Here is a 72,089-nt window from a genome sequence, read left to right as displayed (position 1 = left end):
TGTCATGTGAAAGACAGTACACAGTTGGAGCCAAAAGCTTTTCTAAAACTTCCTAGAACTTTTAAGAGAATGATAAACTTCAAATGCACTTCAATAAGTTTCTCAGAAAAGATTTGATGTTGAATAGTCTTCTCTAACTCATTTCAAGTACAAGAACTACCATTAAGAAGTCTGAGACAAATAGTTACAGACTGGGTATTTTTCTGTAATTGTGATTCAATTTCACACTGCATTTAAGGCCACAAAAACTCAGAGTATTCCTGATACATGATCTCAATCTCCAACAGATGAGACTGGCCCTCATGAGTCCATGTTGCAATGAGACTATCTTCAAAATTGAAGTGATGATGAAAGTATGAACGGGATAATGTGTCAGACAATATACTAAGGATTATTAATAAAGCAAAATGAACATAGGAATCAATTGCTTAAGTGTCACAAGTTACTGACATCACAGTGATGACATAAAACTTTTAGACTTCACTTTTGTTTTTAAAAGATTTTGAAAGAAATACATTTGATCTAATCTATCGTGGAGAGACAGACCCATGATCTTTTTCCTCTGGAAAACAAGGCAGACTTTTTTGTTTGTTTGTTTTTAATTTTCCACTATTGGACACTATTTCCAAAGTTTAAGGGCGATAGAACAAGTGGAATAGCTTTTATTTTATAGTCGTGTCAACACTACCCAATCATGGTTGCAGAGCTGGTTATTCTTTAACTTCTCTTACACTCTTGGGGCCCTCTGCCCTCTAAGACATAGAAAGAGAAAATGAAGCTGCATTGTAGTAGAAGAGATTAAAGCTACATATAACAATTTCTAGACAGGAAGAATTGTTAAATTTTGAACACACTAGGGAGGCTAATAAATCAATCTCTTTCTCTCCTTCTTGCCTTTCTTATTCCTTTAAAGACATTCCTTTCTACAGTTAAATTGCTTGACATGCTGCATTCTGTTTTACTATCATTATTACGCCCACGTTAGAGGAGAAACATTAAACATTATATTTTAAACTCTAAAAGAAAACATATTTAAGACAAAATATGTCAGTTACATAGGTATACAATCTTATTCCTTTCCCTCAAACCATGAATAATTACCTTACATAGGTAAAATTGCTCAGGAATTTAATTTGCTACTTGAAACCCGAAATTTTTCATCAACAGTTTCAGGTAAAAGGAAAAACCCAATTCAGTATAAACAGGTTCACATTTGCTAATTGCCTTTACTTGAGACTTAAAGCTCAAATACTTGCCTGACAGCAACACAGACATTGAAAACAATCTATCTCAGTAGAAAGCTAAGATACAAAATTTGGAAACGCTTTCTGCTAAACTTTAGGCTCAAGGAAACTTAAAAAATAAAAAGAATGTATTGCATTGTGTGTGTGTGTGCATATGTGTGCAAATCTGCCACAATTTATTTGTCCATTTTCCTGCCAATGAGCATTGGAGTTGGCATTACTTTGCTATTACAAATAGTATTGCTAATAATATTATTGTACATGTCTCCTGGTGCATGTCTTCTTATACATATACATGTATGCACATACACACATATATGCACATATTTTGAGAAGGAGTTTCTGGATTGTAGAATGTGTGAAAATTCAGTTTTACAAGATAAATACTAAATTATTTTTGAAAATGACTGTATCAATTTACACTACCACCAACAATGTGTAGTAGAATGATTTATCCACCTTGTCTCTAACACTTGTTATTTTCAGCCTTCTTTGGGGGATGGGAAGAAGGGGATTATTATCTCTTTATTACTAATATGCATTCTTTGAAATCAAACACAGAGCTTTCCAATTGGCATGCTAATATACCCCAATTTTTCTAAGCAGGCTGCATGTTTGCCAACAGTAGTGATTTCTGCAGCCCTCAGAGCTTAGACATGGTGCCTGGTCTTTGCCTCCAACGTCTGCTGAGCAAAGCCTTCGTTTTTACCCCAGTTTGTACATAAATACTGTTTTCAATGGACACCATAAAATGGAAATATTTAAGAAATCCAACTGTACAATATACATAGTGGATGGCAGTGGTGATGGTAGTGCTGGGAATTACAGTGATAAATACATAAATGTGGGGCTCACAAAACCCCTGGAAGCAAAAGAGATAACTTCTCTTTTTTCTCTTTTTAATCTATCAGTTTAAAAAATACGTTTGTGTTTGATGAAGTCATCTTTCAAAGATCCCAGGGAAATGTGACCAATAAAAGAAATTGTTAAATGCTCTAAGTTTCTTAAAATTATAGCATGGTGATTAGTGAAAATATTCCTCATTCCGATAGATAAAAAGGATATTTATTTTGATAGCCCAGCTTTCTATTTGTAAAGTCAACTGTACCACCCCATGGACACTTATACCAGTGCTAATAAAGACCATTTTTCTCTGTTTTATTTTGCAACTGCAGGTATGGGTGACATTTTGGACCCAAAATTAAGAAAGATAGTTTTTTCCGTTGCTTTTCTTTGGGGATAGTGTGTATGCAAGAGTTCATGTTTCCTAATTCATATTTAGTGACCCATGTCACTTCTTGTAGTCCTTTGAAATAAGCTCACAGAAATTACCACGACATTCTTGGCTTGCACACTTATAAAACCTTTGTACTGAAAAGGAAAAAAAAAAAAAAACCCTAACACACGTGCTTATTTTTTTTCCAGTTTTTGCATGTGCAAAGTTCTATTTTTAAATGTAACTTATTTCAGTATGGTCTTGCACTGTCCTTGAATTTAATTTAGTAGACTTTGAATGAATTTTCTTATAAAAATAGCAATTTTATTGTATGTATGTACATAATCTGTTCCTTAAAATGGGAAATTTTATATAGAAATGAAATATCAAGAAATCTAATTCTTGACTATGATGAAGTTTTTTTTAAAAAAAGTAGTTAGTAGAAAATGTTTCTTTTCTCAGGGTCATCATTTTCACTTACCATATTTCATACAAATATTAGGTGTTCTGAAAAGTTAACAAAGTTTAAAAAAACTTCTCTATTACCCTAAGTGCATATTTATAAATAATCTTAGTTACCTCAGAACTCTCTCTCTTAGTGTGCTATATGATGCAGATAAATTACACAGTAATTTTAATGTGTAAGGATTACATACAAGGCACTATAATATATAACACTGTTTTATATGTCATTTAATTTCACAATTTGTGAGGTAGGGTCTATTATCCCAATTTTATAGCTGATAAAATTGAGTCTCAGGTAGGTTATGTAATTTGTTCATGGTTCAACAGTAAGTGGAGCTAAAATTTAGTTAGTCTGATTTCCAAAGCCCACAATTATCCCCACTTGACCGTCTTGCCTCCAGAGCTTGAAATATATATTGGTTTCTCAAAATCAGTATAACATGCCCAGTTCAAAAGATAAAAATAAGAAATAAAATGTAATTGTACTTAAAATTATAAAGGCATTTAAGTCAGAGACTCAAGGCTAGATCTAGAAAGAACCTTGAAAAAGGACATACATGGATTTCACAAGGTGAGAAGTAGTGTCTGATTATCTGAACCTACCTGCTACACCTTCAGAGGACATAGGATACTTTTGGACTTTCCAGTCAGACTGAAAAACTCAGATACATTTTTCTTTCTTTTGAGACAGGGTCTTGCTCTGCTTCCCAGACTGAAGTGCAGTGGTAGAATCATAGCTCACTGTAACCTCGAACTCCTGGGCTCAACTCCTGCCTCAGCCTCCTGAGTGGCTTGGACTACAGGCACATGCCAGCACGTATCCAGCTAACATTTTTATTTTTCATAGAGATGAGGTCTTGCTATGTTGCCCAGGCTGACACTTATTTTTTAACAAGGATAATGATGGGTCTTTGAGGATGATCATTTTCAGTTTGCAAAAGAATCAAGGGGCTATGAAAATCACTCTTAACCATGGGAGAGTCCTAGAGACAAGTATGATGACCCTAGACAAACCAATTGAACAAAAGCAGAGATTATGTGTGTTTTGCCATTGCTATATCCCCAACACCTAGACCCGTACCTGACATATAATAGATGTTCAATAAACAGTTGTTAAATGAATAAACTCGGGAATTAGATTTTGATTAGAATCCTTGAAAATTGGTCCTAACTCTCTAGATCTGATGAAACTTGGATTCATTTACCCCAAATCCCTCCTATCTGCAATTAGCTGAATCTGAAATCACTCACCTGCTTCTACATATTTATAAACTATGGCCTCTACTAGAATCATAGCACCCAAAACTTCATGGAAGGAAATTTAGGGTCACATAGTCCAGCCTCCCACATTGAGTAGCCTCCAAATATTAACTACTACTCTAAGAGCTCTTTCCCAAACCACCCTGAGGCAATTATAGCAATTATTTTAGAATATAAAGATTCTCGAGTCTTCCTTTGCAGATTCTGACTCTCAAAATCTTTTATTTTAAACACACACCTCAGGTAATTTTTAGGCACAGGCATCTATGAGAAATGCTTTTCTACAATACCCATCTCCATTTTCAGATAGCTCCAATAGAAATTTATATGAACTAATTCTCCTGCACATATTTTGGTATAGGTGGGCTACTACAGCCATCTTCCTTCATTCAATCAAACAGCATTTATTCAACTTATTTAATGAACATGATACAAGATACTTGGGGGATAGAAATGAAAAGATGAGACCTGTCACACATATGGTACTATGTCCATGCAAAATAACACTGGAATGTAGATTCATGGTGGAATGCAGGGCAGGCATGGAAGAATTCTCAGCATGAGTGTGACATAGGCAGATTTGAGTGTGGAAAGATCACTCTGAGAGTGATGTCAGGCATGAAGAGGTGACACTTGACTTATGTCAAGTAGCTAGAAAGAAGGCTATTTCTGTTATCCAACCAAGAGAGAATGAAAACATGCACCAGGACAAAGGCAAGCGAGATAGGAGAACTGCTCAAGATCATTTTCATCCAGTTTCGACAAATGAGGATATTAAACTAAGACAATCAGGTTGAAAGACATATTTACTAAAAAAAAATAAGTAGATGACAGGAAGTATCAAACATTGGTCAGTCATCCTATTCACTCCTTCAAAAATATTAATCAAGCACAAGTATTTGTTTGGTGCTGAGTTAGAGATACAAAGATGCACACAATGAATAAGACAAAAATCCTGCTTTTAGGGGTCCACTTTAGCAAGAGATTTATAATTATGACAATTATAATAATATAGTATTTAAAAGAAAGGCTATAATATTCCTATTAAAATGCACCATCGAATTACAGAAGGGGTGCACTTAATGTTTTAGAGAATATTTATGTAGGAACATAATGAATAAATAATCCTTTTAGAAATAACAGTAATTTCTTGAAGTCTCATGTAATTTATGGAATGTTTTCATATACTTATTTATAGTTTCTTCTCTTTGAAAAGAAGTTACGGGTGGCAGGGAGATAATATTGGTCACAAATGACAGGGCAAGGCATGCAACTTCAACAGTAAAATTAAAATTAAATCCATAAAAAGCACAGAAGGCCTCCCAGAATATTATTTACAAAATCATCATGTTGTGAATCAAACTTCTATTTAAATTGCTTTTCTATATTACTCTAGTGAGGTTTCCTACTTAATGAGATGTCTGGCAGGGAAGATTGGGGGAACATTTATTCAAAATGCCAGAACTGCTTTCCACTTTGCTAAAACACTAGCAAGAATCTTTTGAAAGTGGCAACACATTTTTCAGACATCATTGTCAAATTTCCCCTAAAGGAACAAGGTGAGTAGATAGTACGAGAACCATGAATCAGATTGTCAATGCCAGGCTAATGCTACTAAGTTTCCAGGAACATGTTTCTAATTTCGTAGTCACTTTCCCATTTTAGTATTGAACTCTATTTTTCAAATTAATTTTTTACAAATGTTAATCCTATGTGATCCTTTCATTCATCAAAGTGTATCATTCATTCTACCTCTTAATTGTATGTATATAAGGAATTAAAGTAATTTGAAGATTGGCCAATTTAACACAAAACTCAATAAAACAAAATTCCTTGGCAACAATCAGAATGCAATCCAAATAGAAACAGAAATAATCTATATTGTCTGCCAGATTGTATTATCCATTGGGCTAGATGGTCTCTCAGTGACTCTACATACCTCTATAATAGATCTGACCACATTGTATTGCTGTTATTCTTTTCCATATCTACATAGCACCTTTCTTGTTAGAATAGGTGTTTGGAGGGGATGTACTATGACTTATTCACCTTTGGATCTAAAGAAATTCCTGGCACAAAGTAGGCTTTCAATTATTGTATGATAGATTACTGATCAACTGCCTAAATGAATTAACAAATTATCTCTGTTTTACTGTTTTATATTGGGCCTATACTCTTTTGTTTATATAAGTTATTCAATTTTTGGACTGGCATAAGATTTGATTTGAAATTCTGATTTGAAGTTACATGTTAACTAAAAGCCATCGATGTAAAAATAAATACTGTATTAGATATTTTTCATTCTAAATAAATGAGCAAATTTATTAATAGGTTCTTCAATTAATGAGTTTGCTAATAGATATTTTCGGAGCACTTGCACGCTCCCAGAATATTTTTTTTAAACAGAGAAAATGACCAAATATAAGCTTGAAAACCTGTCAGAAAAAAAAGAGTAACCTAGAGGAAAAATATTTGAAGGTAAAAAGAGAAAAATTCAATGACTGAGGGTTCCAGAAATGATAGAATTATCCAGTAACCTTTTTCTAGTATTATCCATTTGTTCAACTGCATTGTCTTCCAATGTTCTCTGAAGGATAATTAGGTAAATACTTAGCATTCTCAAAATAATGATAAAAATGTATTCTGCCTCTCAGAAAAAAATTAACAATTTAACAAGGGAAAGAATATTTAAGAAAAGAATAGTCATGCCAGATCTTAGGGGAGAATGAACATAAAAGAAACAAGTAACTTAATTAACTAAGATGTCAGAAGATAAATCAGTGAAAAACATTATTGTACTTTAATCTATAAATAAGACAATGGCCCGAGATAATTTGTACTGTCTCCTCATGATCTCTGTTATCATTTACACTGAAAATAGTGCCATATGAAATACTGTTATTTGTATATGAAGATGGTGCTATGACTCATCAGTAACAAATCTACAGAATTGCTTTGTTTTAGGAGAGGAAAGGGCCGGCAATAAATTCATACATACTCTTTCAGCTGGTCCTCTTGTGAGCAATGGTGTACATTGGCAAGTTGAAGTTACAGCTGCAGTCAGTCAGTGAGCCTAAAACAAAACAAAACAAAAAACCGTGAGTGAAAAATCAATTAGATTATAATTGGTGAATGGGGGAGACTGAATTTCAGACCTGATATATTAATACCAATCTCTGACCAACTAAACTAAGCTATACATGTGATATCAAACAATGAATCTATATTTAATCCAGTTTTTAAAATAAGATGGTTTTATATTTTAATTAATTTGAGAAAACGTCCCCAATTCCTGCTTACTGTACTGACTTCAGCATACGCATTACAAATAGAATATGAGACATCACTCAACACTGTAACTATGAGAAAATATATAAAAATGCATGGTAAGTCTCAACTTTTATTCATGGGAAAACACAATCCATGTAATATTCTGAGTGGTCTGTTCACATGTGCCAGCCCAATGACTGGCAGGTGAGTCTGACGTCCCCACAAAATAAGTTAAAGAGGCATCATTAATGACTTTTGACTCAATGCCTCTGGTGGAATGTCGTGAGAAGATGTTTGCAATGTTTAATGCTTTTAAAGAATAAAAGCACGATCTAGTGTAGGGTTTGCAGCCAAACATAACGAGGAACTATCATTGATGTGGAAGTTTTGCTGTGTCAGGTACTATACCAGCTCCTCATGTTGGACTCAATCCTAAGAGTAGAACTATGTGGTTGTATTATCTTTATTTTCTAGATAACAAATTAAATTTTGGAATAAAATTTGTCCAGGGGTCAAAGACAGCAAGGATAGAATTTGGTTACAAAGACTTACTCTGAAGTCCATGATCTTTTTTATTTAAAATAAAGATAACAAAAATATAACCAAACAACTTGGCTAGAATTTATATAATTTGTATTATTTATATTAATCAATGGGTATAGATACTTGACCTAAAAACTCAAGGGGCAGAACATGGATTTCTATATGACCATGATTTTTGACCATGAGCTTTATACATTCAAAACATATTGTCAGAAATACTCTATTTTCTCAGTTATTTTGGATTTATCTTAAAGACTTTAGTAAACTGTCAGAATTCATGGCTAGTTACAGCTTTCCATGCTAATGTTTTAAGAGATAGTTATAACCCAGAAAGTAAACGTCTGTTGGGTTAAAAATAAAGGTATTTCTTTCATTAATGTATCTAAGACTTTTTAAATGCGATTCTCAGCATAGCTTATCATTATCCCCATATTAAAGACAGTCCAATATCTATTAGGTTAAACTATATGCTCAAAGACCAATCAGAGCACTTCTAACCTACTGTTCTTTATGGGGATTCTCTGTTTGGACAAATTGGGAACGTTATTTTTAAAAGTGAGTGGCAACCAAGAAAGAGTACAGCTACATATATACATACATACTTTCAATCATTGATATGCATGTATGTAAATGAATCACAGTGAAATAATCATCTCAAAAGATAGCTGAAAGCTTGCCTTGAAGTCTCTTCTTCCACATTCCCATGGCCTACTAAAAATTCTATTTTATTTACCATGTTGTATTATCAATGCTTTCTGCCCCAGCAGAGTACGAGCTTTATATGGGCAGAGACTATATTTCTTTCTCAGTGACATCAGTGCATAACACAGTTCTGGCACTCACTGATTATTTATTGAATAAATAAATGAATTGTGTAAAGTAAAATATCAAACTACATAATAGCATCATAGGTTATAATCCAGGTTTGTATCCATGAATGGATCTGATTTTTCCCTGAATACTCTTGAATGCTTGAAAATACATCTTTGGTTCATCCAGGCACAAATTTTATAGAAGAGAGTTCTATTTAATCATGTATAGATGAAATAGAATTATTACTCAAAAGCAACAGGAGCCACCTATAGTGCCCATGACAGAAGCTGAAAGGAGTTGACTTTCCTTGAATTCTAAGCAATTGTTGCATGCTGGTCCCTGGACAATAATATAAAACTGGTAAAGTTTGTATTTGAGATGACCTTCCACCTTCGTTTTTTGAACTTGTTTGACCTTTTGCCTCTGTTCCCAGGCATCCAAAGCCTCTGGGATGTGTTCTGACTGTAAAAACTCTGATGTTGTGAAAAAAGCTTATGCTTTGCCTCCACTCAAACTAGGTAACTGGCTTGGATGTGAGTTAATTTCTCTACACTTAGTCCTCTCGGTGTAAGTTTAGAATAATAGTGATCTTCCTCTGAAAGGAATGGTGTAGGCCTATATGAAAGGATACAAGTGAGAATGCTCAATAAACTGTACTACCTTAAACAGATATTTGATGTTACTCAAAAGAGCCTTAAAATGAGGGAACTTCTAAGGCCCTTTCTGCCCTGAAGTATTTATGACCCAAATAACTCCGTTTTCTCCCTTCTCTAAACTCCCATCTCTTGTTGCAATCGTTGGGACAGAAAATAATCCAATAGTTGCCTAAATTTATTCATTCTAAGAAAAAATGCCTGATAAATTCAAGCGCAGTGGCTGACGCCTGTAATCCCTGAAGAAGTGGGCGGATGGCCTGAGCTCAGGAGTTTGAGTCCAGCCTGCGTAACGTGGTGACACTCCGTCTCTCCAAAAAATACAAAAATTAGCTGGGCGTGGTGGTGCATGCCTGCAGTCCCAGCTACTTGGGATGCTGAAGTGGGAGGATTGCTTGAGTCTGGGAGGCATAGGTTGCAGTAGGACAAGATTATACTACTACGCTCTAGCCCAGGTGACAGAGAGAAATCCATCTCAGAAAAAAAAAGAAAGAAAAATAAAATGCCGGATAAACATAAAACCACCTTAGTCTGTTAATATTTTTAAAGAGAGAACTGTGAATCTAATTATTCTGCTGTCTGTTGGAGAGAAGTCTTTCTTTTGTCTAATCTGCTCATCTCTACCCTAAGAAACACAAGAGTCAGAAAGGTGGCATCCCAGAAACAAAAGTCTATTCATCTCAATGTTAAGGCTCTGATACATAAAGAATGATAATTTAATTTCCTGAAATTTGTTAGTCTGAAAGTTTAATTAAGAGAAACCAAGACACTAAAATAGTTTTGTATCAAAAATGTAGAATAGTGGGACTTAACTACTAGATGACTTATGTTTCCATACTGATTGTTAAAATGATATTTATGAAAGAAGCCAAGCATAACCATTTTAACAATTCTAGAAAGGCATACTCTAAGAGGTAAAATTAAAATTAGAGAAAATGAGACCATTTATAATGGGCCATTATGATTCTGAATAATGATGATTATTGGTTCTGCTTAATAAAACTGTCATCTAACACAAAATAGATATTAAGTTAAATTATATTACATTATCATTCTATCATCCCACAGAATTAAATGCAAATCTTAAAAAATAGATCCACAAGGAAACAGACCCAATATTAACCTTTTCTACCTATTCCCAATTAGCTTTAATTAAAAAAGAACCCATGTGAAGAAGTTAAAAAAATTATGTGCTGCAAAATGCATATGATTTACTAGAGCAAATGACTAAATATTTATTATTTGTGCATTTTTAAAACAAGGTAGCCTTGTTTTAGAACAGGAGGATTCCAAGATAGGATCAGAAATTCTCAAGCTTTTCTCCTATTTAACTTTGCTCCCTCATTCCAAAGCTTTTCCTTCTTGTCAGTCTCTTCCTGTCCCATCTGCTGACTAAGTCATGAAGAGGAACCCTTCTATCGTTGCCATTTCTAAATCTGATTGCACTCAAACAGTATTTCTCTCGAGATACTTCTTTGGCTCTCAGAATCAAAATTATAGTTTATGTGATTTCACATGTTGTGAAAATACAGATGCTTAGATCTTTCCTCAGATGTATTAAATCAGAAACTCTATAGTAGGACCTGTGGATCTACAGGTGATTTTTAATATCTCTGGTTTGAGAATTACTGTACTTGAAGTACTGACAATTAGTAGAGGCAACATATTAATATTAAGGTATATTGTTGTGAAGTTTAATGTTTACTTGGTTTACATTTAATCCATTACTGAAAACATTTATTGAGAACATACTATTAGCCAGACTGTTTACCAGGTAGTAGGGCTACCTAGATAATGAAACTTCCTTTCTCTTGTATATCTTAAAGTCTTATCAGAGGCATTTGCTCTTTGGAATCACTTATCGCCTTATGTCTTCAGAGCACAATAGAATCCTGTGTTCCCTGCCCCACTAGTTTAAGCCAAAAGGAGATTTCAATCAAATAAAATAATAAACAATTGAAATAAAACAATAATAGAGAGTATGTAGACTAAATGTAGATGGAGAGAAAAATAAGTGAATAGGAAGACCGAAGCATACAAAATGCAACAGAGACAGAGAGAGAAAAAAGAAAAATATTAAAAGAAATTTAAAGGCATTAAAAAAAATAACAAGAAGCCCTGGCATATGTCTAATGAGAATTCCAGTAACAAATAATAGTATTGATAGGGAAGAGGAAATCTTTGAAATGATGACTGAAACATTTCTTGAAAACCGAAGAAAGCAATGAGTACTTATACTGAGAATCTACACTGACAAAAACAAAAAACAAACAAAAAAAAAACCTGAATTATTCCTAGTTCATCACTTTGTAGTGGAATTGCAGAACATCAAGGACAAAGAGAGAATTTTGAAATCAAATAGAGATAAAAGCTAATTTACAGAAGAACAATCAGGCTGACAACAGACCTCATCGGCATTAGGAAAGACCAAAAGAGAATGAAGATGTGCTGACAAGATAAATCTCAATGTAAAGTTAAACATTTAAGAGAGAGGATGGAATAAAGAAGTTTATAGATGCACAATGACACAGAATTCCCTATCTTCACTTGAAAAATATGCTAAAGGACATATTTCATTAAGAAATAAATAAATATAGCAAGAAGGAATATTATTCAGGATGAAACAATGTGCAAATAAATTTGTAAAAAATATTTTGAAATCTAAGTAAGTTTTGGATATAAATGACATTTGTACCACAAACATTATTTGTTATAGCTTAAGGAAAAACTACAATTAAATTATAGATAACATAAATCTTTCATGACAAGATATTTATAAAAATAGATTGTCAACAGGTTATTTTATTTTTAACAAACAAATTTGGGGAGATATCAAGAGGCACTTGAATTAACACTAAATATTAATAAAAATTCATTTATTTTACCTCTATATTATCACTTTCATGGCAGCTTAAATTCAGTTGACAGGAAAATTGATCTTATTTCCCCAGAAGAGGTTTACCAATTTCCCCTAAAAGGATGTTTTGTATTGTTTTAAGCAGCAGTCAATTTCGTTGTCAAGTTTGAGCTTGTCAAACTTGTCAAATATGTAATTGCTGAATGATTAGCTCTTCACAAACAATGAAGGCCCCATCTTAAAAACTTATTTATTAGAGACATCCTAAGTTTGTGTGCCTGGTTTTTCAAGTTATAGAGATTAGCAGCTATTATAATTGTATTAACAAAGAGAAGAGGCTATAGGTGGCAGAAAAGGAGCAACCTGTTTATTATGTAATTTGGTAGATTTCCTGTGGAGTTGGATTGGTGTGCTGCAGATTAATAACTCTCATTTATATTGTAGCAATACTTTAAAAACATCATAGATTCTTTTAATTTGATTGCTGCTTAGATTGATGGTTTTTTCCCTAAAGAAAAAACAAAACAAAACAAAAACAAAAACAACTTTTGAGTAACATGGCAACTGGTAAAATCAAGGAGGTAAAGTTATTTTTAATTCCTCTTCAAGAGAGAGTTGACATAGTTTGCAAGAGAATTTTCAAGAAACATCAAGGAAATAAGTATGAACTTTCACATTTAATGAGAAATTAAAAGTCAAGTTCATGATAATCTCAGTTCAAAGTTTAATCAGAAGTACTGTTGGCATTAGTAATATCAATATATTGCCAATATCCACTAAAAGTGATCAAACACCCGGTCAGTTCATGCAATCAGGAAAAAAAAGTTTGATTCACTAAAAAAAAAAAATCAATCAAATCATTTAAGTGTGGATAATGCTTTTTGGATCTTTCGAGGATGTGTGAAAATAAACTGCTGAATGGTTAAAAAACTTACATTAATTGCTAAAGAAATATAAATTTTAGTCTTTTTTTAAGAAGATATTTTTTTCTTACTACATTTCCTTGCAATTAAGGAAATGATCCCATTATTTCTTTTTTTAACTTTTATATTAAGTTCACGGGTACAAATGCAGGTTTGTCACATAGGTAAACTTGTGTCATGGGAGTTTGTTGTACAGATTGTTTCGTCACCCAGGTATTATGTCTAGTACTCATTAGTTATTTTTCCACATCCTCTCCTTCCTCCCAACCTTCACCCTCCTTAGTCCCCAGTGTGTGTTCCTCTCTATGTTTCCATGTGCTCTCAGCATTTAGCTCCCACTTATAAGAGAGAAGATGTGGTTTTTGGTTTTCTGTTCCTGATTTTGTTTGCTAAGGATAATGGCCTCCAGCTTCATCCATGTCCCTGTAAAGGACGAGATCTTGTTCTTTCTCTGCTTACCCACAATTAACCAGTGCATTCTCCCTTTAGATTCCCTAAGCTTATGTGCCAGATAAGCTGCTCTCCAGTTATGCCACGATGATTTCCATTCCTGAAGGCAGGTTGTGACGAAGAACCAGGAAAACACGAGCACCGCTCCTACCCTCTTACTGCAGTGGTTGAGGATCCTTTTTTCCATGCAATTTGAAAAACTGGAAATACACTAAATGCGCCAAGATAATTAAAAGCAAAACTACCATGAAATATCACAAATATTCCGCACATGGAATGCTAAAAACTAAAACAACAAAAAAATCTGCTTTTAATAGGACTACATAAAAGGAAGAAAATCTGTCAATACAGAATTGGGCCTATGTCCAATTATTATTGTGGTAATCCAAACATATTAGGTACTCTAATATATCTAAAATAATCGATGATAAAGGAAATAATCTGAAGGAAAGAAAGAAAAGATGATTGTGAGAAATTCTAACGTTATAGTTTTATGTGGAGATAAGCTGAATGGAAAAAGAATTATCATGAAATATTGAGAAAAGATTAGAAAATATAAGATAATTAAGAAAAGGAGAATAGGTAAAAGTAGCCCATGGTGATGAAAAGACACTGCTCATTTTCTTTTTAAAAAATTATCTCAAATTATTAAATCTAGGCATTCCCAATTTTTAAAAACGAATGATTGGCACAAATCTTAGAAAGCCATTTTCTGTAGATCTGAGAGCAATGCTGTTTACAGTGTTACTCCCTTCTTGTTAAATCTTGCATGGCTGCAGTATGTGTTCTAATAGAAACCTAAGATCATAGTTTGCTATACACATATTTTAAAAAGAAAATTTCAGACTGTATAATGAACTAATTGATTATTTATTAATATTTGCTTGTACAACATTAATAGTGTAACTTGCTGGGAAAGAAGGAAGCCTGAAAAGTATTCTAAATACATGAATAAGAAGGTTCTACATGAATTAATTTTTTTTTTTTTAACCATCTACAGAGTTCCTGTCACATTCTAGGCACTTTATATTTGCTGCAGCATCTATTGTGACATTGACAGAACAAAAGAAAAGAGGTTAAATTTTAAGTACCATGGATTTAAATTAAATATAGGAAAGATTTTTTTATAGTATGAATTGTTAATCTCTACTTAACAAGGTATTCATTTACTTTGGGTGATTTAAGGATGGTCCCTTCTGGAAACAGGATTACAATCATACGGACCTATTTAGGTCAACTTCAACATTGTGATTTTGATTCTGACAGGTTCTCAGCTGCTTTTATTAAATAACGGATTTTCTTGGTAATTATTGTACTCAAACTCAGCAAAAAGCTATCACTTTTTATAGTCCAATTTTTTGTCACGTGGCATTGTGTCTTGTCAAGTTGAAATTATATACTACACTCTTTACTTATTAAGATGGTGTTTCTTTGTAATAATTTTGGAGTAAATAGTTTACCTATTTAAACCTCTGATTTCTGATTCAATGGATTTTTGAAGCATTGATTTTCCTTATCATACATAACAATTGTCAGTTGAGGACAAAAATGGATTAACCTGGACTGTGATGAATAATTATGCAGGCTGTTTACTGTGTAACTCCAGAGGAGCATTCACATGGTAGGCTTTGCAGATTTAAGTATTTATTACAACAGTTTTCTGGCAGATGGCAATAGGACACCTTTTTCTAATAAAATTAGTTTATTATGACAAATTGCCTACAGATGGACATAAAGTGTCTTGAGGAAAGGCACCTGCTTTGGACTGAATTGTGTCGCCAAAAATCATATGTTGAAGCCTAATCTCCAATGTGATAGTATTTGGAGATGGGACCTTTGGGATATACGTAGGGTTAGATGAGGTCATGAGTGTGGGGCCTTCACGATTAGTACCCTGAAAAGAGAAGACACCAGAGAGCTTGCCCCCTCTCTCTCTCTTATCCCACAGGCACACAAAGAGGTCATGTGAGTACACAGTGAAATAACAACCACCTATGAGAAAAGAGAAGAGGCTTCAGAATGAAATCACTTTGCTGGTATTGTAATCTTGGGCATTATCCTCTAGATCTGTGAGATAATAAATTTATCTTATTGAAGCCACCCAGTCTATGGTATTTTGTTATAGCGCCTTGAACTAAAACAAATTTTGGTACCAGGAAATGGGGGTGCTACTGTTAACTAATACCTAAACATGGGGAAATGGCTTTGGAAATGGGTAGTGAGTAGGGGCTGGAAGAATTTTCAGGTGCATCCTAAAAATACGGACAGTAAAGGTGATTCTGGTGAGGGCTCAGATGGAATTGAATAGTATGTTATTGGAAACTGGAAGAAAGGTGATGCTTGTTATAAAGTGGCAAAGAACTTAGCTGAATGATATTCTAGTGTTTTGGGGAGGGTAGAACTTGTGAGTGATGAAATTAAATATTTGAGATTTCTAAGCAATGTGATAAAGGAGCTGCTGGTTTCCTCCTGACCATTTTTGGTGAATGCAAAAAGAAAAGGATAAGTTGAAGAAGAATTGTTCAGCAAAAAGGAACTAGAACTTGAAGACGTGGGAAATTCTCAGCTTATCTATATCATACAAAAATGAAAAGAACTTGTTCTGAAAAGAACACTAAGAGTGTGTGACTGGACAACCGTTTGATAAGAGTTTATGAGATTATGTGAGCAGAAACTTTGCCAGTTTGAACTGAAGGGGATGAAGATGGGACAAAAAGAATGAAGGCTTCGAGACACCTTGGGTTTGACATGATGGGCTGGTTGGCTTATTTGGCTGAGAATCTGTACTAGTTTTCAAGGAGAGGAAAAAATGGCCCCAAAGGCAATTCAGAGATAGAGCCACAGCCTCAGTTTCAACAGGCTGGACAGTCTCTGCTCAGATCTTTGGAGGCAGAACCACTCAGAGGACTCATGCCAGTCAGAGCTGTGGGGCTGGGGCTGGCAACCCCACAGGAAGGAAAGGGTGGGGCTATCCTGCAAATCCATGTGAGTAATGGCTTGGGTGGAATGTTCCAGACTGAACTGTGCTTCCACCCAGTGCTCAGATTCTGTGTTGAAGCCCTTACCACCAATGTTATGGTATTTGGAGTTGGGGCCTTTGTAAGATAGTTAGGTTTATTTGAGATCATAAGAGTGAGGCCCTAAGGATTAGTGCCCTTATAAATATGTGCGTGTGTGATGTGGGAACACAGTAAAAAAGGCAGCCTCTGCAAGCCAGGAAGAGGGCTCACCAGAACCCCATCAAGCTGGCACCCTGATCTCAAACTTCTAGCCTCCAAACCTGTGAGAAAATTAATTTCTGTTGTTTAAGCTACCTAGTCTATGATGTTTTGTCCTGAGCTGACAAATACAACTCCTTTCCAGAGTGTACAAAGATGCCACATAAATCAGAGCTCACCAGCCCTGGTAGGTATGATTGTTCAGTGTTCAGCATATAGGAAACACTAGGGAAATACTCCTATGTTCAATGAAGAAAATATGTGTAATAAGTGATTTAACAATAATGTGATAATTCATTGTATTACTCTAAGAAATTTGAACTTTTTAAGACAAACTCTCCACAACACACTTGATAATAGATTGAGAGGAAGATGACTGTGTAAATAATCAAACTGAAAAAATAAGTTACATTTGCCCTCATAGATCAGTGGTCAAAAAGAGACAAAATGTTGAGGGTGGGGTGGGGTAGACAGAACACTGAGACACTGAGGATCAAATGCACTTGGGATCAACTTCAAACTAAAGGTAGCAACTGGAGTGTTAAACGTGGGTTCTTCCAGGAAAAGAAAATGAGAGAAGTCAGATCACGCAGAGGAATTTGTATGAACTATCACTAAACTTCTTGACCTATTCTCTAAATTTCTTATTCTTAAACTACAAATACCTTGATTGCATTTTGAGAACACACTGTGCCTCTCTCTATCTTAGCATTCACTACTTTATATTAAAATAGATTTTGGTGCTTTCCTTTCCATAGATTCTCCAACTCATAAACAATACCCCAACCCCTAGCACAAAGCCTAGTACCATGTTGTTTGTCAAATTAGACTGAGCTCTGATATCGCCTTCTTCACCAGGCCATCCATAATCTCTTCTACCTTCTTTTAATACCCTGACCTATGTCTTGTAAGCCCTCACCACATTGTGTTCAGCTCTTTGTTAATGTGTTTGCCTTTCTAATTCAACTGTGAAATTCTTGAAGGCAGAGATTAGGTCCTGTTCATCTTTGCATCATCAGTGTCTTGCCTAGCATACAGTAAGTTTCCCTTAGGGTTCCTTTTTTTTTTTCCTTTTAATGAAGTGAATTAACATCAAGTATTTCAAAATTACTGGAAATGAGTGTGCTTCAGGTAAGGGTGAGGAGGGAAGATGGATAAGATACAAGACTGGGAAAATACAGGAAAAATCAATTTTTGAGGTTAATTAATTAAAAAGGAGGAGCCTTGAGTGACTTCTGTGCTTGGTGTGATGGTGATATTCACCAAGGTAAGTTTTACTAGAATAATAAGTTAGGGAGATAACAGTGAGTTGAGACATTTGTGAAATATGCAGGTTTCTGGTAGAGTTGGATAAATAGGTCTGGAGCTTGAGAAATTTGGAACAAAGATAGTGATTTGGACATCATGAGAGACAGTACACAGTAATAACAGCAGTAATAATAACTAGGCTGGACGTGGTGGCTTACATCTGCAATCCCAGCACTTTGAGAGGCCAAGGCGGGTGGATTACCTGAGCTCAGGAGTTTGAGGCCAGCCTGGGCTACATGAGAAACCCATCTCTACAAAAAATACAAAAAATTAGCTGGGCATGGTGGCACCGGCCTGTGGTCTCAGCTACTTGGAGGCTGAGGTGGGAGGATCCCTTCAGCCTGCACGGTTGAGGCTGCAGTGAGCTCAGATCACACCATTGCATTCCAGCCTGGATGACAGAGGGAAATCCTGTCTCAAAAAACAAAACAAAATAATAATAATATAACTAGCCGGCAGGGCGTGGTGGCTCACGCCTATAATTCCAGCACTTTGGGATGCCAAGGCGGGTGGATGATGAGGTCAAGAGATCGAGACCATCCTGGTCAACATGGTGAAACCCCGGCTCTACTAAAACTACAAAAAATTAGCAGAGCATGGTGGCGCGTGCCTGTAGTCCCAGCTACTCAGGAGGCTGAGACAGGAGAATTGCCTGAACCCAGCAGGTGGAGCTTGCAGTGAGCCGAGATTGCGCCATTGCACTCCAGCCTGGGTAACAAGAGCGAAACTCCGTCTCAAAATAATAATAATAATAATAATAATAATAATATAACCATTAAAGTACTTTGTAAGTGCCGGGTCCTAATTGCTCAACACGTGCTAGTACCCTTAATGCTCACATAAACAAACTTTTGGAGATATGCATAATTATCGCCATTTTATAAAACTAGAAACCAAGTCACAGACCTGTTAAATAGTTTGCCTTAGGTCATGCAGATCCCAAACCAAGCAGGATTTCCACCCAGACAGTGACTCTGCTTCTAAAATTTGTACTCAGTATACACCCAGTATAGGGACTGGGATTGTCAGTCTTTCCTTCGTTGTGTGACTTGGTTATGTTACCCACCACTTCTGGGCCTCGGTTTCCCCATTTGCAAAATGAGGAAAATAACACTATCTATCTCAAAACAGTGCTTGGTATATGGTAGCACTCAATCAACCTTAAATCATTATTGCCGTTAACCTGTCTATGAATGTTGAAATCATGGAGGAAAAGGTGAATGTGGGGAATAAGCAAACCAGAGGGTCGTAGATCCTAAAAGCAGTGATTGGAGAAAAAGCAATCTAGAATGGGACTGTGTAATCATCCCAAGGAGAAAAATGAGGCTTCCAGACCTGGGGTCTGGGTAGAATGTGGGATGCCTGGTCCAGTGCAGAGGACTGAGTACCAGTCATCCACAGCAAGCACTGTGGTGCTAGAATGATAAATTGAGAAGAAATATGCCAAATCAAAAGCCTGGTCAGCCATCCAAGTGTAAGGTCCATCTAAAGGGACTGAGCAAAGAAACATGAAAGGGAAGAATCAGCTTAAACAGTAGGAGGCAAAGCTTGGAGAAGTTTCTTAAGCAGGTGGTAGGAACTTCATAGGATGCCATGACATTGAGCGTTGTCCAGTAGACTGCTCTTAAAGACAGTGGTCTTGCACAATCTGAGTTTGAAGAATAATCAAAGCGGTAAGAGGAAATAAGGATGAGGCAGCATCATAGAAGCCAAGTGAGGAAAAGAATGTTGTGAAGGATTTGGGGAGATGGGAGATTTGGGTAAGATTCCATTTCTTTCCAGCACCCACAACTTAGTTAATCCCTGCAACAGTTTAACAAAGTGGGCAGTCCATTTATCCCCATTTTTATAGTTTAGGAAAATTAGACATCAAGGATAACTGGCTTAGGGTTACACAACTGGTGAGTGTCAGAGATGGGATTTTAACCCAGGCTGCCTGGCTCCCAAGCCCATGCTTGCAACCATCTATTGCATAGCCCTTATTCCTGGCTGCATTCCTCTTTGTCTTTTACTCCATCCCTGTATGTTTGCTTTTCCTCTTTGTCTTTTACTCCATCCCTGTATGTTTCTAAAGAGAGATAACTTGTCCATCTACCTACGCCACATTCAGCAAGCTTAGGCAGGGGTAGGGGAGTGGTACACGTTTAGATTTTAAGGAATTGCCCTCTCAAATATTTACGTATAGTCTGAGTCCTCTCCTTTCCCAGAAGGCTTCAGGTTTTTTGAAGCTGGTTTCAGGAAAAACTCAAACTAAAACTTAATCTAAATATTTTCTTCTTTCACTTTAGGAAACTATGAAGGCAAATAAATCAGTTAATTTCAAAGTGAATTAATGGATTGCTGAGTCAGCAACTGTCATATTAAAACCATTCAATTACTTTCTAAAACAAGAAGGATTAGTTAATATTGAGTGGCTATTTGGCGAGATGTAAAATGTAAAAAGTACTTCAAAATATGTGTTATATCTGTGTTTAAAGAGAGACCAAGACAAAATAATAAGAACATTAAAAAGTTAGAAATGTCTACTTCAATTGGATGCAGTCCAATTGCAGCAAGTGCAGTGTAATGCTCTTTAAATCATAGAGGATTCAAAATCCATAATGACCTTGAGGTCTTACCAGGGTTCCAGATAATTAATACTGTTAATAATCACATCATGTGTATTAAGGATCAATATATTCTAAAATTTAAAATAGCCTGTTTTGGAATCACTTGATACTAATTAAAATTCCATTTATAACCAACCAAAACATAATTAAATATAAATGTTGGTTAAATGAATAGATAACTGCATGAATAGAATAAAACACCCAGGCATAAATTATGATGGTTTGCTTTCTGGTTCTGTAACATACTCTTTTTGAATATTCAAATCTCAGATAATTACATACAGATCTTAAAAGTCAAGTTTTCTATTAAGATCAGTTCTTTCTTCTATGTACATTATCTATTAGGTATTAAATTCCATTGCATAGAGACAGTGAGAAGATTCATTTGGGTGGATTTGATTGTTGGGGTAAATATAGTATGTGAAAATTAATCTTAAACTAAATTCAAAATTCAAGTTTCCCCAGCCTACACTTACTCTGTAACTCAAAAGTTTTTAACTTTGGGTGTACTTCAAATTGTCTGGGGAACATTTAAAAATACCATTTAGTGAATCCCACCCAGGGCAATTAAATCAGAATGTCTGTAGGTGGAGCATTAGTGTTTCTCAAAATCCTCCCAGTGATTCCAGTGTTCATCCAGGGCTGAGAACCAACATTCTAGTCTTTTTATTAGCTTTATTAGCATTGATCTTAAGATCCCCTACTCTGGGATGTCAGAATTTCAGGGATAAAGAGGTGATCAGTAAAAGCAACCTTATTCATCTGTTCTTTCACCATGAAAACACATAAATTAAGATGATAGAATGAAGTGTTACATGAAAGTCTTGGGAACACCGACCAATAACAAAAAGCCCTAGTTCTCAAGTGACTGAGATTCTAGTACAAGGGAGAAAAGACAGGTGAAATGCTATCTTAAAAGATATACAAGAAAAAAATAAGGCTAACCTGATATCCCACCATCGCCTCAACCGCAACACATCTGAAAGCTTCTCTCTTCTCTAAACACATTTTCCTAGTACCTGGATATTAATACCACAATCCTAGAAAACCAAGGCTGGGTATTAGCCTGGCTCTGACTCCTTCCCACATGTCTGGGGTTGGCAAATTGTGTGGGTTTTCCCTCAACAGTATTCCTTACGTCTGCATCCTCCTCTGAATTCTCACTTTTTGCCTATAGTCTCTTACTTAATGTTGATCTAGAATATAAAAACAATGATATAACTTGGTTCTCTATACATACTTCCTTCTTGTAAAATATAATTCTGGTCATGTCCAAAAACCTCCAGTGATTTTTTAACAAGAATTTTAAATTACTGATTTTTCAAATTCGAATATCCTCCACTATTTGACCAAACCATGTAAGTCGTTTTTTCTGGTAGTTTATACGAATATCATTAAGAAGCAATGAAAAAAAGGCTAACTAAATATTTCATAGGAACAAAAAACCAAACACCGTATGTTCTCACTCATAAGTGGGAATTGAACAATGAGAACACATGGACACAGGAGGGGGAACATCACACACTGGGGCCAGTCGGGGTTGAGGGGTGGCTAGGGGAGGGACAGCATTAGGAAAAATACCTAATGTAGATGACGGGTTGATGGGTGCCGCAAACCACCATAGTAGATATATACCTGTGTAACAAACCTACACGTTCTGCACATGTATCCCATAATTTGAAGTATAATAAAATAAATAAATAAATAAATATTTCATACATTTCAAATACAAACATTTACAAATAACATTACAAGGAGGAATGCAACAAGCAAAATGTAAATTTATAGTACATAGTATGGGAATATTAAACATCATTCCAGTATAAATTATTCATAAATACTAGATTAAGTGGAAAAAACAATTAAGATTATGGAAAGCAAAATAATATTCTTTCATTTTATAGATTTGTGACATAAAGAAGCAAAACTTCATTTGATCCATTTTGTGGTAATTTTTCTAACTGCTCCAAAAGTTATTTTCACATCTACACTGCTCAGGGAAATTCTCTAGAGGACGCTGTAAACTATGTCTGCATATTTTCCTTTGATTCCTTCACCTTCAGATAATCTTACTTTTTTCATAAATATAAGATCTTTGTTACTACCTTTTTTCTTTTCAAGAACTGCAGTCTTTTTAATTACATTCGACCTATAATTTTTATTTCTATTTTTAAAAATATTTCCAAGTTTGAATTTATCATCTTTTATTTGTGTACTTGGAGATACCTATGCATAGTTACCTCTCTTCCCTATCAACACTGCCTTACATATGTGTCATCAGAGTAGGATTATTCTTGCAAAACAAGTTTGCAGTACCACGGTATGTTTGCTTATTATGTGTGGACCATTTGTCTGTCTTTTTTTGTATAAATTGAACAATTAAATCATTGATTTTACTTGTATGCTGTAAAAAATGTCAGAATAATAAAACAATATTATATAAACAATATTACCAGTAGTTTGGTACTTCGAGTTAATATGACATGATTGAATGCTGAAATGCTGAAAGCCTGTATTGAAATCACTAGATTGCATTATTAACAATATCACAGTACTTCTTAAAATAAGAGGTGCTTCTAAGAGAGGCACTGTAGGTCCAGTGGTCCAAATTTACATCATGCTCTGCAATATTCTGTAATTTAATTATTGTGGCCCTATTGTAAAGTAATAATATCGCTAAGATTTATAGTTGCCCATCAGGAGAATCAATTCTTGTCATTCACTTTGTTTTTTGCATTAAATTGAGATGTAAGATGACCACAGGAAAGTATGCTAATATTTTTTAAATTGTGTTTTTATTCTTTTTATTGTTTCTGAGATTTAAAAAAATCATTTAATATAATGCATTGTGTTTTATTTGGAGAAAATTCTTTGTTACATTACTTTTCATTTGTAACATTTACATTTAACATATATGACAGTAAATTATATATATACATATATATGTAAAAGAAATTTTATTTCAAAGGGCCCAGTTTTAATAACTTACTACCATACTATAGGTGGAAAAATGAAACAAATTAAGGTTGCATTTTGCAATTTGATTTTCAGGATTTTAAATTTTGTTTATATTTCTAATTTCATATATTTTCTGACATTTCTCTACTAGCACAGACACAGACATATTCACACATACGTATACATAGATGTTCTGACCTTACACTTTTGCTTGAAAGTTTTGTTCTACCCAGAATAACCCCATTCATCCTTTCCATCTTTCTAAATCTTGTCCATTCTTCAAAACACTCTAAATCCTGCGTGTTCTCCTCTGGCCACAGTGGCATGAAATCCTCTCTCCTTCCTCTATCTCTGGTCTTTAATATTTGTATCATTCATTTATTAAATATGTTCTTTCTCTAAATAGTTTTTAGAGTTATGCTGCTTCATATTTTTATTTAACTTTTATATGCAATCATCTAAACTGTAAACTTATTGAGAACAGTGTGCTAAGTCCATCTTTATCAATGTGCTCTCTAAACTGCCTTCTTTAAAAACTAATAAATACAACAGAAACAGGCAATATAAATCCACAATATCTTACATTTTGTATGGGAAAGTGATAAGATTTAAAATAAATATATTTATTATGATAATGTTGAGTATGGCTATTAATTCTCCCATGTGACATGTATATGGTTATCTATGTGTGTTTGTATTTATAAAGAAACTTTTTAACTTAATTCTGATTAGCCTCTTAACAGTTTTTCAAAATTCATTCTACTGTGTCTTCTCATGACTGATAACTTGAAAAGGTGAGTTACTGTCATTATAGTCCTTGCTTATTTAGGAGGAAACTGGTGTTCAGAGAATTATAATTTGATAATAAAGATTTGATCATTATTAATTGGTTAAGGAGGCACCACAATTAGAGTCTAGGAGTCTTCTAATCCAATTTCTCTCAAAATATCTGCAATGAAAGACCAGCTTCCCACCCCCCCCAATATGCTGCCAACCATTATTTTTTAGTAATATAATTGAATTACTAGAAAATTAAGAAAATAGATTAAACAAAACACAAGTCCAAATATGTTATTACTAGATTCAACAGCCATTAAATTACTTTAGCAAATAGCTTTAAGAGTTCCTAAATTGTTAATCTCAATGTGCTTATTGTTTTGGATGGATAACAAATAGCACATGGAACAGCTCCAGTCTCTGGACCACACTTTGAGTATTGTTTGCGTCAATCATGACATATCCCTTCTAAGAGAATCATCCTCATCCAGAACATCTGCCATCTAAATTGCTATGTTTACTCACACAGGATCTAACCCTAACACTAACCCAACCCAAACACTAACTCTTCAAATTTACAGCTGAATGGAGTGGGGCCAAAAAACAGATTGGCCAGCAATTTATGAACTGTGTGGCCAGGCTGCAAAAGATGAGCTGGGCTCATCACTTTTTGTCTCTGGATTTAGATATAATATGTGAAGAAAAAAATTTTCTGTGACAGTCGAAGGTTTCAGACATGGTTAAAATGTGAAGTAGCAGAAACTTTGAGTAATCTGTGAAAGTTGGATTGGGGCAGGGCAGAAAGAGGAATATGTGCAATGCAGCTGAGTCATATTAATAGTAGATCACCAAAGATTAAAGAACTGCTGAGGCTGAAATATATAAAGCTGCTAGAATTCTAGAATTACCTCCAGTACCCCTTAGGCCAAGGCATGAAACATTATTTTCTTTGAATGTCCTAAGACACAGATCCCACACTTCTTACAATGTACATATATATCCTAGCTGGCACAAATATGTTTCTGAATTATTCACAAAGCTTAGCTTAACCAGAGCATAGTCCCAGGCTTTTCATATTATACCAAACAAGCTTATTTCAGAACCAATCAAAACCACATTTGAAAGACAAGTTATTGGCATTCATATCTCTGCAATGAGATTGTAAACCAAACTGTGTTGATCTGGTGGAACTACCTGTTTGCTACTATAATCTATCTCCTACATATCTACCTTTCCATTTCTTTTGTTTCTAACTTAGTCATAAAAAAGAATAATTACAACATTTTTCATAGTTAATTGTAGTCTGATTTTGCTCAAGGAGGAAACATCTTAAAATTTATATCCAATTATCTCAATAATGGATGAGCTCCTACAATTCACCCCCTCGGTATGTTCTCAGATTTGCACAGCTCTTTAGAACCAAACCCCACTCTTTAATGGACCAGATATGTGCTTTTAGTTGTACTAACCCAGACACATATCATATGTTAATGGCTTCTGGAATCACCCCAGAAATCAAAGGTGTAGGTATAAGATTGAGTGCACAGTGATTTTCAAAACATGTTTTATTGCCTTGATGCTTTTGTTAAAAGAGAAAAATGTTCAGATTGATTTTAACTCCTTAGCTATATTAAAATAGCGTATTTGCTTCACAGCTAAAAAGTTTCCCTTAGTACAAAAATGAAATCATAGCTTCTTTTTTTATTCTTCAGTAAATTCTAAATTTGAAATTACTGCTAAATTAAATTGTTTGTGTCAGATGTTAACAATGTGGGGCCTTAGATTAAAATAAGCTCCATGTAATCTTACTGAGCCAGTAGGTCATAGAAATAAGAGAAAATGTGCTTGAATCGCAGGAGAGAAGGGATGTTGGATAGATCTGTGAAATCTTTATGTTGTAGTATCAGCTGATTGATAGCAGTGATTCTCAGAAGGGTTCCAATATTATGCCTTTTAAAAGCCGGAGATTAGTGCAACCATGGTGAACACAGTGACATTCTGGCAAAGAAAAAAGGGTCAGGGCTGGCAAAATGTGGCAGGTGTCAAAATAAAAGGTTAGGCTCTATGCCTGGGGACCCATCTGTCAGATAAAAGTATGACAAGGCAATTAATGTGTTTATTTATGTTGCTTATGACAAACCATGCATTCCCTAAAAATGATCAATTTAAACATTATCAACTGCTTTCTGGAAATTAAAATTAATATAAAAATAAAATGCTTAAGATAAAAAGCAAGGTCTACTACTGAAATAGGTTGTTTATATAACCAAATATAGTTAACTAAGGGAAATCACAGTAGTCTTCATTGAAGGATTAAAGCTATTAAATATAACATCTTGACAATATAGAGGTTATATTAAGGACCTACAAAATTAATGTTTATGTTGCAAAATTTTGCTAGCACTCCTCATAAGTTCAGCATGTTTTAGATTCATTGAGCTAAATTTGATAATTCCATAATAAAATGAAGCCAAGAAAATTATGAAAAAAATAGAATTTAGATATCCAAGCTATGTGTCTTGCATTTTCTTTAAATGTTTTGTTCACAACCTTGTCATTATTAGAGCTTTCATTTTCACTTTGTGACTAATCCTGACTTCTCTTTAATTTATTTATTATTTATTTAGTTTCTCACTACTTCTGCTTTACCATCTGTTTAAACTAGAATATGTTTAGATTTAATATTCATCAGTGATACTTTTTTTACAGATAAAATAAATTACTACAAGCTCCTAAAATGTCATGCATTTTACAGGTCAATAAAATTCTAACCAAGAATTATGAAACAGGATTTACTATAGTCTAAAGTTTTATGCAAAAGCCGATCATCTCCATACTTTCCTAAAGTAAAAAAAAGCTGTCAATTATCTTTTATTAGTAAATGATGCTCACACTTTATAGTAAGAACAAAATTTGAAGAGAAATAGCATGTATGTCTACAGTAATGTGATATGCAGAAGAAAACTTTAAAATCTTTAATTGCAGAGGAAAAAAGCCAATATGACTACGTTATTGGCAAGGTGCAGTTTCTATCTGCTGAGCAATGAAATTTAACAAGTAAAGCCATTGGAATACTAAATAAAATCATTTGGCTTTGAAAAGAACAGAGGTATTTTGTTCAGCAGTTTTGTTTTCTTTAGGTTGAGGCAGCAATTATGCCATCATCATCACTTTCCATCTTTTAGAAGGATGTTGGTTAAATTTTGAGCTAATTATTTCTTTTCTCCCCAAGATTCCTGTCTAGCCCTTACCATTATTATAGTTTTTTTTTTTTTGAAATTTTTATAAAATTATACTTTAAGTTCTGGGGTACATGTGCAGAACCTGCAGTTTTGTTACATAGATATACATGTGCCATGGTGGTTTGCTGAATCCATCCCCCCGTCACCTACATTAGGTATTTCTCCTAATGTTATCCCTCCCCAATCACCCCACCCCCTGTTATTCCTCCCCTGGACCCCCACCCCATGACAGGCCCCGGTGTATGATGTTCCCCTCCCTGTGTCCATGCGTTCTCATGGTTCAACAGCCACTTATGAGTGAGAACATGTGGTGTTTGGTTTTCTGTTCTTAAGCTATCTTCTACTTGTCACATAAAATGGCTTCTCAGAGGACAATACCAATGTCAGGATAGGAGTTGAGGAAGAAAAAGTAAATAAAAAGACACAAAATGCAAACTTTTTTATATTTTTCATTCAGTGGCCTTATACATGATTTACAAATTTTGCTTGAAGTTTAATTATAATTAACCACTATTTAAATCGAATTCACTTCTGGTTGTATTTCCTGATTCAGAGTTCCATATTGTTTCTATTGCTGGTTTTAATTTATTAGAACCTTAATTTTCTAAATTGACCCTATTTCCTGTCCATTTTTTTTTCATTCGCCTAGAGGTACTTGAAAACGCATTAGGCAAAAAAAGAGAGAAAATTTATTATTCACCATTTTGTACAACTCTTCAAAACTCTAGATATGCTACATAATCTACATAATAAAAGTAATAATTTCAAAAGAAAATCAAGATGCCACTCAATTTTGCCATGGATTTATAAAACTGACACATCAGACAAAAGGTAAGATTTTTTTTAACTTATTGACTGTGATAATAATCCATTATCAACTAGCTATTTCACAGCATATATTCTGTCTATATATTGGAAGAAAATATACAATGGAACTCATTTTATGAAAAGGAGCCAACTTAATGTATATCTTTATATTTTCACAGAAGCATATGAAAAAAATTTGCTGGGTATCTACTCACTTCAATTCAAACATTTGAAGAAATTAGGAAAATTCCGATGAGTTTTAAAACTCTTTGCTTACTCTCATGTAGTGCAACCATGCATTGATCTATCATCACAGGTATGGTTTCATAAATGTCCCCTCAACCAATCAGAAATTTGCAAAATTGTGTTCCTTATTTTTTAAAGCTTAACACATATAAAATAATTTGGGAAAAACAGATTTTCTCATTCATCATTCTTTCAATTCATGATAATGGTAAATGGTATTCTTGAGTACTTTTTTATTTTAACAAAGGATAAAAATTTTGGTGTAAAATCTGTTAAGTGAAGGGAGTGCCCAAGTACAATTTTGCTTATGTTGTGAAAAAAGTGCTATCAGTTTGAAAAATTCAATTGTTTCCAAATTGTTAAAATGAGTCCCTATTAATCACCAAATTATTTTTTTATTTGTGTTAAATAATTTTGGATCTCATCCATTTTCAAGGCATCATCCCCTGTTTCAGGACTTCTATATTTGTTTCTGGTATAGTCTATAGTTTTGTTTTATTTTAATTGATCAACCATTCATACAGCCCAAGGTAAGTATTATGTCATCCCTATTTGCAGATGAAAAATCTCTGATACAAAGCGGTTAAATAATTTTAAAAATGTGAGCCCACCTTATTTTAGTAAGAGGGCTTCTTCCTATTCATCTTCTTACTTGCTCAAACCAGAATGTTGAAGAACCAACAAGTTAAAGTGTGAAAGTTGTGCCATAAGGTAAGAAAAAAATAAATATGTGATGAAAATGAAAAAAAGAAAAGAAACAGCAGCAGCAAACAGTCTGAAACAGCAAAGAAATTTGTTGTGGGCCAAAAATAAGAAATTTAAGGTGAAATGTCCCAATAAAATACAAATAAGAAATAACACAAAGAAATTGTGAAAGCTTAAGGGAAAAAAAGAGGATAATGGAATGAAAGAAGCATAAAACTTTTCCTTGAGCTCTATCATATAATTTGTATAATTCTGAAAAAAAAAAACATTTCCTGTATTAATTTCTGAAACAGTACACAAAGACATCTGTGTTTCTAAAATTAAAAATGTTATTGACATTCATAATTTTTATGATTTGTCAGGTGAGTAGTTTATTATGTTGGGAGGGCATCACTGTATGATGATTTAGAGGATGGGCTTTGTAGACAACTGGGAGCTCAAACCCTGGCTCTCCTACTTCGTATTGTATCTGTGATCTTGGCAGTCATGTGTCAGCGTCACCTCCTACTGGTTTATGATAGCTGATTGTGTGCATCTCTCCCCAACATTGTGCTCAGTGACATAATGGGTAGTTTGAAATCAGCCAAGATGAGATTATTTACACCTCTAAAATTGGCACACCAAATCAGATAATCATGGTTTTATTTGCTATGTGCCAGCTTACCAGAATAGCACTGGACCTTGGGCAAGTTTCCTAACCTTTATGAACCTAAAGTTTTTTTTTTTTTTTATCTGAAAAGGAAAATTAAATATGACAGGTCCACATAGGATTCTGAAAGCCTTTCATTGGATGATACATTTTACACGATTCTCAGTACATAGTAAACACCAATACTGGTATCAGTGCAGTATTTTAATTCAGCCTATTGTCTGTAGAACATAGAACAGTTTCACATTTTTAACACCTTAGAAGACATTTCAATTAGTTCATGAAGATTCCAGGAGAGAAGGACTTATAAAAATGACTTTACTGACTTTATAGATGAAATGGTTTCTCCTAAATATTATCCGATTTTTGTAAAGAAGATAAACAATTACTAATATTCGAATAGTAAATTTCTTCTATGATTAGTTTAGAGAAAAATCTATTTCCCACTGTACATATATATATATATATATACCCACACACATATGTGTATATATATCCACACACATATATATCCATGTGTATATATATATTTTATGTGCATATACATATACACATACACATAAAATATATATAGAAGCTCAAGTCACCTCCTGGAATTTTAACCCATTCCCCTGAATTAGATTAAATTCGTGGCTTCAGTTCTTCAACACTTCTTGATAAGTTAATATGAGGATTGATGCTGCTATAGGCCCCACTGTTTAGAAAGCTCTCATAGAAAAATCTGAGCCAGAGGCCACTCGGTCTATCATGATGACAGACAGTATGTGTAACTTGAAACTTTAAAGGTAGGCACTGTGGGAAACAAATTTAAGGAAAGATTAAACAGTCTAGAGATAACTCTGCTTAGTTGCCTGCTTAAAAACTCTCATCTAGGTAGTCTTCAATATGGATTATTCTTAAGATCCTTTTTTTCATTTATGGCCTGGAATTTAATTATTTATAATATTTTAAAATGTCACACATATACATTTTCTGAAATAGTTTATAAAATGTAAAGATAACGTTATTTTTAAAACATTCACATTTCTAACCCTAGAAAGCATTTCAATTAGTTCGTTTTAAGAATCTACTTAAGTAACTTTCTAGTAGAGAAAAAAACAAAAACTACTGAAGTTGAATTGAAATGTAAGTCCTTTATTATTTCAAAGACTTCATGGTAGATTGTTTACAAGGATAACTGAAATAATTGGTCCTAACCCTGCATGCACACATCTTTGCAATATGACTTTGCTGTTCCTCTCATCAAGAGTTAAACTTTATTTCTCTCCCCTTTCAATCTGGCTTTGCCAGCTGACTTCCTTTGGCCAATATGACACTAGCAAATCTGATAAAATTAGAGGTTTGACAAGCACATGCCCATTAGGGCTTGCTGTCCTTATAGCCCTGAGACTGCCATGTAAAAAAGCTTGAGCTAGCTGCTGGGAGGAGAGACCACATTAGGTGGAGATGAACTATACCAGCTGTGGCTCCCTGGACTAAACTACCTGATATATGAGCAAGGTCACTGTAGACCATTCAGTCCTAGATGACCTGTCCGCTAACTGGAGTACAATTTATCACCCACAGACTCATGAGAAAAAATAAAATAAAAATTTTGTTTGAAACTGAGGGTTGGCAGCCCATGGACCAGATCCAGTCCATTACATGATTTTGTGCATTGTCTAAGGTTGCTTTCACACTACAGTGGCAGAGTTGATTAGTTATAACAGAGACCATATGGCCCGGAAAGCCTAAAATATTTACTATCTTCCCCTTTATAGAAAAAGTTTGCTGATCCCTGTTCCAAGGGACTAAGATTTGAGGTGATTTGTTAAGCAGCAATAGATAAATGGCACAGACCTATTTTCCAAAAGGAAATATGTCCCATTTTTTTACTAAATGAATTAATTTCTATGCTCACAAAAAAAATGCAAGCCACCCTCACTCCCATAAGGCCAGTAATCCCATCTATGGCAAAAGTATTATGATTCAGTTTGCATTTCTAAAGGACAGTTATGGAGACTGCTAGTTTTATACCACTATCTGTTTCTTCCCTTTTCCCACAATTGGAGCTGGGAATGCACCCACCCAATCAGGGATTACATTTCTGAGCTTCAATGTCAATTATGTGCAACCACAAGACTAGGTTTTCACTTCTATAATATGAATGGAAATCATGCATGCATTTCTTGGGCTTTCTCCATGCTCTTCTTCCCCTTCCCACTAACTGGAATCTGCAGCAACCTGACTTATAATACAGAGAATTAGAATGTCCTAGAGAAAGGAAGAGGACCAATGAAAGGAACCTTGGTCAGTTAAAAACTATGTAGAGCTGTTTGTTGTTTTTCTCATGTATTTGTCTAAGTTATTTGTAGATTCTGGATATAAGCCCTTTGTCAGATGGATAGATTGCAAAAATTTTATCCCATTCTGTTGGTTGCCTGTTCACTCTAATGATAGTTTCCTTTGCTGTGCAGAAGCTCTTTAGTTTAATTAGGTCCCATTTGTCAATTTAGGCTTTTGTCCATTGCTTATGGTGTTTTAGTCATGAAGTCTTTGCCCAGGCCTATGTCCTGAATGGTATGTCCTAGGTTATCTTATTGGGTTTTTATGGTTTTAGGTCTTATGTTTAAGTTTTTAATCCATCTTGAGTCACATTTTGTATAAGGTGTAAGGAATAGGTCCAGTTTCAGTTTTCTGCATATGGCTAGCCAGTTTTCCCAACATCATTTATTAAACAGACACTTCTAAAAAGAAGACGGCCAACAAACGTGAAGAAAAGCTCATCACCATTGGTCATTAGAGAAATGCAAATCAAAACCACATTGAGATACAATCTCATACCAGTTAGAATGGCGATCATTAAAGTCAGGAAACAACAGATGCTGGAGAGGATGTGGAGAAACAGGAATTGCTTTTACACTGTCTGTGGGAGTGTAAATTAGTTCAACCATTGTGGAAGACAGTGTGGCAATTCCTCAAGGATCTAGAACCAGAATACCATTTGACCCAGCAATCCCATTACTGGATATATAACCAAAGGATTATAAATCATTCTACTATAAAGACACATACACACGTATGTTTATTGCAGCACTGTTCACAATAGCAAAGGCTTGGAACTAACCCAAATGCTCATCAGTGATAGAGTTTATAAAGAAAATGTGGCACATATATACCAGGGAATACTATACAGCCATAAAAAAGGATGAGTTCATGTCCTTTGCAGGGACATGGATGAAGCTGGTAACCATCATTCTCAGCAAACTAACACAAGAACAGAAAACCAAACACTGCATGTTCTCACTCATATGTGGGAGTTGAATAATGAGAATACATGGACACAGGGAGAGGAACATCACACACTGGGGCCTGTCATGGGGTGGGGAGCTAGGGAAGGGATAGCATTAGGAGAAATATCTAATGTAAATGATGGGTTGATGGGTGCAGCAAACCACCACAGCATGTGTATACCTATGTAACAAACCTGCACATTCTGCACATGTATCTCAGAACTTAAAGTATAATAATAATTTTTTAAAACTATGTAGAGCAGGCACTCTCCCCAACTTAAAACACTATAAAGTTGAATCTTCCTTTAGCCACTGAATTATCATTAGATGTCATTTTCACAGTAGGCTACTCTTATCCTAACTAAAGTAATAGTTTTATACAATATACTTTGGCATCAGAATGATTTAGTTGGTAAAATATTGGATCTTGGGTCAAAAACTCTAGGGTACTTTGATAAACTTTGCCCCAATTTTCTGAGTTGGCCAGAGGCTAGTTACTTACAGTAACTATGATTTTATTTTCGTAGATAAAAATATACAACTCTAGATAGGCAAAACAGGAATTTTGAACACTGACCTTTCTAACTCCTACTTCTCCCAAGTAAGAGGGCTGCAATAACTGGTGATTGCCCTAGGCATGTGTCATTTTAGTCCCAAGAAATGCTTATATACCAACATAGTGCCTTAGGGTAATGTAATGGGAAAATAATCAAGGTGAGTTTTTGGCATTTGGACAGCTAGAGATAGCTTTCCCATGAAAGGGCAAATATACTCCATTTTGAGAAAATTAGAAGAAAACTGGGGAGGAGGATTTTAGTTACATTCTGTATATACATTCAATGATGGCAGCCAATAAGTCTTAGAATTCAGGGTATATGAAGGGAACTTGTTAAAAATCATGCAAATTTGAGTACTCTCCTATGTCCCCCAGAGGTTATACTTCAGTGGAACCAGAGTGGATCCTATAATCTCAAAGTTAAATGTTACGTTAAGTGATTTTTTAGATAGTGACCCTTCCTTGAGAAACCACAGCCATGGCAGAAATTAAATTCAGATGTTAAGATTCAGTTCTAGGAAAGGCAGAAATCGAGGTGTGGCAGCTAAATCCTGGTGCAAAAGACTTAACAGTTTCCAGATGAAAAGCTTCTAGATCTTAAAATGTTATTTTAAGAATGATTTTATTGAAAAATAAAAAAGAAGTTGGAAACAAAATTGTGAAAATGAAATTGGCCTGTTTTGCCTGTGAATTCCCTACTCAGCCTTCAGTATCCAATTTAAAAGGAACTTCCTCTGGAAGTTGTATTAGGTGTCACTGTTATGTGTGCTCATCATACTCCGTAATTTCTGGTTCAGAGCAAATAGCACGTTGAGCCTTTCTTCCCTTTTGAACTAGATACTCTGTAAGGAGAGAAATTGTGTCTTTCTTGCTCACCAAAATATCCCCATAGCTTATTAGGATGCCAGGAATACACCAGGTGTTTGACAAATATTTGTTGAAGGAATGAATCTCTGAATGGGAAATAGCTAGCTGATTTTACCAGCATATGAAACGGACGTGGAAAGTAATGAGACCAAGTATAAACTGCCTAAAGGATGTGCTTATATGAAGCAGATGACTTAAGTAATATAAATCCAGAGGTGTATTCAGAAGATAATGTTGGGTCATGTCCCCTTGTGGGCATTTTACTTTGGAGGAAAGAAGAGTGATAGGTTTTAGTGCAGGGACAAGGATTGGAGGTAAGGTCCTATTTCAGACCAGTCTTCCTCCAGGGACTATACATAGCTTTGGGAAAGGGACTTTGAAACATGTTGATTTTTTGTTCAGTAATATAATTATGGTAATCATTCTTTTATGTTATTAAATATTCTTTTGGATAACACTGAGGATGGGATGCTTGTGAGGAACAGCACTGGTATTTAGGTTTCCCAGCTATGACGGAAATACCCTTCACCGGTTTAGAGTACAGCTGACTTGAAACAAAATTCATCTCTCCATAGTTATGTTTTTACAAGAAATTGTTTAAATTTAAGTAAACTATTGATATATGTTATTTGTTTTCTTTAAAATTTGAGTTTGGGAGTTCCGTGTATTCTAACAGTGAAAGAAAAAAAAATCAACAATAGTAACAGATTAGAGAAGAAAACAGAAAAATCCTGTGAACAATGTCCAGATGGAGGCTGTAAAGAGGGGAAGTCATTCCTAGCAAGCAGCTAACCAGCTGAATGACCTGAAAAAAAAAATAAATAAAGTCTCTCAACTCTATCTGCCTGGATCTCATTAGTAAAATTAGGAGGCAGGATGAAAATTTATAAGGTTGCTATTAGCTTTAAAATTTTTATGAGTTCAGAGCCTTTAAAAACATGGTGTCTTCAGCAGAAAACACCACTGTGAATTTTTTTTTTCAATATTCCTTTTAGCTATAATGGAAACAAGTTAAAAATAATAGCTCTAATGTTCACAAATCCATTAAATATTTACTGGTCACTCTCTTGATGACTATTTTTATTTAGTACATGGTATATATAAATCATCAATATTTTCAAATTCAAAAATGCACAGGGAGGAATTTTATGGCTTCTGTGATGGCTTTGAACTAAAGTATAATTTACCTCCTTGTTTGTGTAAGTGTTTTTATGCTTATCATTTGTCAGTAAGCCTAAGAATCTAAGCACAATATTATATATGCATGCTAAGTGCTTAGTTTATCATTATAATTTTCCTCTTGAATTGCAAATTGTGTAATGCAGATAATTTAACTTTTCTAGGTTCCCCTGTTTATTTTTTAAAATGTTAGTGTCCAGTTAACAACCAGAAGAAAAAAAAAACAACAACAACAACTGTAAGCCATGTGGTGTGCTAATACTGAAAATGAGTGTTATTTCCCTTGAGGGAAATGTAATTAAAGATAAAGAGGACATATGCATAGAATAATGATATTCACTATACATTAACTAATAAGATAATACTGTTTTACATTTCTGTAATTTTTTTCTTGTTTTACTTAATTCTATATCTCTGCTGGTACTTTTGCTTTTGTCATAAAAATTACCATTTATTTTTCTAACTACATATTGCCATCTTCATTTTTTTATTTTCTCAAATATTCATAGACTTGTTCTCTGTAATAGATGTTATACAGTAATTAATTGTTCATCGATTAACCTCTTCATTGCTACTTCCAACACTTACTTCTCATCCTCCACATAACAGATACTGTCAGTTACCTACCCTTAACATCCTTTCCATTCCCAACTTCTGTGAATGGACAAGAGATGCAATTGTCATCACTGAGACGTGAGACAACATCTTCTAGGAAGTTATTTCCATAGTCTTCAGACAAAATGAGGAGATACCTTTTCATCCCATCTTTGAACAATCTTATGTGAAGCTTACCTGAAGTTTCTGTAGCGATTTGGCAAGTTTGGGAAGACTAACAGACACACTGAAGATAGCTGAAAATCAGGATAGAAACAGCCTAGGCATTTGCCGAAATTCATGAGCTTCTGAATTAAGCAACCCAATACCACCCTATCTCTATGAAAGAAATCTTAATATGTGACATAATAAATTTTCCTTATTGTTTAAGGCACTTTTAGTTGGGTCTTCTGTTTCTTGTAGCTGAAACTCATATACGCAGCATTCTTGTATTTACTATCTCCATATATATGAACTCTATATTCTTCTAGAGCCTGGCTAGTCCAAAGTCTTAGAAAAAATAACATACCAACACTGTTTCTTTTGAGACAGAAGCTGGTCATGGATGTCAGCACTACTCCAACCATATAATGATGATAACAGCTTACAATTATTGAGTCCTCATAATAAATGAAAAAGACATCGTGATACGAATATTTTACTCTATTTGATTTTTCACTACAGACCTTTATATTGGGGAGTCATAATATCAACTTTCTTCAAATGCAGAAGATCTATCAGAGCAATAATAAAACTGCCATGGTCCCCACAGGTAGTATGTGAATAAATTCAAGTCTGTTGGGAACAAGCTAGTAATCATTGTGTATCTCCTAACGCATGTGGATAATTGAGATACAGACTATATATGCACATTTCACTGTACGTAGCTTTAAAATGAACAGAGTAGCACTTCATGTTCTCTAGGGTTATCACTTATATTGTTGCTCTGTGCACTGATTATACTAACGGTTTGCAGGTTGGGGACTAGGGGTATGTAACACTATACAGTATACATACATAGCATATGATAATTTAAAGAAGAATATTTAAATGACATCAAGTAATGCCGGCATTCCTCTATACTGATATATTTTTAGCACATGTTCACCGGTAGTTTCAAAATTATAGTTACATTTCTGAACACCATTAAATAAAACATGCCGAATTTCCCTGGACGTTACCATACAGGCCTTCCATACTGAAAAAAATCGTGTAGTAAAATTGGGAAGTAGCTCATTAAATTGGATCAATGTTTATCATTTTTTAAATTACAGTTTTTTTGATGGAGAATCTAGGACACTCAGTGTAGTATGATCTCTAGACCAAATTCAAGATCCGTAGTAAGTAAAGCCTGGTAACAAAATTGGTAAAACTCATTTTTTGTAAATAACTTTTTCAGTAACTATGGTACACCTTGCTCTACTTACTAGACATATACTTTAAAAATCAATTTTTAAATTTACATATCCTTTTATTTTACAATGTTTGATACATAAAAATAATATATGCAACTTACATGAAAGTAATGAAGCATGAAAATAAAATAGTCACAAACCCTCCAGCAGCTAATAAGGTAGATATTACCAATATCACTGAGACTGTATCTATGCTTTCCTTCAAATCCCATCCCTCTGCCAAACCCAAAACGCAATCTGTATCCTAGATGTTGGGTTAATTGTTCCTTTGCTTTTGAAAATAGATTCTATTACAAATGTATTTATCTCTAGATTTTACACTTCATAGTTTGGTATCTAGTCTATATGGTCTGCAACACGCTTTTCTCACTCAAGGCTGTTTCTCAGATTCATCATGCTGTTGCACATAGCTGTAATTTGCTAATTTTCATGGCTACATAATATTCCTCTGAGTGACTATACAACTTCTTTTCAAGTCATAAGTCAAATGATATTTTGATTCTTGGGTTTTTTAAAAATTGCTATTAGAAATATGTTGATAATGTGTTTAAATTATCTATATTTCCATTCCTTTCTGTTTAACATATCAACAATTAAAAGAAGTAAATTGAAGTCTCTCCCTATGATTGAGAATTTATTTTATTATTGCTTTTTCAGTCATTTTTGCTGTATACATTTTGATGATATTTTATTAGCTGCACACAAAATAATTATTAACTCTTTCTGATAAATTTATTTTATATAATTGGGTATTTATTCACTTTATTACTTTTATATTTTTATTCATTAAAATTTATTTTATCTCTTATAGAACTATGGTAGTTTCTGAAAATTTACTATTTGCCTGCTATATTTTCATGCTTCTTTCAAATTTTCCATATCCTTAGGTTAGTTGTCATCATTTAGAAGTGCCAGTGTAAGGTATCTTTTTGCTGATAGTTAGCCCGTGTCTTGCATAAGCTTCCCTGGAAAACAGACCTTGAGTTAAAAGTTTATGTGTTATAGCTTTCTTGAGGATAGAATTTTAGAAAAGCAAAAGAAAAGGAAAAATTAAGGCTAAGAAGTTTGTTCCCCAATTTTTTCACAGCCTTGCATCCCAGTTGATTGTCAATTGTTGCAGGAAGTCTCCAGAGAGGCTATATTAAACTATTGTAAAAAATAATAATTACAGAAAGGGATGGCAAACATTTATTTGCTGGCCCCCTCCATTTTCTCTCCTTTATTGGTTAAAGTCTATCATTTAGCATTAATGCCGCCATATTCTGGGTTGTGTCAGCGCGCCCCTCCAGATATATGTTGGAGAAGTCAAAGCCTCCATGTGACTAATACAGCCAATGGGTAGATTCTGTCTTTATGTCAGTAGATGCAGTTTGTGGAGGCTCCTAAATCTGTGGTGATGGAGATGGCAGTACCAGTGGCAGTATCAAGGACATCACAACTGTGGAAGGTGTGAGGCTTCCACTAGAGCCTCTTTTGCTCTACCCCACACCAGAGAGGCAAGTGGCTGAGGTCCAGTGATGCAGGCGGTTTCAGGCAGATCTCAGGGAGTTCATAAACTGGCCCTAGTACAGTCCATCTCTGCTTGCACTTAGTCTCATCTGAGTGCAAGTGCCCTCACATTTTCTCTGAGAGCTGAGGTGTAAGCCTAATCTTTTTTAGGAGGTAGCCAGTTGCAGCAAACCAAGAAACTTAAAGTGTTAGCAAATCATAGTTACAGTCCACACTGCTGCAGCTGCTCTTAGGGCTATAATTAAAGGATTTAAGGAAGAAAAAGTGCAGAGAGAGAGAGAGATAAATTCAGAGAGAAGAGAAAACAGCATTATGTTAGGTTTCAAATATTTAAAACTTGTAAGGATTCAGAAATTATATCATCTCTAGTTTTTTTCTTATTTTCATCCCCCCTCCCACTAACCAGATGTCAAACATTTTCTACTTATTATGGAATTGATCTTTTTAACATTTATCCCTTCATGAATACTTTTAGAATGAAAAATATATTTTTTAACCTTGCCTAAATGCAGTGAGAATGGATTTGTTGTGTAATTTCTAAAACAGATTCTCTTATGGGCGGTACATCATGCAGCAAAATGCCAATTAGGTAATGAAGTTTCTCACAGTTCTACTCTGAAGGGGGTGTGAAGTGAAGCTACTGTAAAAAAAAATGTAAAAAATAAAAGAAAGGAAAAAGAAAAACAACCAGAAAGCTAATTGCTCCATATTTCATATTTAATACAAGAATTACTTTGAAATGTTAACCAAAAAAAATTTTCCAGATACAGCTTGATGAGATGTAAATCAATAGTAAAAAAGAGAAAAGAAGGGTAAATATATTTTAAAACATGGATAGTGGAAGGGGGTTGAGGATAGCATTGTATGCTATAAAGATATGGGCATACGTGGAAATTCTTGAACTTTGGGAAGAAACAAAGAGAATAGACAAACAAGGGAAGGGGACAAAAGAAGTGAAAGCATTGAAGGATTTTGTGAAGAGTTCAGATGACACTATTTTGATAAACATGACAAGACTGCCACAAAGTCAAGGCATAGTGTTAAAGAAGAACTTCAACAATCAGAACTTTCTCCCTTGGCAGAGTATCTGAACATATGTTAATTATTTTGATAATAGATGGATGCCCAGAAGAATACCAGGAGAGCAATATTTAGGATGCCAAGAGAGTATATGTTGGATCAGTTTTCACCAATGTGGGAAAAACAATTGGTGATAAAAAAGTGACAGGGCAATTAGGACAATTAGAAAAGCAGTGGCCATTAAACCCATGGGGTTCTTGTCTGTTTGCTGGTTTTCTGCCTGCTTTGTGGATGCCTTAGTGCTTCCTTCCTTCCAAGCAAAGGAGGAGCTCTGAGGGCAATTCTTGGGCTGGTGTTCTGGAAGAAAGACCTGGTTACAGGGATAGAGTGAAAGTTACAGAGAGATGGTAGAATATAGAGCAGAGAAAGATTGGAAAGTCAAGATTGCAAAGGCAAGCTTGGAATCAAGTAAAACAATCTCAACACATCTATTTGACGGCTAAGATGCTGAAACTGGAACCAAGGCAACAGACCAGGAACCTGGGCTCTAGCTAGAGAGGCTTCTGAGAGCATTCCTGCACACTTTGTCCTGGAGGAAGCCACCTTAATGCTATAAGTAGCAGTCAGTTAAGATACTAGCCAACTCTTAAATTTGATTCGTGTGTGTGTGTGTGTGTGTCTTTTTTTCTTCCCTTATAGTGCAAAAGTTATTTCAATGATTTTTCTTAGCCATACATGCTGATAACTCTCAAATCTAAAATAAGAAAAGAGCTTAGGCTGGGCTAAGTGGTGAATGCCTGTAATCCCAGCAGAGTGGGAGGCTGAGGCGGGTGGATTGCTTGAGCCCAAGAGTTCAAGGCCAGCCTGGGCAAAATGGCAAAACCCCATCTCTACAAAAAGGACAAAAAATTAGCTGGGTGTGGTGGTGTGTGCCTGTGGTCCCAGCTACTTGCAAGGCTGAGGTGAGAAGATCACCTGATCCCAGGGAGTTTCAGGCTGCAGTAAGCTGAATTCATGCCACTGCTCTAGCCTAGGTGACAAAGGAATACACTATCAAAAACAAAAACAAAATAAAACAAAACAAAAAACCAGCCAAACAAAAATGGCTGATCTTGTCTAGGTCATATTTTCTTTTCGAGATGGAGTCTCACTCTGTCACCCAGGATACAGTGCAATGGCACAATCTTGGCTCACCGCAACCTCCGCCTTCTGGGTTCAAATGATTCTCCTGCCTCAGCCTCCCGAGTAGTTGGGACTAGCATGTGCCACCACATTCCGCTAATTTTTGTATTTTTAGTAGAATTGAGGTTTCACAATGTTGGCGATGCTGGTCTTCAACTCCTGGCATCCAGTGATCAGCCTGCCTCGGCCTCTTAAAGTACTGAGATTACAGGCATGAGCCACCACACCTGACCAGATCATATTTTCATTTGGGCATCTGACAGGTAATTCAGAGGTCAGTGCTACAAAGTTAGGGTCATTATCTTATAGCCCAAATCTCTCTCCTTCCATTTAAAATCTAAAACTTTTAATATCAACATCTGCCAAATAGTTAAAGGTGAAATTATTCTTAATTATTGTTTTTATCTGATCACCGATTACACGTCATGAACTTCTCTCGGATCTTTTACCACTTTTTACTCCTGCCTCTCTCAGGGTTGTCTCATGTGCTAGTCACATCTTGCCTTTAATATTAAAATTTGCTTCCATACTTAGTCTTTCTATCTCCAGTCCATTATTCATATCTGTGTATTCATTTTATGACACCAATATGATTGGGTCAAATCCTGCATGAAAAGTTTTGATGATTTATCCTTTTATTTACATAAGATAACTGAAGGAAAAGAGTTATTTCAATATTGTGAATAAAATTCATGTGAAAAAGTAAACACATGAGAATATAAACAAATCGTGAAGAGTGATGAAGGAGTACCCTGAAAGTTACGTCTATTTTAAAATCAACCAAAAAATAAAACAACAAGATACTGAATAAAACTGGAAATATACACTTATAGAATATAAATACTTTTTATAAAAAATGATTAAAATATGTAAAGTATATGTTCAAACAGCAGAAAAGATTTATGATAAGTGCTGTACGGATAGCTACTTAGCTATAACATCAGTTTAAATTCACATAGTACACAAAGAAAATTGTGTAAGAATTGAAATTACTTAAAACTAATGGACTGCAGTATGTTATCAAGACTGGTGGGATACATTTCTGAAAAATTATTTTTTACAATTTTTTAATGTATGTAACACATAAAACAAAAGCATAGTCATAAGTATTCTTTCTGATGAAGTTTTACAATGTAACCGTGCTTGCGTACCTACCTTCCAGACCAAAAACTAGAACCTTACCAGCACCCCAGAATTAGTTTTCATGTTCCCTTCAAGGACTTAATAACCCCAAGGGTACTACCCAACTTCTAAAATCATAGATAAATTTTGCCTGGTTTTGATTTTTATATAATATAGTCATGCAGTATTTATTAGTCTGGTTCCTTTTACTCAACATTATGTCTTTGGTTATTATCTATGTTGGTGCAGGTAGCAGTAGTTTATTTTCACGAATTTATAGTATTAAATTATATGAATATACCACAATTGATTTACTCATTCTACTGGTGATGAATATTTGGGTTGTTCCCAGCTTTTTGCTAAAATGAATAGTGCTGCTGTGATAATTAGAATGTTTGTTTTTGGGGATGCTGAATATACTACTCATTTCTGTTGGACATACCAAGGAGTGGAATTGCTGGTAATGCTCATATGCGGCTTTAGAAAATACTGTTTAACCACTGTCTATGGTACTTGTACCAGTTCATATTCTCATTAGCACTACATGAGGTTTTGGTTGCACCATATCCTCACCGACACTAGAATTATCTGTCTTTTTCATTTTATCTGAGTGGGTTAGTAGACATCTCAATTTGGTTTTTAATTTTCATTAACTTGATGATCATTGAAATTGAGTGTCTTATATCACATCCATTGGTCATTTGGATATAATCTTTTGTGAATTGTCTATTCAAGTCCTTTGCCAATCTTTCTACTGGATTATATACTTTAAAAAATTGATTTGAAGGTGTTCTTAGTTTATTCTAGATAAGACTTTTGTTATATATATGTATATGTATGTGTGTGTGTATGTGCTTTTTACCATGTGTCTTGGTTTTGATTCTATGTTCTTGATTATTGAACATCCTTAAATTGACTGTAATAAAACTTATACACTTAACTCTATTATCCATTTTATATTTTCCTTTATGTAAAATTAACATGTTCTGTGTCCTGATTAATAAATCATTGCCTTTTCCAACGAAAAAACCATAGTAAATCTTCTTAATCTCTTTAATTTTAAAATGTTGACCTACAATTCTGAAATTTACTTTTCTGTATGGATGAGGTAGTTGTCAAAAATGCTAATTTTTCTGTATGACTATTTAATGGAATCATAAACATGTATTCCCCCTGACCCTACAGTGTCATCTTTGTCATATGGGCACATGAATGTGGGTCTCTTTTTGGACTCTCATTTGTTTCTTTCATCTATTTGTCTTTTTCACACTGTCATTTTTACTGCAGTTTGAAAATAAGACATGATAACTGGTAATGAAAGTCCTTCCGTTTTATTCTCCTACAAGACTGCCTAGGCTATTCTTGGATTGTTGCATTTCTAGACAAATTTTAGAATCGGATGATCAATTTCCACCAGAATAAAAACTCATCTGAGATTTTGATTGGGAATGTGTTGGATCTTTAGATCATTTTGTGGAGAATGACCATCTTATACACTGTTTTTTCTTACAACTCTTGAGCATGTTATATTCTTTCATTTATTTACGCCTTCAATAATTTCTGTCAACAACGTTTTGTAGTTTCCAGGATACAGAGTTTGCACAATATTTTATTAAATTATTCCTGAATAGCTTCTGTTTTCTGCTATTGTTATATTTTAAATTTTTATATATTTTATCTTTCTAGCATATAGATATGCAATTGATTTTTATGTATTGACCCTGTATTTTGTGACCTTGTTAGAGTCACTTATGAATCTCAATAATTTGTCTAGATATTCTTTTGGATTTGCTACATATGTAATCATATATTTTATAAATGGCGATTTTATTTATGTCTATAACATCCTTCTCCCTTCCATTTTCTCTATTTTGCCTTTTTGCACTAGTTGAGACCTCCAGACACTTGTCTCATTTTCAATTTCTGAAAACGCTTTCAACAATTTACAGTTAACTATGGTATTTGTAGAAACTTTATCTGAAGTGCTTATGTAGAACCGAAGACTCATCTGTTCTTAAATTGCTAAAAGAATTTTTAAAATAAATAATATTTAACTTTGTAATCTATTAATATAATTTAATGCATTATTATTCTTTTCTGTTCATGTCAATTATATTCATCTGTTTTTCATTGGTAAAACACCACTACAGTTCATATAATAAAACTGATCACTTTAATATATTGTTCTATTTGATTTGCTAATATTTTTTTCAGGAAATTTTTTCATCTATAGTCCTGAAACAGGTTAATTTGATGTGTGATATTAATTTTTTGGTAATATTTTTCCAGATTTTGATATCAAGGTTATATTAGCCTCATAAAAAGAATGGAAAGTGTTTTCCCTATTTTTTAACCCTGTGGACAGGTTTATGCTGGATTGGCATTATTTCTTCTTAAATGTTTGGAAGAATTCACTGGCGAAGTCAACTTGAAAGACTGTTTTTTTGTGCAACATATAGGACCTGTAGTAATGTCCTCTATTTTGTTCCTGATATTGGCAAGTGAGTTTTCACTTATTTTACTTGATCGGCTCTGTAAGTGGTTAGAAATTTTATTCTTCAAAAACAGAAAGCAATTTTGTATTTGTTCAATTTCTCTGTGGTGTGTTTGCTTTCTACTGTATTTCATTGATTTCTGCTCTTATCTTTATTACTTCAGTCTACATTTTTGGGTTTAATGTGCTGTTTATTTCTTTTGCTTCTTAAGATAGAAACTTAGATGTTATCAGCTCCTTTTCTTTTTTAATGTAAGAATTTAAGGCTGTAAACAAGTCTCTAAGAAACAATATTATTTCAAAAGTTTTGATATACTGTATCATACTCTATTTAGCACATAGGTTTTGTGTATCCATTGTGACTTATTTCACTCATGTATTATTGAAAAGTATATTGCATAATTTCCAAAAGTTGGAGATTTTATACTTATTTATACTATTATTTTACAATTTAATTTAGTAGTGGCCAGGAGTATATTCTCTGTATTTTTCAATTAGTTAACATTTGCTAATAATAATTTTTAGTACAATTGAGTATGCAATTAAAGATAATATACATTTTATGCACTAGTCAATTTTATGCATTAATTGTATGCAATAGTCAATTTACACCAATAAGTTATTTGTTGTATTTTTTAGATATTCTTTATTCTTACAAGTTTGTTTGTTTTATAGGCTATGAAGATTGGTGAGTTAAACTCTTTCCTGTAATTTTGGAATTCTTTTTTCTCTTTTTACTTCTGCCAACTTTTATCTATCTAACTGTCCATCCATCTATCCATCCATCTATCCATCCATCTATCCATCCATCCATCCATCCATCCATCATCCATCTACAGTAACATGTTAAGTTACTGGGTATATACAAATTTATAATTTTATATACTTCTGTTAGTTTGACATTTGGTCAGCATTTCTCTAGAAATTGATCTAGTCTTAAAAATCTAGCTTTTCTCACATTTATGTAATATCTACCTTTCTTTTGAGTAGTGTTTTTATAGTATATATTTTTCACATCCTTTTACAATTAGGCTTTCTGTTTTCTTATATTTAAGATATGTTTCTAATAAACAGCATAGTTAAGTTTTATTTTTAAACTTTTTACTCAATCTTTAATCCCTTTAATTTAATATAATTACTATGGGGGTTTGATAGTTATTAGCATACTATTTGTTTTCTTTATAACTTATCTGTTTTATATTTTTATGTCTTTTCTTATCTTCTTTAGAATTAATCAATTATTTTTCACTATTCAATTTTCCCTCTACTACTTTGTTATACATTTCTTTGTGTTTGTTTTATTGTGGATAACATAATTATTAAAACATGCATCTTTGAAATATAAGTTATTACTTTCTCACTGCCCAGATGATATAAGGATCTTGGAACGGTTTGACTCAATTTATCCCACTTCTGCTTTTTGTGTTTTTATGATACATTTTAATTCTGTATGCATAAAGCCCCCAAGCCACAAGTATGATTGTTATCTAACATCAATATTCATTTATATTTACTGTGTACTTATCCTTCTTTTTGTCATTTTCTTCCTCATTTTTATCCCTTTGAAATAATTTTCCTTCTATCAGAATTATTTTTTTAGTTTAACTCTCTCAGCATTTTTTTATGTGAAATTTTGATTTCATCTTAATATTTGATTTGAATATTCATCTTAATATTCAAAGGATATTTTCTCTTGGCATAGGATTCTCTTTGATGAGTTGGATATTATTTCATTGTCTTTTTGTTTTATTGTTTCTTTTTTAATGTATTGATACTCTTTTAAGGCAATGTTTCTATTAATGTGACTATTTGTGTGATTGTATTTTTGTTTTTATATGAAGCAGCTTCACTATTGTATCTATCCTTCTTAACTTCTGAACTCAATGGTTGATGTGTTCGATCATCAGCCAAACATTTGTGGCCATTGTATATTCAAATACTGCTCCTGCCCATTTCTCTCTGTGCCTTGCTTATGAGATCCAATTACATGCTTATTAGATCTTTACACCACCTTACAGTTTTCTTCTGCTTTTCTGTATTTTTGTTTTTTCTGTACCTCAGTTTGCCTGATTTCATTAACTCATTTTCTAGTTTATTATCCTCTGTTCTACTGTCTAGTCTTCTTTAAGACACATCTTTGAAGTTTTTCATTATAATTATTATATTTCTCAGTTCTAAAATTTTTATTTATGTTTACATATTCTAATTTGCTGGTGGAATTCTCAATTTTTTCATCTATTTTCTCTAACTTTTCCTGTATTTATTTTAATATGCTAATTATATTTACTTAGAAGTTCTTGCCTGTTAATTTCTAATGTATTTATCATCTGTTCTTTCTTTTTTCAGTCTTTTATCTTATTTTAAAAATTCATGTAGTCTTTTTTTTCCCCTTTCTGGTAATATATAATCAAATGTTTGTCATTAATAAATTTTTGTCACTGTAGCTTCTCCATATGATATTATCTTCCTGAAGAGAGGGTTCGACTTTACTATTTATTTATTTATTTATTTATGGCCAGGAAGTTATAGTGAGTAAAGTGAGGGCTTGATTTAATCAGGGACTGAGCTAAATCAAGATCAGTTACAGCTTTAGTATGATTTTTTTCTACGTCTGGCTTGTTCTCATTCAGTGTACCCATCTACAACTTTTGTACTAGAACTTAGTTTATTTACTTAGGTTATTCTCTCTGGTATGCTGAGAAATGTTTTTTAGTTGTTGTTTACTCAATTTGGCAAGAGTGCAAACATCTGCCATCTGTTTATCTGAAGCTGTTCAGCTTCTTGGCTCTCACCTGTGTAGCTTTAGAAAATGGCAAATATCCGGTGAGGAAAATTTGTCAAGTGTCAGGGTCACTCTACCCCTCTCTTCTTGCTAGAATCTTAGCTCCACAGATCTCAAATTTCATCTTTAAGCCTGGGAATCTACCAAAGCTTTGCTCTTTTCTTTGTCCCTGTAGTTTGTTCTACAGCAGGAGGAAACCCTGGATTATCAGATGCTTATCCTGAAACCAGAATTGGCAAATATCCTGAGGAAAAAACTATTTTCAGTCCAAGAGCTTTAACTTTGTCTTTTAACTTTGTCTCCATCCAAAATCTTTAGTCTCCCTAGTTCTATTTACTCTTGCAGTTCCCCGGTGCCTCCAGGCTGCTATAACAAAGTATCACAGACTAAATAGTTTATAAACAACAAAAAATTATTTTTTATAGTCCTGGAGTCTGGGAAGTCCATGACCAAAGAAAAAGGTGTCTGACTTATAGATAGTGTCTTTTCACTGTGTGGAAGGAAAGGAGGAAAGGAGGAAAGAAGGAGCTCCCATGGGTCTATTTGATAAAGGTATTAATCTCAATCACAAGGGCTCTGCCCTCCTGACCCAAGCACCTCACAAAAGGCCTCACCTCCTATCACCATCACCTTTTGGGTGACGACCTCAACATACAAATTTTGAGGAGGATACAAACACTCAGATCATAGTACCCTTGTATATGCTCAATTAATAAACATTATTTTTAGAGTAATTTTAGTTTTATAAGAAAAATTGAGCAGAAAATGCAGAATTCATATGCACTTTAAAAAAATCACCATTTATTGTTCTCAACAGGAATGTTGGTCTATTTCAAGGCATTCCACCATGCCAATACCTGGAATTACATCTGAAGCAGTATCTCTCAAGGTGATCAATACACTCAAAAGGAAACACTTAAAAATCTAACACAAGTTCTCTAAGTTGTAAACAATATACACATCTATTTAAATAAAAAACCAGGAAAATATTTTCAGCAAAAATAAAAAGTGTGAATATCTATATTTATATACAAAGAGGTCATTTAAGTTAATAATTAAAATATTAATATCTCAACAGCTGGCTGGATAGTTTGTAAAAGGTTTTAATGAGGAGGTAAATTTAGTAACTAAACATTTAAGAACTTGCCAGGCCAATGAGCCTATCGAAAATGAGAATGAAAATAAGTATTTTTTTCCCATCAAATCAGCTCTGATGGGTGTTAGATATTACTTCTTAGGAACTGGACTCTGCTCTGTACTGCTAGCAATTAGCTGAATTTTGTTTTAAACTGAAAAACAGTGCCTTGAAATCCTGGTGGTATCACCTGCCTTATCACAGGAACTACTACCATTTTGAAATTGCTGCTGACTCCATTCCAATGTACTAGCTTATACTTTGATACTCTCAGAACAAATCAAGCCTGAGTTTGCCATATCCTCTTCAACCATGATTTGATTTGCTCACCACCATTCTTGTGGTTCACTATGTGATCAAATGAATTCCTTTATACTTTCCCTCCCCATTCCTGACTTTCTTCTCTTTCTATAATAAAATCCTATTATTACTACTAATAAAGTAAATATGGGTTATAATAATATCCACCATAAATGTGCCAGTGGTAAAACTGGCAATTTCAAACACTGCTAGTGCCAAAGCAAGCTAGCAAACTATGTTAGGAAAGCAGAAATGTATAATGTAAGCGACTAAGTATACAAAAATAAGAGAGTGATTAGGAAAAGTGTTTATCAGTTTTATATATTTTTATACACACAACCCCTAGTACACATTCACTTTTAAATGACTTACAAAAATATTTAGAATATCATGGATAAAATAAAGACACAAAAAGTCAAAAAAAGGAAGGGGGAAAATGAAATCAGAGATATTAGCACAAAAAATATATATGGGATATTGCATTATAGGGTTTTAGAGATAAACTGCCCTCTGTTTTTTTATCTTCCCACCAGCCAAGAGGAGAGAAAAGCACCATCAATTATAATGCCCACAAATGTCTAAAGATAAAACAAACCAGTTGATTAGAAACAATATGGTTTGTCCTGAAACATAAGAGAAATTTCTGCATAGATAAGTTCCCTTTCACCTAGATCCATTTTTTCAAAAATATTTTGTAAGAATAAAACTCCTTTTTCAAAAAATGTCTCATGCAAATCCCCAACATTTAAACCAGTAAAGTAGATAAAATGGACCTGTTCAGGTGTAAGTAACTTGGTAGGATTTTCTCGGCAAAGAGAAGTCTTAAAAATAATGAAAGAGTGCAGAGGAAAGAACACCAACGTCCAGATTAGGCAGACTAGTACAAACACCAATTCAATCATTTACTGTCTGAGACTGAACCTTTTAAAATCAGTTTTCTAAGCTTTGAAATGTAGTATTCCTTCATTGCAGGGTTATAAAGATTAAATAAAAGCCAAAAATTATGTAAGGCACCTGGTACATAGAATGTGCCAGAAAAATACTGATTTCCTTTCTTCTTCTCTGCTTTGGTGATTCATATTTCAAGATTTTCTTAAGCTGATTTTGTTATTATAATATATTTCTATATTAGTTACTTTACAGATAAGAGTTTTGTAAGCCAGAGTTTATTCATTAATTTATTAATAATTAAGGTCCTCGTACTTATGTCAGATTCTCTGCCAGGTACTGTACTAGGTGCTGGTATGATTATTAATCTTATGATGATTAATTTTCCTTTATAGCTGTAGTTATATTCTTTTTCATATATAATGTTAAATATATGCAACTTCTTTTTTATTGATTTGCACTTTCTGCAGTTTATCTCCTTTAATGGTCTTTTGAAGAGCTAATGTTCAAATTTAATCATTCTACTTGTTTTTCTTTATAAATTATTAAACTACATTTGTATTTTTATTAATTCTTCATTGCTTTTCTCATACTCAGAATAATTATTTCTAGCTTCTTGACTAGACTGATAAATCCATTTATTTTCATTCTTTCATATTCAACATAAATTCATTAAAGCATTAAATTTTCTTTGGAGTTAGGTTTGGCAGTATCTCACCAGTTTTAATCCTTCTGTAATTATAATTTTGATTTCATCTTTTATCTGAGTTAAGAGAACCTTTCTGTTCATCAGAAGCTACTAGTTGCTCCAGCACCTCAATATCAGTTAATCTCTTTTTACATAATAACGTATTTTTTAGCTCACATGACCACCAGCCTAAAGAGTGCTACTTCCCAACTTCTCTTGTAGCTGGGTTTGCCATGTAACTAAATTCCATGAGGAGATACAAGGGAAAGTGATGGAATGATGAAATGGGGCAAACTCTTATTCTGAAAGGAAAAGTATGTCTTCCTCATCTTAATGCCTGAAATGCAGACATGAAGGAGACAGGACCTGGAGCAGCTACTTTGGACCCCAGGGTGGAGATGGCCTGTCGAGGTGTGTGGAATAAGCAAATATTAATAGAAGAAGCCCAGGTGCCTGGCACCAAGGAGCTCCCCTATGTTTACAAAATAATTGTTTGTGAGAAAGAAAGAAATTTCTATTTCATTTAAAACTCGTTGAAATCCTACATCTGCAACTGCCATTATAACTAATACAGTTAATAATTTTTAGTTTCATTGCATTGTTGTCGAAGAATATATAATGTACAAAGTCTGCCTGGAATATATTGAGATATCTTAAGTTACCTCATAGGTGATTAAGTTTTGTAAATATTTTCTGTATTGTTGGTTAGTTTTTAAAGTTATTTAACTGTGTGTGTGTATGTGTAAGTTTCATATGTATTTATATGTGGCTCAAGCTATCTAATCAATCACCTTACTACTTTCCATACTATGCTCTATAAAGCACTTCTATGGAAATTGATAGGTTCACCTCAAATAAAAAGTTTAATGGTCCCTGTGTGCTCTGCTTCCTGTTTTTATTGTAGTGGTAAATAGACGCTGGACCAGATTGTCGAATCCTAGCTTCCTCAATGTACAGACTGTGTGGACCAGGCAAGTTATTTCATCTCACTTTTCCTCAGATTTTATATATAATAGAGAAAATAATAGTACCTACCTCATAGGATTGCTAGGAGGATTTAAGTGTGGAACATTTAGAACAATGTCTGGCAGAGAGTAAGCATATTTTTAAACAGCTACATATTGAGACACTGCCTGTAAGAGGCTCTGAAAATTAATGAAGTAATGGAATATGTTTAATATTACTTACCCTAGCATTTCCAAAACTTATTTGAGTGGTCATAACCAGTTGGGGGAAAATGATGTGTTCATAGGAATATTGGGTTTTGGAAATGTTAGATTATTCAGCTCCACTGCATATTGGGAAGTTTTCATATAACATGGGATACATGAATGCCATTTAGGAGTTCTTTAAACCCCTGAATATTGATGAGTTCTATGGGTATATGCTTGTTTCTCTGTACATACTAACTGAAGACAAGACCCATGGAGTATATCTGACTCTCATATTTCTAGATATGTGTTTTTATGATTAACTGAAATATCAGAGACAAAAAAATAGTGTAAGTCTTCTACCGTTTAATTATTCTTTTCTTCTGTTTCTGGTTAATCTCCAAGTTAAGCCTGTACATTATTGAGTTTTTTGGATTTTCATCCTTTTAATATAATTTAACATTTCATCACAATCCTTTCATATTTTAAGTTACTCTCTTACCATTTCATATGAACATTGTCTCTTTAAATAGCTTTCTCCTGTTTTTATGAAAAAATAACGCTTCCTTCTGTACTTTTGGGAATGCTAATTGTTTTCTAATAGTATTTTTTTCTGGTTCCTGCAGCAAATCATTTCAGAAACAAAATCCTTCTGCTAGGTCATCCAGATGTTGTTTCCTTTCTATTATTTTGTATTGTTATTTCATATATTCAAGTTTGGCCTTTATTTTATTTATTTTCCTCATTCTTAAAGAAGACAGTAGCTAATTGCACTTAAAGTATATCAGTTAAGATGGCGAGCAAACCATCTTGTCCCAGCACATTTTCCAACAGTGATTCTGAAAAATCTTTTCAGATGTAAAATTGATAGGGAGGATGATACATGTATATTTCCCATACATTTCAGCTTCTATTCGGTTTTGCCTATTCCCTTCCTCCTTTGAGAGGACATCCTTTTATGCCCTGGATTGCTACTCTGATACTCCATAATAATGCAAATATTTCTGTATAACATGTAATTGACTAGGATGCATAGTGGCCAGAGTTTTTCTGGATTCTATAAGTTTCTGCTAGGACTTACTCATAGACTTTATAAATCTAAAAACCACTGTGCCATCTCAAGGATCCTACTTCCAATTGTTCTCAGTTTTCTGGTTTTTTTTTAGAACTGAAGTCTCTACCTGAATATGGAAAGGTATAGGTGTGAGGTAAATGAAACAATATTTAGTCCAATTCAACTAACGGTAGCTAAGAAATAGAAAATGGCAAGTGCCTTTCTTCTGGGTGAAATAGTCTCTAGGGGCAGATTTTAGGATGCTTCAATGTATAAGCATTTAACAAGACAGCCCTTTTATTTCTCACATCAATAGCTCCAGCTCACCGTAGGATAAAACAGCTAACTTCTTCTCAAAAAAAAAAAAAAAAAAAAAAAAATCTGTTTCTCTTTCCGTATTCAAAACTTTGGCTGATACACTCAACTTTCTTCAAATCTTCCACACTTGAGAACTTGTAATGTAGCCCACGAAGCCATGTGGTGTAGTGTGAAGAGCAAAAGACTTAGAAGCAGATTATCTGGTTTGAAAAACCCAGTTCTGAGTATTAAATTTGTCTGAATCTTCATTTCTAGAGTGTTGTAATCTATATAATAATCATATCTTCCCTACCAATGCCAAATAATTTTCATAGTGAATAAATGGAAATCTAGACTATTTTGAAATTACAAAGTTTAGAAAACAAATATATCAGAAATTTCAGGATGCAACTAAAGCAGTTGTGAAAACGAAATTAAAACATCAAATGTTTTATGAAAAAAGAAAGGTCTCAAATTCATGTTCTAAATCTGCACCGTAACAATATATAAAAAGAGTTACAGTTTCAATTCAAAGAAAGCAAAATAAAGGAAACAATACAGATAAAATCAGAAAGCACTGAAATAGAAAACAGAAAACAAATAGAAAAAAATCAGTGAAACTGAAAGCTAATTTTGGATGAGTTCCATAAAATTAATAAACTTCTTGCCAAACTGTTCAAGAAAAAAAAAATAGAACAAACACACAAATCACCAATGTCAGAAATAGAGAATATAATTGCAAATGTCATCAAAATAAAGGAATAAGAAAAAATATTATCAACAACTGTTGCCAATAATTTTGATAAATTCAATGAAATGGACAAATTCCTCAAAAGAAACCTCCAAAGCTCATTCAAGAAGAAATAGCTCTATATCTATTAAAGAATTGAATTCTATTAGTGAATTCTACTGAATATTCAAAGAAGAAGTACTGACAATTCCACACAAACTCTTGCAGGAAACAGATGAGATAGAAAGACATTTAAACTCAGTATAAGACTGGCATTAACCTGCACTCCTACCAGACATGAAATTAAAAGAAATAAAATTTCAGACAATATTATTCATGAATATAGATGTAAAAATCTGTAACAAATACTAGTTACTAAGATCTTTACCAATTACATCTGTCCTAAGATCTATTTGTTTGTGCAGTATTTTTATTTCAATCTCTGCAACATCATCTACTTCTTGCTTTCCATTCATTCTGTCCCATTTCACAGTCTTAATAACAATCATCTGAATTATTAAAAATTTCCAACTTGTCTCCCACACCTTCACTCTGTTCTTTTCACTGCCCTCTATCAGAGTTTCCCTAAACTCAACATCTCCTTTGATAGTTTGCAGGATTATTTAATATAATTAGTATCCCTTAGTCCAATATTTGAAACTATATCACTTTACTGTTGTATCCTCAGTCAGGGAAACTCCATCATCTTACTCTATCTTTCTAATATTAGTGCCTTTACTTCATTATATTATTTACATCAAATCTTAGCCTGTTAAAATCTGACTTCTTCCTCAATTTTAATTTTTCCACCTTAAGGTTTCAGTGCTAGTTGAATAATTACCATATTTCACCTTATATAATAGCTGAATACAGCATTTTTGTGGTTGTTTACACATATTTGGAACATAGCAGATGTTACCAGAGTTTACTGTCTTTCTATGGGTGATGCCTGGCTTTATAGGTTCCAGTGCTATTTGGTTTGAACAGTTATCATATTTCACTTTACATAATAGCTGAATACAGTATTTTTGTTCTTGTTTACACATACGTGGAACATAGCAGATGATACCAGAGTTTACTGTCTTTCTATGGGTGATGCCTGGCTTATAGGTTCCAGTGCTATTTGGTTTGAAGAGTTAGCATATTTCACCTTATATAATAGCTGAATATAGCATTATTGTTCTTGTTTACACATATGTGGAACATAGCAGATGATACCAGAGTTTACTGTCTTTCTATGGGTGATGCCTGGCTTTGTAATAAGACTATACAACTTAATATTGTTGTGTAGTATACTTAATGATTCTCTGAGTTCTTATCATTTAACATAGTATTGTGGACACACAAATGTTAGATTATTAATAAATACTTGTTGATGCTGGGATCAGACAGATTTAGTGGTAGATTAGAATAAATCTTGACATATCTGCCTCTTCCAGATGCAAGCATCATTTGGGAATATTTGAGCTTGTTTCTGTCTCTATTTAGCAGCACTTTTTAAACTGAAACCACACATGTCAGAATGTAGGGATTTTCTATATGCCTGGTTCTGTAATTTTCTTGCCCAGTGAATAATAAAAGTATTTTCATACTTTTGGTTCGTTCATGGCTATCCTTACTTATATCCTTAGTCATCCTTGATCCTCTTTTTCCCTTCCCAACTCCAGGCTTGCATAAGCATGCTTCTTCCATTCAGTGGAAGAATTTCCTTAATGCATATAACTATAATACTGAGTTTGAATATTTAAAACATTCTTTCATCTAATACATACACAACTTGGAGGAATGAAGTTTCCACTCAGCTACAAGAAGTATTAATTTTTCCCATTTATTGTGAAAGATACACATCACCAATGCAAATATATACCTGTTCAAATGCACAGAGGTAACTCATTTTAGCATAATTTCTTATGCCGCCTAGGAAATTCTCTTACCTTCAATTTGAGAGGATATTGCTTAAAAAATACTCCTCTAAATATTGCATTCAATATGTAGGCACTTTCATTCTTCTATTGTTCAGGTTTATATTCAAAAACCACATTTAAGACGTAATATAAAAAACATCAAAACATTCAATATACAACAAATCGCCCTTAAGGCTTCCCAGGAATCAGATATTATTTGTACACAAGAAATAGAAATGTTGAGTCAAAATGTCATAAATCACAAATTTAGAATTTAAATGTTAAATTTAATTTTTATTATTTATGTTTTTATTTCAAAATAAAACCATCAAAAGTGACATCAACATTCATACCTTCTGACTATATCTAATCCATAAAATAGAAAAAATAGAATCTGTAATTTTTGCCAAATTCAAATAAGCAGCATGTCCAATAGACTTAAAATTAATGAACATATTGCAGTTAGAATTAATTTTAAAACATTTATTGAGCACCAACTATGTGCCAACCATTATGTAGGATGAGATGAGCATTTTCTTAGTAAAAGATATAAACAAATTTAGTTTTAATTTTAAAAAGAACCCTTTACCGGGAAAATGTAATCAGTAGTTTGTCTCTCAACCTCAGAACAATTAAGTTGTCCCTGTTTCCAAATACCCAATTGGAGAGTTTCCAACTTTTCTACATCTCTATTGTATTAGGAATAATGTTTCTAGCTCACTAATTTTGCTGCTAATCAAACACTAAAAAGAGATTCTTTATACTTTCAGTTATGCTTTGAAAAAAGCCCCCCCCAACATATGCACCAGGAAATTATAAGTTCATTAGTAGACTGTTTTTCAAATCTTAGATTCATGATTTATTATGTTACCTTAGAGATAAAAATACAATTTTACACTTATATGACAATAAAAATAATTAGGATTAATATCTGATCATGAGTTTAATCTTGAAATTAATCTATAGGCATCTCTAAATATTTCAAATAAAAAACCACCTTTAATATTTTATCACAAACAATACTCAAACCTGAATTATACCATTTAGAGTAACGCTTTTCAAAAACATGCAGCATTTCTGGATTTTAAAAGAATTTCCATATTTTATAATATAGATTCTAATATATACAAACCTAAAAATAAATACAGACTGCATTTTAGAAACATTCACCATGCTTCTTATTTGATTCTTTCTTCATTCAGTTAAAGTTTATGGCTACATATTTCTTTCCTTTTTTTCTTTTTTGAGACAGAGTCTTATTCTGTCACCTAGGCTGGAGTACAGTGGCACAATCTAGGCTCACTGCAAGCATACCTCCCAAGATCAAGTGATTCTTGTGTCTCAGCCTCTGTAGTAGCCGGGACCACAGGTTCAGGCCACAATGCCTGGCTAATTTTTTTGAATTTTTAGTAGAAACAGGGTTTCACCACATTGGCTAGGCTGGTTTAAAACTCCTGAGCTCAAGCAATCCTCTCGCTTCACCCTCCCAAACAGCTGGCATTACACGCATGAGTCAGCATGGCCGGCCATGGCTACGTATTTCAACGGGAAATGGATTGCCTGTAATCCAGTGATATGACATAACACTACAAATCACTGAAGCACATATCACATCAATTTTGGCCATAGAAAATGCCTGAAGTAGTAATCATATGCCACTAAAGCCTAAATTAGCACTGAGACCAATTCATGAAATTTAACAAAGCACTAAGCCCTCTAAAACACTTTACCTAATTTGGAAAGACTTTCCCCAATTTCTATAAAGTTGTATAGCACAATATATCCAAGTTACAGGCTTGAAGAAATCTGAACCCAGCTCATCCTCCTAGGAATATAAATTGAACAGACCTTATGGATATGTTTTTCTTGCATTAACTCTGGTAATAACTGTTTACTAGGCATAGTGTCAAACCATTGGATAATATATTTGTGTGTAAACAAATTATTTGCTTACAAAGCCCAAAGAGGTAATAAATCCCAACAAGATATTTTTCTCATAGTTCTTGTGATATGGTCTATGCAACTGCAAGTAACAATGTGAAGTACATTGACATAAGATATTCTAAAAGAAATTTAGGGCTAAAGTGAGAATTGGGGAGGAGTTTTTCATTTTTTTTTTCATCCTGACTCAATTATTTCTTTAGTACCCAACTGATTTTTTTTTCTTAAACATCTTCTCTCCTCACAAGGAAATACATATAAATACATAAGAAAGTGGTCTGCTATTTACTGTCTTATCAAAATATTAAAAATCATGTTCAGAATAAGAAGTTGAAAAGAGAAAAACACATATATACATATACGTTCATAAAAATATTGCCAAGGAAAGTTATTATACATTTTTTTCCAGGATATCAAAGGCCATGCATGTAAAAAACTATACATCTCTTTATTTAATGTACTGTGGATGAGCTCAGTGAATCATCAAAGTTATTTGATCAAATAATTTGATTTTTTTGGTCAAGAAAATTTGATATTATTATGACATCGTATGAAAGCATTTGACTAAACTGCAAAATAAATGTACTTACTGACATTTATTCAATTATTTTCCATTTGAAAATATAAAATGTGAACTAAAAAATCTCTTTTGAATACTAGAGAAAGCTACTGAAAATACTGTATGTCAGTAAGTCTTTTAAAGATTTTGTCAAATCTTTCCCTCTTCTACTATGAATTGCTGCCAAATTCAGCATTCTAAAACATGATCAAACCATGTAATTTCCTTGTTATCTTTTAATTTCATAAAAATCCTTTTCACCGTCCAGTGTGATGATAAGCCAATCCTATGTACCCGTCTAACAAGGCGGCTTCCTCTCTGCTGCAGTATATGCAAACACGTCGCACCTCCACTAGAATGTCTGTGTTTCTTTTATGCCTGGCTCATTCCGGCACTTTCCTTCCTATCAGTTCCTGACACTGAGTGTGTTGCATCTTTCTTGTATCACACAGGTAAGTCCAAATTTCTCCCTTGCTTGAATTAGCATAATAACTGGAAATTATTCCTTGAAAGATTGCATGTCATGATACCAGTAACACACAGTAAATTAATATGTTCTAAAAGTTCATTGACAAGTTACTTGTTAGAAGATGAATAATTCATTTGCTTACAAAAATGTTAAACATAATTAATATTCCAGCCATATTTTGGATAATCTGAAATGTAGCTGAAACATTTCCAAAATTCTTATGAAAAGATGTGTACCTGCAATCCCAGCACTTTGGGAGGTGGAGGCGGGCAGATCACGAAGTCAAGAGATCGAGACTATCCTGGCCAACATGGTGAAACCCTGTCTCAAAAAACAAATACATAAATTACCTGGGCGTGGTGGCGTGTGCCTGTTGTCCTAGCTACTCAGGAACTGAGGCAGGAGAATCACTTGAACCCGGGAGGCAGAGGTTGTAGTGAGCTGAGATCGCACAACTGTACTCCAGCCTGGTGACAGAGTGAGGCTCTGTCCCCACCACCAAAAAAAAAAAAAAAAGGAAAAGATGTATACCATAATCCAGCTCAAGAACTGGAAGTCAAATGTGCATCACTCCTTCATTTTCTATTTTTTGTACTTCCTTGGCAAGTTATGTAGTGCTGGATATATAGTAAGTGCTTTGGTTTTTTCATTGCTTCAAAACTAAATACTCAAACTTACTGGCTTGAAATAACAACTAATTTGTTTACAATTTTGTAGTCTGTGCTGGACTCAGCAACTGATTCTTCTGCTGGCCTTGCTGCTGGTCACTTCTGTGGGTGAATTCAATTGACAAATATGCTGTGGGCAGGTTGGAAATTTGAGAGAGCTAGGCGTCTTTCTTTTTCCGTATAGTCACAGGTCCTCTCATTCTCCTTAGTGGTTCTCACATGCCCTTTCCAGAAGCAAAATCGCATTTCTGCCTGGAAGCTCAAGGCTCCTATGAGTGCAGAAGTGAAAACTTCCAGACTTTTTAAGGCTTGGGCCTGAAACTGGCACTCTGACATGATCTTTTGATTAAGCGGCTCACGGGCCCAGCCCAGATTCGATGGGAGAGAATTACACAAGGGGATGAATATCAGGAAGTTTGTTCACTGGGGACCCTGAATGGAACAGATTGCCAGAAGGCTTAATCACTATGTATTGAGTTGGCTGTGAGAAATAAAGAATGATATATTATATTTTTAATTGCTGGGGGGAAATGAATTTAGCATTTTGGTAACATGCAAAATTCAACTAAATGGAAATTAAATGCTTTGGTATGTGCAGAGTGTGACTTGGGTTTTATTTATTTTATTTTATATTTTACAAAGTTCCACTTCACCACAATATCCTACCAATGGGAATTAAGAAATTTTTACTCTTTTTCTGTGTTCATTCCTGGTTTATAATGCTGAATAATACTTTAGAATAATATCCCACATACTGGGAATAAGCATGCAAAGCACTTGCTTCTTTCTCCTACCCAAATATTTGACTTTAAGTTAGCTTCAATTTCATAATTTCATGTGACCTCAGAAAGCAATTCATTAGCATCACATAGAAAAAAATAATTAATCAAAGCATCCCAAATAATGAGCTTGCCAGGTTAATATTTAAAGACAGCACAATTACTTGTCATTTTTTAACCACAATGCAAATATTAGTCCTAACAGCTTATAATGAATAACTTCAGAGTGAAGTGGGAGCTCTAACACCTCTTTCAAATTCCACCCTGTCCATATCTTTATAGGAAAAAAAAAAGTGTGCTGGTTAGCATCTTTTGATTGCAAAGACTAGACACTCAGTAAGGTAATCTAAATAACATTAGTCAGGATGAAAATGCAAAATAAATAAGAAAAACAACAATCTCAAGGACTGTGACATATATAGGTTCCAGAGATGATTTAAGTCTTAAATCATTTCTAGGAAGGAGATCTTATCACTTCTCAGTCCCAGAATGTTGTCAGTTAACCACTATTTCCTTTCCATGCTTGTTTCTTCACTTACAAATTTTGAACTCTACCCTTCATCTTTTCTGTCTTTCAGTTTCTATTGACTCTTATATTTGTCTATTAATTTCATCTGGGATGTTCAGTGACAGTAGGAATAGAACATTTCTTAATTGGGCAAGACTCTTTCACACACTGCACAATTTTGGATTCATCCTCAGACACGAAATGGTTGTAGCGCAAATGGTCATTGTAACTCCAGAAAGTACCAGCACCTTGTCATCTCCCCTAGAAGATGGTGTCTCTCCTACCCACACTCAGGGAAGTATAACACAGAGCAATGTGAGTTTTCTATTTCCTCTCTGGCTAACAACTAGCTAGCTATCATGATTTGTAACATATAAGAGTTCACAAATATTGGTTGTTTTAGATGATTACATTTATTTGATTGACTAAAAATGATGAGAACATAATCTTAACACATAATCCAACAATAGTGCTTCTAGGTATTTACCAAACTTATTTGAAAACTTATGAACATACAAAAATCTGCATGTCAAGAACATGATCATTAGTCATTAGAGAAATGCAAATCAAAATCTTAATGAGATATCAAATCACACCAATTACATGGCTATACTAAAAAAGATGGGCAATAAAAAGTGTTAGTGAGAAGGTGGGGAAATTGAAACTCTGGAACATTGCTGGAGGGAATGTAAAATAGCACTGCTGCTTTCAAAAATAGTTTGGCAACTCCTCAAAGAGTTAAGCATAGAGTTACCATATAACCCAGCAACTCCAGTCATAGATACATATCCATGAGAAATGAAAACATATGTTTATGCAAAAATGTGTACATAAATGATCATAGCAGGATTATTCCTAATAGCCAAAGTAGAAACAATTCAAATGTCCAACAACTGATGTAAAGATGAAGTGTGGTATATTCATATAATGGAATAATATGCAGACAAAGTTGAATGATCACCACAGATTCACAACATGGATGAACCTTGACAACACTATGTTAAGTTAAAGAAGCCAGACACAAAAGGCTATCATATGATTCCATTTATAGGAAATGTCCAGATAGGCAAAGCTATAAAGACAGAAAGCAGATTAGTGGGTCGTAGGGGCTGGAGGCAAGGGGGAATGGAAAATAATTGTTGGGTACAGGGTTTGGGGATGCTGAAAATATTCTTGAATTAGATGGCTACACAGTATTGTGAATATACTAAAAAAACACTGAAATATACATTTTTAAAAGATGAATCTTATGGTACATAAATTAAATTTTAAAAAATTTAGTGCAAATCAAATCTGCACGAGTTTATAGAAGTCTTATAGCCAAAACCTGAAAGCAACCAAGACGTCTTTTGGTAGATGAAAGGTTAAACAAACTGTTATCTATCCAAACAATAGTATACGATTTAGTGATAAGAAGAAAGGATCTATCAAGTCATGCAAAAATATGCAAGAACCTTACATGCATGTTAGTAAGTGAAGGAAGTCAGTCTGAAAGGCTACATAACTGTGTAATTCCACTTATATGACATTTGGAAAGGGCAAAATTATAGATTTAGTGAACAGAACAGTGGTTGCCAAGCGTTCTAGGAGAAGGCTGGTTTAAATAAATAAAATATAGGGGATATTTTGGGCAAGAAATTTTTCTGTATGATACTATAACGGTGGATACACAACAATTAAATTGTCAAAACCTATAGAACTTTATAGCACATGTAAATCTTAACGCATGTAAATTAAGACAAAATCATTTAGGAGATCAAGAAGTCCCATGATGGAAGGCAACGTGTGACAAAAGAATCTAACTCTACTACAAGTGGATGAAATAGCCTCACTGAAGAAAGCAGGGAAAAGGTACTGATGGAAGCAATCTTAGAAATTCATGGAGTCTTCAAATTAGAGACAAAAGGCACTGTGCCTAAGCAATGTAGTGTAGTTGACAGAGTTTCTTCCCACAGGGTCATGGGTTAACAATTCTGATACTACCACACATGTACACTGGAACTGAAGAATTAAGTAAATGGATGGTAGGAACCAGGTTTCTCACTGTTGTGGTGGGAAGTTACAAAAAACCTAGGGGTGGTTAGAATTATCAATGTGGCAATGGGTTAAACTGGAGACATCAGTATGAACTCATGTTTAATTTAGCATATTAATCTCATCTATATATTACAGATGGATCATGGCAATATTTACAGGTAAGTATACATACAAGGGCTTGTATACATACATATTTTTTTTGCCCTGCCAGCTGAGAAGACCTAGAAGAATGACACTCCAACAGCAATAAGCACACCTAGTGCCCAGATCTTGGTTTCTAATGTACTTTTCTCCAATTGAAGGAAGCAAGCTACCTTGGGAAAATGATTGATTCCAAAACTGAGGCTGGGCATATACAAGACAAGCTTGGGGTATATTGTAGTGCCAAAAAGTAAGGAAGCGTTAAAACACACATAGACACAGAGACACAACACAGACACATAACGATGGGTTAGGGGGCATATCAAAGGGACACTGGAGCCACATTAAAGAGCTCAATATCAAATGCTTGAAAAATCTGAGCAACAAGAAAAACGTAAAGTAGTGTGGATTATAACTAAAAGTATAAAATAAATATCCATCAGTCCATATTAATATAAATAAATAATTGAATACATAAATAAATAGGGGAGAATAAGCAGAGCTTTCATGCAGAATTACAAATAATCCATGTAGGTACTTGCCTATAAGTGGGGGCATAACTCCCCATCCTCTGTCCCTTCTACCTATCCAAATCCTATCTTTTTTTCAAAGCATAAATCAAACTCTACTTATTTTATATTGTTCTCCAGTCTGGACACTCCTCCCTACCACTATTGATCTTTCTTATTTCGGGTTTTGTTTTCTTGAGACACAGTCTTGCTCTGTCATCCAGGCTGCAGTGCAATGGCACGATCTTGGCTCACTGCAACCTCCACCTCAGTCTCCTGAGTAACTGAGATTATAGGCACGTACCACCATGCCTGGCTAAGGCTAATTTTTTGTTGTAGTTTTAGTAGAGATGAGGTTTCACCACGTTGCCCAGGCTGGTCTTGAACTTCTAAGCTCAGGCAATCGGCCCGCCTCGGCCACCCAAAGTGCTGGGATTACAGGTGTGTGCCACTGTGCCCTGCTGATCTTTATTTCTTTTTTTTCTTATATGATTATGAAAATTCATTCATATATTATTCTAAAAATATATATATTTTAATATTTTTTAAATTGTACATTAGGTTCTTGGGTACACGTGCGGATCATGCAGGATTGTTGTATAGGTACACACATGGCAATGTGGTTTGCTGTTTCCATCCCGCCATCACCTATATCTGGCATTTCTCCCCATGTCATCCCTCTCCAACCTCCCCACCCCCTACTGTCCCTCTCCTACCCTCCCCAACAGACCCCAGTGTGTGATGCTCCCCTCCCTGTGTCCATGTGTTCTCATTGTTCAACACCCACCTGTGAGTGAGAACATGTGGTGTTTGATTTTCTGTTCTTGTGTCAGTTTGCTGAGAATGATGGTTTCCAGATCCATCCATGTCCTTACAAAGGACACGAACTCATCATTTTTTATGGCTGCATAGTATTCCATTGTGTGTATGTGCTATATTTTCCTTGTCCAGTCTAACATTGATGGGCATTTGGGTTGGTTTTAGGTCTGTGCTATATGTACTCTTCCCATACGGGACTTCATTATAAAAAATACACTATGGAAAGAAAGAGAAGATAGCAATTTTACACTGGAAAAAACTGACAAACAATATCTCAGCCAGGTGAACAAATTTAATATCAACAGTGGTAAGTCAGATTGCTAACACACACTTGTATTATGATAGGATAAATATGGAACTTTCCTTCTGATATCTTCCTCCTAAAAAAAAATCTTTAGATAATCTAATCATTAAGAAGCATCAGACAGATTTAATTAAGGGATTCTACAAAATATCTGCTCAGTACTACTCAAAGGTCATCAAAAACAAGGACAATCTGAGAAACTGCCACAGTGAAAAGGAACCTAAAGAGACATGCCCAGTAAATGCAGTATGGTACACTGGTGGGATCCTGCAACATTAAAAAATATTAGGTAAAAACTTGGCAGGGTGCAGCACCTAACGCCTATAATTTTAGCACTTTGGGAGGCTAAGGCAGGTGGATTGTCTGAGCTCAGGAGTTCAAGACCAGCCTGGGCAACAGGGTGAAACTCAGTCTCTATGAAAATACAAAAAATTAGCCGGGTGTGGTGGCCTGTGCCTGTAATCCCGGCTACTCAGGAGGCTAAGGCAGTAGAATCCCTTTAACCTGGGAAGTGGAGGTTGCAGAGAGCTGAGATTGTGCCACTGCACTCCAGCTTGGACAACAGAGCAAGACACTGTCTCCAAAACAAAACAAAACAAAACAATTATTAGATAAAAACTAAGGGAACCTGAGTAAAGTTGGAACTTAGTTAATGATAATGGACTAACATTGGTTCATTAATGTAACGTTTGTACCATACTAATGTATGATGGTATAATAATAGAAACTGGGTGTGAGATGAATAGGACCTCTCTGTACTATCTTCTAAACTTTTCTCTATATCTAAACTATTCTAAAATTAGAAGTCTACTTAAAGAGATCATCTATACATTTTATTGTCACTATTAAACTTTACTCTTCCACTGCATTTTCCACCCTTTCACTACTCATTCCACTCTAACATTCTGTGATGGCTGTGGCTCCTATGGAAGATCAACTTCCTCTCTGCCTGGCTTAGTTGTGAGAGATACTTGCCAAGATCCTCAAAACAGTGAAATTGAGTGCTAAGTTTTTACAGGGACCCACAGAGCCTTCTACTTCTATGAACCTACATATTCAGGGAGCCTCTACTCTGTGGAACCTGTACTTCTTTCCTCCCTTCCACTCCTTCCCATTTCCCACTCAGGAAACTCTCTCATTCCCACTCCTACAACCACCTCCCAAAACATAAGGCCTCCACTATCCTGGCCCTGTTCTCTCTCATAAAGTGGATTAATGTCTCAAAAAGAAGTACTTATTGGGTTGAAAAACTCTCCACAAAAATGAAAAAAATAATCTATCTTTGCTTGATGGACAGGATAATTTAAAAATGACTCATTAGACACAGTGGCAAGGCTTCCTTCTGGGAAACTGGATGTACAAAGGGAGGGAATTACACTAACAACTAGTGAGTCACCTTCTTCCAAAGATAGACAAAATGTCTCCGATAAAGCCACAGCTAACCAACAAATAACGTACAAATAACAATCCCCTTTTCTCCCAGAGATACATTTTTAAAACACATTTAAAAATGTATTTCTGGGAACACCTAAGTGTCCAGGTAAAATACTAAGTTAAGAATATGATTGGGATGCATATTATTAAAGGAGAATTTTGGCTCTGGGATCCCAAATAAACACTGGATAGTCAGGTTTTATTAGATAACATAGTTGCATGGTGCAGAATATGACCACCTTACACACAAGAGACTTGAGTAGTTGGTCATGAAGTTTGGCAGTTTCTCCCAGAAGAGACTTATTAGTTTGGCAGGCAGCATCATCTCTTTCAATGTGCACAATAACAACAACAACAAATACAGACACAGTCATTTACGTGAACACCACATATATGTCTCTCTTTTACTGAATAATATTTTGAAGAAAGGTATGTATTTTTCAACTTTTTTCCTCATTTTTGCCCCTACTCAGTCAGTGAGATTGTGGCTTCAGCTAAGGGTTATTAACACAGAAAATAAGTTTTTAAAAAGTCAAATTTTATCTTCTTGATTTCAAAACCTGAAGTTATGCTACATCATAAGATTTGGGAGAATATGCGATCAGCCAATTTCTACACTTCCTATCTTCCCTATCAAGGGCGAAAAACTAGTCACTATTAGGACTCTGAGAAAAGAATCTGAGCCCTGATGTTTTACATCCCCTCACCAGCACCCCATCTTCGACACATTCAGAGCAGGATATGAGGCCCACACTGGCATAGCAGTAACTGAGAAAGAACTCAATGCTTTGAGAGTCTTGTCTTCAGGAAATAGAAGCTCCTTGTACTCTTCCAGTTGGACCAGCAAATAGAATGGGTGATGCTCAGCTCATCAGTCACCACCCAGGAACATGCAAATGACTGGGGCCCAGGTGCCTCACTCTCCTCTTGAAATACTGGCACTTCGCCATCCCGTAAATTTAGAAGCAACTCTACGTGAATGGGAGAAGAAGTATTAGATTGGCTGAGACTTTTGTTTTGCCACTTGGCTGATTAAGGATTCAAAATAGAAATTAACTTTTATTATAGAACACATAAGTTATACTTTCAGTGAACCTAAGTCTAAACTGTAAGCCTAGTAATTATTATAGATTTATCAATACTTGAAAAAGAGGAAGGATGTCTTTTTTTATACCCCAAATTTTGAGAAAACACTGTTAAATATAAAACTGAGGGACATATATTTGAGAAATTGAGGAGGATTAGTTACATAAAATATCCCATGTGTTCCTTTACATTCTGCAGACCCCTAACAATTAGGCACAGTAATGTAACTTGTTGTGGCCATTGAGCTATGAGGAGAAGTGAATATGCCATTTCTTATTTAACTATTTTATTTTGAGGTGAGAAATTTCTGCATCTTTATAACCACATGGACTGAGGAGCCCACATGTTCCAGAAGGTGTAATCAAAAGAAATTGCAACCTCTAGCAGCTAAGTCCCTGTGTGTCTGTATAGAGCAGTGGCTTTCTACCAGCCCACATGGGATATATGATGTGAGCAAGAAATAAACCTTTGTAATATTAAGCCTCTGAAATTTTTGGAGTAATTTGTTATTGTAGCATAACCTAGTCTATACATACTAATACTTTAGGGAACATTCAAAATTTAGAATAATATGAATCTACTAAAAATCACATTTCAAGTTAAGTAAAAAAGGTAACAAATCAAAGTTGTTAAAATAATTTTGAGTAAAACAATTCTGTAAATTGATATAAATTAAAATATTAATAGCACAATTATGAGTATTTTGTATTTTCCCCTTTACTGTTTTGTGTTTTATGATTTTCTTATAACATATTAAGAAAAAAAAAAGATATGAATGAAAGTGATCACATATTCCCCAAAACTTCACTACTAGAAAACCAGGATGTGTACTGTACACAGTCTTAGGTACTGTAATAGGAGGTAGGAAAAATTATTTTTTCAAATTTAAACCAAGGGGTTCAAACTTCAGGTCCATGAAAGCTACTGCATTAACTTTGTACTTATTAGTCCTTCTGTCCTCCTCTAGGATTGCAACACTGTGGCAACTGAAAATAAGAGGAATAACAGGATCCCATAATTTTATTAGAACATCGAATCAAAGCTACATACATTTATTTGTTGAACATTTATTCAGTGAACAATGATGTGTCAGGCGATGTCAAAGACAAGAAGTGCATATATCAATTATTGGAATATTATACTCAAAATCTGACTTAGTAACAAAAGACTTAAACAAGCAAGAACTGGTGTACAATAGCACATAAACAGCCTTTCTTTTTTCCACTATATGTGATAAAGTACTGAGCTGAATGCACAGAATCTCAAGCTAGATCTTTAGGTGCCTAACTAGGTGGTGTCTTGGTTCAAGGAACTTAAACTCCTAGAGGCCCATTTTCCTGCAGTGTAAAACAAGGTTCTATTGCTACAACATTTCTGATCGTCAAGGCTCTCCATGTTCCTAACCTCTTTTCTTTAATATGCTACAGTATGTTTATTTTCACAGCTATAAAGTATACTCAGATTTGCAATGATATTTACTACCATATTTCAGAGTAGTTTCACTGATGTTAGTTCAAATTAATTCTAGAGAAACTTTCCAGCCAAGGGAATTGCAAGCTAGCTGGTTGACATTGGAGGTCAAATACTCCAGGGTATGGGTCTCAAATCACTTAATTCTTCACAGCAAATTAGAAACAGGATTCCAGCTGGTGCTAAAGAATAAGACAGACTTGCTGTATAAGGACAAGCTGCTGCTTGGATTTTGAATCTTTATATTCCTAAAATAAAATATGTGAGACCCAATTCCCACCCCCCAATCTCATTCTTTCAGAGTAAAAGATTTCTTAACAACAGCAAAAATCTGGCCACCTGATTTTAATACATAAATCTTGCCAAGGTATAAAAATAAAATATGATTTAAACAGCAACCTGTAATCTCCTGTTGATGACCAGCTGTGCCTCCTATTAGTATTAATGGAAGTTATACAGGCATAATAAGAAGGAGGGGAAAATACCACCTTATGCTTTTTGCACACCTTAACATTTTTATAGCAAGTCTGATTACAAGGGTTTACTTGAGCAGCAATTAAACAATGATTGATTACTTAGTACAATTTGTATTCCAGGCAACATGCAAATGGCAATGAAATTCTCAGATAAGGAATGGAATAAATTCTTCTCACATCAGAGCGAGAGTCACATCTTTTTAACAGAAAATGTTTTCTTATATGGAGATAAGAACTTCAGAATAAGTTTTTTAAATAATACATGTTTACCCAAAGACCCTTGATTTGCGTTTAGAAAGGAATGGTAATGATTTTGCAAATTGTACTTTCCACTTCACCTTTAAACTACAGCTCTCTTTCCATGATGACAAACCATATGGATGGAAAGTATAATATTCACTCACAAATATATTGACTTTGGCACTATAGTCACAACTATAAACAATATTTTTCATCATATTTTGATATTGCAGAAATAATATCTACTTTTAAATTGAAAGTGAAATGAAAGGTTTATTTATTAAATGTCTATCATGTGCCAGGCACCATTCTAGGTGCAGGCAATACAGCAAAGAATACACAATACTCATGGTAGGGAAGGAGGAGCTGACAGTAAACAAGTATACAGATATAGATACAAGCATGTATATATAGATACAGATACAGATATAGATACATATAAAGTGAAAAAAATGATCGGAAGAAACAGATGGGCATTGATGTGTATATATACCTATTCATGTTCAGGGGAAAATGACAGAAAGAGAAGTCAATGACTTTGTACTTGCTTTTTCCCACTTATGGACTACCCTGATCCAACATCATTGACTAGTTGCCTGCTCTGTACCATTTTGATATGCATCAAAGTACAAAGACTAGAAAGAGCTTAGAATTAATATGCTGGATAAATAGTAAAGCCACAGTGGCTGATGTGGTATAAGCTGGAGTAAAATGGAGATGACATGAGATCAGAGATACACAGAGGTATAATCATTGTCCACCAATCTAAGTAATGTGGGATTTACTTTAATTTTAATGAGAATCCATTGACAGATTAACAGAGGAGTGTTATGATGTAAATATGTTTTTTAACCATCAATCTAGTTACTGTATGTATGTTATGGGATATAATAGAAATGTGGCCTACCTTGAAATCTGCATTTTCCCCAAAGAACTGGCTAATATAGTACCATTTTCAATTATTGAAAATTTAATGTAAAAGAGAAACTGCAGTTAATATCTTATAGTCAGATATGTTTAAAACTAAAAATCAGAAATCACCCCTGCTTTAAGGTAACTATTACCTTATATGGCCGGGAAATATGAAAGGAAAGAAAAGAAAAAGTTATGATGCCTATAAAAATAAAATATCAGAAAAGCCTATTAAGGATCACGATGTCCATCAGCTTGCTTTTTGGGGCTTGGATAAATGGCTGTTTATGTTCTTAAGACTTCATATCATCCCTAGTAGTCCATGCTAATATTTTATCTGTGACATAAAGAAGTTATCTTTTATATCCAATTAAACTGTCCCAATTTATTAAACCTATTTCCTGATATGATGTCAAAAGAGAAAACAATTGCTCACTATTCTTATAAAAACCAAAATATAATAATTTATTCAAACTTGGCCAGCTTTGTCTTCTCTAAGCTAAATGATCTGAAACTCTTTAGTCATTCTTTATTTTTATCCCTTTAGTCAAATTTTTCTTTTGCCCAGAACAACCTACTTTAAACTATGAAGTGCTTCTTGTATCAATGCACATATAAGTTGATTAGAAATTTATATTCTATGTTTAGCAATTTAGCTTAGTTAAAATGATGGGAGAAAGATGACAAAGTATTTAACACATTATATTTGTGTCAAAATCTGTGACATAATTCATCCCCTAGACATGGATTTACTATAGGTATCAACTACAACAATATGTATTTATTTAGGATGCGGGTGATATACGTAATATATATAGTCATACATAATATGTATATACATGTTTGTTTCTTACTGTAACACAGAAAAACCATGAAGTAGGTATTATAATTCTTTAATCAGGATTCTCACAGGTCACAGATTAGACTAAAATAGAATAGAATAGCAAAATAGAAAAGGGAACATATTACACGCTCTTTCAAGGCAGAAATGTAAAATAGAAGGTATTCAGTGAAGAAGTCCTGGGCAAGAATCCAAGATCTGCCACCCATTAGTCTTGTAAAGATACAGTGTTAACATTGTGAAGCTTCAATTTTCTTAACTATATGCTAATTAATATACAAACTCTAATAAATTTCTTAGCAAAATAAGAACTCTGAAAGTTAGTTCCATGAATAAAACCGAAATAAAATCCATTTGGATGTTTATGAAACCAAAAAATTCTCTTCATAAAGTATACTGCATTTAAAATAAACAAATAAAATTCACGATATTGTGGTGGTGTTTCAATAACTCCTACCCACCCCCCCAAAATGAAATTAGATATCAGAAACTCCAATAAAATACATAATTGTCAGTTTCTATATTTTTAAATTCAGATTATTGT

The 72,089-nt window shown here is 34.2% G+C and overlaps 1 long non-coding RNA gene across 1 annotated transcript; it reads left to right on the top strand.

The window, feature by feature from the left end:
* The first annotated feature begins 27,925 nt into the window (after positions 1-27,925).
* LOC116530002 lies at positions 27,926-53,801 on the top strand. The gene is made up of 2 exons (XR_004259779.1): positions 27,926-28,929; positions 51,439-53,801. It is a non-coding gene; the product is annotated as an uncharacterized LOC116530002 (long non-coding RNA).
* The last annotated feature ends 18,288 nt before the right edge of the window (positions 53,802-72,089 follow it).

This window comes from Sapajus apella, unplaced genomic scaffold (genome assembly GCF_009761245.1).
Source record: "Sapajus apella isolate SASKATOON/1434 unplaced genomic scaffold, GSC_monkey_1.0 scaffold64, whole genome shotgun sequence".
Taxonomy (NCBI): Eukaryota; Metazoa; Chordata; class Mammalia; order Primates; family Cebidae; genus Sapajus; species Sapajus apella.
Note: the sequence above shows the minus strand (reverse complement) of the source record. Positions and strands in the feature narration are given on the sequence as shown.